Raw genomic sequence first — 71,052 nt, 5'->3', positions numbered from 1 at the left:
GAGAGAGAGAGAGAGAGAGAGAGAGAGAGAGAGAGAGAGAGAGAGAGAGAGAGAGAGAGAGAGAGTGTTCTGATTATTTTTAAAAGGTGTTCCAACCATTATCCAGTCTAACCTATACACAAAATGTATTCCTGTTAAAACATAGCAATCAAGTAATCCAACTTTTTCTTTAAGAGGAATCCGAACACCTCCCAAAGTCATCCATTCCCCTTTAAAATAGTTCATTGCTCTCTATTTATTTTACTGACATCCATTCTAAACTTGCTTTGGGAAGCTTCCACCCATTGCTTCTAATTTTGCCTTTTGGGGGCAACAACCTATCCAAGTACTCTTCTAGGTGACAGCCTGTCAAGTAGTGATAATGTTGGTACTGGCAGTGATGGTGATGATCATGATTATGATCTTAAATTAAAAATTAAATTGCTCTGACAGTAAGAAACTCCAGGAGTAAACTGAATTGTCTCTTCTTATTGGCTTAAAACCCTTGGGGCAAAACTATGCCAAACTCTCACATGGAGCACATTATGCATTTTGAAATGAGCTCATTTCTTTATAGGGCTCTGCAGTCATACAAGGTGTTATTTGATGTACGGGGAAAGCAAATGACTGCCTCATTATTGCTGAGTGTACATCACACCCCATTCCTACAAAACTGTCTGGGCTTCTGATGAACTAACTCTCAAGTGTTCTATAGATAGGGAGCTCATTATGACTTTAACCAGATTGAAATTGGACAGAAGCAATATCAGTTCAAGGTACCTAGCATTCAAGATGCCCACATAGGCATCTCTTTAGTGGATTCCATTTAACCATAAGAGATGGTCAAAAATTCATCTAATGAGCATATCTATGATCTAAACCCATATTGACCCTCAGCAGTGCATATCTTGGAAAAGGTGCTTAACTTTTGTGGACTCAGAGAATCATAGATTATTTGAATTCAACGGAGGCATGAGGGAAATCTTTAACTTGGTATCAATCAATCATAAGTTTTGATCAGAGGTTCTTAATTTTTTTCAGTGTCCTAGATCCCTAGGACAATCTGGTGACACGTATAGATCATTTCTCAGAATAATGTTTTTAAATACACAAAATAAAATACAGGTGGATTATAAAGGAAACCAAATGTTTGTTAAAATAAAAATAGATAGATCAATATACACAATACACTATATATATATATATATGTATGTAATGTTGTAATGGGAATGTAAATTTGTAAGATCTTCCCTGCCCCCTAGGCTAAAGTGCACCTGGAGCCTGGGGTGGGAGGCTTGTTTTTCAGTAGATACTTCTTGATTGGCCAGTGAGTCAATAAGGTTGTTACATTCTCTGAGCCAGGAGAAGGCTATATAAGCCCTGATGTGTAGCTTTGTTTTGGGGCTCACTTTGAGAAGTGTTCTGTGATTTGATATGGATTTTGGGAAGCCGTTGTCCAGAGCCCCCCGGCTTTGAAAAACACAGATGTTGAAACCCAGATGTTGATTTGGTATGGATGTAATGGTTGGACAGTTTGGAAAGCTGTGTACTTGATCTGTTTCTCTGTCTTGATCCTTCTGCCTGTATACTTTGCTGACCTTTTTCCCCTGAACGAGGTAAACGATATATGTTTGACTGAGTAAAGTAAGCTTGTTAACCCATTTTGAGTTGCTTTCCTTTAACAAAGCAGATCCAAGAACCTGTATGGGCAGCCACACTGAGGATGTTTGGGGTGCTTGATGCTACAAAAGTGTGTATATATACATATACACATATACACACACTCACACACATATGTGTGTGTATTCCTATCAAAGTTCACAGACCCCTTGAAATCTATCCATAGGCCTGGGTGAGTGTCTGTGGACCCCAGTTTAAGAATCCCTAATCTAGACCTAGAAGAATCCTTAAAAGCTATTTACTATGATTCAATAATTTTCCAGGTGAAAAATGACGAGATCCAGAGATTAAGCGGTCACTTTAAAGTCACATAAATAGTAAGTGATAGAACCAGGATTTGAACCTAGGGTATCTGATTTCCAATCCAGTCATATTTCCATTCTGCCTCCCTCGTCAAAGGACCTGTATTCAAACATTGGCTCTCCCATTATGTATGACTTTGGGGAAGGCATTTAGCTTCTCTGACCCTTACTTTCATTAGGTTACAAAATCAGGAGACTGAACAATGTGAGCCTCTAAAGGTCCTTTCCTGTTCTAAATATATGATCTCATCTTGTCCTGTTCTTCCATTTTTACAGATAATGAAACAGAGCCCTTACAGAAGTGAAATGAGTTGTTCTATGTCAGAAGCTACTACTAAGAAGAACTAAGACCTCTTTAGCTAATACCCAGACCTCCTCAAGCTGAGTTCAGAGCTAACCTTTTCTTTTCACCATCCACAAAACAGGGATAGGGTAACCTTCTTTCCCTACCTCACAAGGACAATATGAGAATAACAGAAGGCTTTAGATATTTTGAGGTCTCCAGAAAAAGAAAAGAAAAACACAGTAGACATCTCACCACCATCATCATAAGCTCACCATATACCCACATACTTCAGAAAATCAAAATAAACTGAAATATCCTTGAGGAAACCATAAGGTCCTAGAAATCTCTGCAGTCAGTGAACAGTTCCAATCTCCAAAGATATTTGAGCATTCATGCCTGCTAGCTGCCATGGGGCCAATTACTGATTCTTTTCTGATTAGAGGGCAGGACCTTCAGCTGATGATGATGAAGAAAATTATGATGATAATTAATGATAAAATTATAATGATTACAATACTCTGGAATCCATTGATGAAGATAATAGGATGGACACTTCTATACAATAATAACATGTTTATGGCACTTTAAAGTTATAAAGAGTTATAAAGTCTTTTACACAAATTCTCCATTTTGACCTTCAGAAAAACCCTGTAAGTTAGGTATGGAAGGCATGCCCAGTCTTTTTTACAAATGAAGAAACTGAGGATCTGATATGGTAAGTGATTTGCTTGTGATCGAACAGCTAATGAATGTGGTTAAATAACTAAGGTTCAGAGAATTGGAACCTTTCACAGAGCCACAAAAATAGAAAGTGTCAGGTGATCCTGCTGAGATGAAGTTAATGAGAATTTAAGTTGCTAAGACTCAAAGAAGTTGAGGTTTATCTGCAGTCACACAGTTAAGTTTCAGAGACAGAGTTCAAGCCCAAGTCTTCAGGACCCTGGGTTCAGCATTCTATTATGCTATTCTCTCTTGACAACAATTAAGGGTAACGGATTCCTCTCAAGCTGGATGATGGTGTTTGACTTCAATGGGAAACAAAAATGGGCTTCAGTGGGCCTTTGGAGAAAATAATACTGAGGCCACAGAATTGGCACCCACTGTGAGCCCTTCTCCATAGTGCGGTCTTGAGAAACCAGTAAAATTAGAGCTGTTTTCTAAGCCTACTGAAACAATGATTTTTGTCCTGTGGTTTCAGGTCCTTGTCAGGCTGGGATCCCTGATGGTCTAGGCACTTGTCATCCTTTAACTTGGATTATACTGTATTGGATCTTATCATTCAAGGAACTCAAGTATTCCCAAGTGGAAGGGGTTTAGGTAAACAAATATTTCACAAATTTTCAGAGTTGAACTGAGACCCAGGGACCATACAGTCTCACTGGCACTTAACTGGTTCTTCTTAGAGGCTTCTTTTTCTCTTCTCTAAAATAAGGATACAGGAGAAAAGAATTTATTGAACTGAGTATCACCAAGGTCCCTTTCATCCCTAAATCCTAAGAAATTTCCTACGTGTGATTTCCCTTAACTTTCCTGCCCATCAATTTCTGAGTAGAAAGTGAGAGTTATTTGTGGCGTGGGGGAGGGGAGAATGCTGTTTTATCTGTCTTCCTGACATTGGTTGTTAGGTGATGAATAAAAAATGATTGCCAAGCATGTTGTGAAGGTCACTGTGCATTCAAATCTACCAACAGAATGAGCTTCTTAAGACGAAATGATTTAGATCGTTTGGGCAAATGCCCACTTCCTAAATTTCAGGAAAACAGTTATTAACCTTTGGATCTTGGTCAGATTCTCATGAGGAATAGTTGTTGAGTTTTGTACAGCTTCCAGTGAAGTCCCCTCAAAGAACCAGCTCCAGGGTTGGAAGGAACTGATCTAGGATTCAATGTGATTCAGTCAGTGTCAACATTCATTTTTAAGCCCTACTCTGTGTGCGGTAGAGAGGTAGGTTGGTAGAGGCAACTGAAATCTGGCCCCCAAGGCACAAAGAATTGAGTTCAGTATCTTTGCAGTTATGAAATCACACACGACTATCATGCATGTATATGAAATGTGTTTTTATGTATATGCTTATGTGTATATACTGACATGGGCAGCTTTGTCTATCTTTTAGTCTCTGTCTCTCTGGTTGTCTCTTTGTCTATATGTTTCTTTAGCTATCTGCTCCCCCCCTCCTCTCTCAGTCTCTGTCTCTCTCTCTGTGTCTTGTCTCTGTCTCTGTCTCTCTCTGTCTCTCTGTCTCTGTCTCTCTGTCTCTGTCTCTCTCTCTGTGTGTCTCTCTCTCTGTCTCTCTGTCTCTGTCTCTCTGTCTCTGTCTCTCTGTCTCTCTCTGTCTCTCTGTCTCTCTGTCTCTCTCTCTCTCTCTCTCTCTCTCTCTCTCTCTCTCTCTCTGTCTCTCTCTCTGTCTCTCTCTGTCTCTCTCTGTCTCTCTCTCTGTCTCTCTCTCTGTTTCTCTCTGTCTCTCTCTGTCTCTCTCTGTCTCTCTCTCTGTCTCTCTCTGTCTCTCTCTCTCTCTCTCTCTCTCTCTCTCTCTCTCTCTCTCTGTCTCTCTCTCTCTCTCTCTCTCTCTCTCTCTCTCTCTCTCTCTCTCTCTCTCTCTCTCTCTCTCTCTCTCTCTCTCTGTCTCTGTCTCTGAGCAGCTGAGTTGAGCTTGAAAATATCTATGAATTCTAAAGGTGGAGCTGAGAGGTGCCCACATTCTAACCATGGGGCCAGACAACCCAAGGAAAGGCATTGCAGTGGGAGATGAATTGTCAGGCATAACAAACAACTAGGTGGTCACCTGAACCAGAACACAGAACACATAAAAAATGTGAAACAAGACCGTATAAGAAAGTTGGAGCCAGATTGTGGAGAGCTTTAAATATCATACTGATGATTTAGGATTTTATGCTAGAAGTGATAGGCAGTTAAGAACATTTCTGTTTATGGAAACCAAGTTCTGTCTTCTCTCTTCAGCTCTTAGCCAGAACTCAGTATCCCTGGGTTATCTCCTCTTAGGCTTAGTGTTAAGTAGCTCGGATGGATAGTTGGGGATATGGCATGTGCATAGAGTGCAGCTCTGTGCACAGAGATAACACACCACCTCAATGAAGATTGCGGCCTCCTTCCCCAAGCTTGCTTCTCCTTTGACTCAACTTCATTTTTGTGGTAGATCTATTTTTCTTTATATCTGAGAAGTCTAAAAAGAATACTTGTAAAATCCCAGACTTTAATTCTGATCACAGAGAAATACCTCTCACATGCCTTTGCTTATAACTGGAATGTTTTCACATCTAAACCCCACATATGGATTCTGTAGATATCTTCAAAACTTAGTTTACATGAAAGAGAGACAGACAGAGAGAGAGAAAGAGAGAGAGAGAGAGAGAGACAGAGACAGAGACACAGAGAGAGAGAGAGAGAGACAGAGACAGAGAGAGAGAGAGACAGAGAGAGAGACAGAGAGAGAGAGACAGAGACAGAGACAGAGAGAGAGAATAGTTTCAAAATCCCAGACTTTGGGTCTGATTACATGGGGGACATGGGAGACAGGACACCCTGGCTGATAATTAGCAATAGCCTGACAGCTGAGACCAGAGAATTAATAGTAATGTGACCTTTCGGCCTGTCCAGATTTCATAGAGGAATGTTAATTCTTTCTTTTTAATAAGCAAGTTAGGTGGATTACTGTAATTAGTGAACACTTTCCAAATATCACCTCTGATTATTAGCTGGTCTTGGAAATGGATCCCTCTCCCTGACAAATATTTCAGAAGCAAAAAGGCAGTCAGTCATCCAGCAGTCCCTTGTTGTGAATGTGGCACATCTGCCAATGATGATTTTGAGGAATAAAGGGCATGCAATCTCTTTCCTTAACACAAAACAGTTATTTAAAGGTTAGTGTCAGCATCTTAACATGCTGGCCTGAGGATCCAGACACTTGTTCTCCACCTCCCATGGTGTAAAACACTTACGTCTAGGTTGCAGATGGGTTCTGTTTCCCCAGTTAATACATGTACTATAATTTCCATGCTGCATCCAGTCCTCCTTAGCACACTTGAGCATAAATTGCTCAGGGGCAAAGAAGACATCAGAGGAGAAAGAAATGACTTTGAGGAAAGGAATCTGAGGTATGGGTCAGAAAAGAACATCTCTATTGTACAAGGGGAAAGAATGCAAATGGACATGCAGACTGTTTTAACCAAGTGGAACAAGGGGAAATTTGGGGGAGACTTAAATATGAATAAACTATAATCTGGCCAAAGTCCACTGTGTTTCATTGAGAATGAAATGTTTACCCTATGAAGACATGCTACCAGACTACTATAATGATAATGGGAATTTGAAGATCTTCCTTGTCCCTTGATAGACGTAAGTGAATTTGAAGACTTTCCCTGATTTGAAAAAAATATTCTCCCCTCTAATAGGCTGAATATGGTCACATGGAGCCTGTGATGGGAAGCTTGTTTTTCAGGAACACCCACAGCTTGTTGTTTTGTGAAAGGGCAGTGGGTCACAATGGTTGTGATATTCCTTGACCCTGGAGAAGGCTATATATACCCAGATGTGAGGTTTTGCTTTGGGGCTGATTCAAGAGAAGAGTTGCATAATTTGGCCAGATGAGACTCTGGGAATTTGTTGAGGCCCTGGCTTTGAAAACCCAGATGTTGGTGCTTCTCTCTCTGGTAACTAACTAGGTATGGATGTAATGGTTAGACAACTGGAAACCCTGTCAGTTGGTCTGTTTCTCTGTCTATTTTTTGTCTCCTTGTAACTTCTGTTTGTATTTTCTCTGAAGTTCAGGGTGCTGACTTTTTCCCCTGAACTAGGTAAATGATATATGTTTGTTGAAAGTAAGATGGTTAACACCTTTTTCAGTTGCTTTCATTTAGAAAAATAGATCAAAGAACTTGTGCTAGCATCTATCCTGAGTACGCTAGGGTGCTTGCTGCTACAACTGGTGAACGTGGTATACTGATCCAAGCCAGAATCCAACATCCATGAGTCTAGAGGTGATAATTGATACATTCCCAAAGACAAACAAACAAACAAACAAAAACAAAGAGACAAGATTAAATGATAATGGTGAAGCCATGGGATGGTAAAGTCAACACTGAAGGATGATAGAGCAAGAAATGTTTTTATAGAAGTGTGTGTGTGTGTGTGGAGGGGAGGGGACCATGGCCAGGTATAGCTGCAGGTCTAGGAATTACCAGTTATCAGCACTTTGGCTAGGGAAAGCATGGAACAGGCCATAGCTGAAACATGCTCTTCACAATAATCAGTTTTAAAAGGAATAAAGGATCTATATTATTAATAATATATATTATATTGTATCATATTATATATATAATATAATAAAAAATATTAATAACAGCTCTTTTTGTGGTGCCAAGGAATTATAATGGAATATTGTTGTTCTATAAGAAATGATGAGTAAGATGCTTTCAGAAAAACCTGGGAAAAGTTATATGAACTGATGCAGAATGAATTTAGGAGAGCCATGAAAACACTGTACACAGTAACAGCAATATTGTAAGGATGATCAACTGTGAAAGACTTAGCTACTCTCTTGATCCAAGACAATTCCAAAGGACCAATGATGAAAAATGCTATCTACCTCCAGATGAGTTCTGAGTGCAAATTGAATCACACTTTTGAAAAAGTTTATTTTTCTTGGGGCTTTTGGGGGGTGTATATTGTCTTTTGTAACATGGCTCCTATTGAAATGTATTTTGCATGACTTCAGCTGTATAATAGGTATCATATTGCTTGCCTTCTTAAAGTATTAGGTGGGAGGTTCAAATGATAGGTAGAGAATTTGGAACTCAATATACAAAAAAGTAATGTTAAATTTTTACATGTAATTGGAAAATATTTAACAAAATAAATAAATATGTGCATTAGATATATAAATACATATATTTATATGTATTATATATTATGATTTAATGTATTTATATATAAATGTATAAATAATAAATATATATAAATAAACAGTTTCAAAAGGACAGGATAGTGGAGGCATGACTAGATAAAAATTTCAATAAAAAGTATGTTGTATATTTGGGTGATTGTAAATTTCACATAACCCAGACATGTGATAGTGGACTTCCAAAGCTAACTCTGTCTTAGTCCGCATTGAGACAAACATAGTGTTCAGAACAGCAGCGGGCTTTGTTGCAAGAGAAATGAAACTCTTTGGAAGTACTGATACCCCTCTCGTTGTGTTTAAATATAAGATTAAGAATATTGTTGCTTGACAGATATGGACATATTTTTTGTATAACTGCAAATGTATAACATATATTAAAATTCTTGCCTTCTCAGTTGGGGCAGAGAAAGCAGAGGAAAGAATTTGGAGCTAAATTTGTTCAAAATTAATGTTAAAATTGTTTGCATGTAATTAGAATATATGTGTATTTAGGCGTATATACATACATACATGTGTGTATATATATGTATATATATATATATATATATATATATATGAAACAGAATATATTTGCCAAATTGATTCTCTTCAGGTATAGATTATACAAAATTACCTCTGATTTCCCTTTCATCTTTGAGATCTATTGATTCTGTAGAGGGACCATTATGGAGCACAGTATATGGTTCAGGTTTTTGATAGTTATCATACTGATCACATTTTATGGGATCATGGGATGTAACAGCAAGCACCCTAGCATACCCAGGATGGTTTCCAGCACAAGTTCTTTGATCTGCTTTTCTAAAGGAAAGCAAATCATAAGGAGCTATCAATCTTAGTTTAATAAAACACACACACATGTGTATGTGTGGGTGTGTATATATATATATTTCACTTAGTTCAGGGGAAAAAGTCATTACCCTGAACTTCAGTAAATACAAACAGAAATTACAAGAAGACAAAAAATACAGACAGAAAAAATAACACTATTCAATAGACACGGCTTCTAGATGTCTGACCTTTACATACATACATAATTACCAGAGAGAGAAGCACCAACATCCAGGTTTTCAAAGGTGGGGAGCTTGATGGCTACCCAGAGTCTCATCTGGCCAAATAACACAACTCTTTCATAAGTGAGCCCCAAAGCAAAACTTCACCTCAGAATATATATATATACATACATACATACATACATACATACATACATACATACATTCATACATACATACATTCATACACACACATATACACTCTTCTTTAGGGTCAGAGGGCATCACAACCTTCTTGACCCACTGTCTAATTACAAAGTAACAAAAGGCATGGGCCTTCCTGAAAAACAAGCCTCCCCCCAATCAAGCCCCTCCTGTTGGATTACACTTAAGGCCCATTAAGGGGCAGGGAAGATCTTCAAATTCCCTAGGCCTATTAAGGGCAGGAAACATCTTCAGATTCCCCTACCATTACATGGAACCATAGATTTATATTTCTAATGGACCTTATAGACCATGGAATTAATTTTCTTTATTCTAAAGATGAAGAAATTGAGGCACAGTGAGATTGAAGGACTCACCCAGGGTTAAACAAATAGGAAGTGAATGAGGTAAGATTTGAACCTAGGTCTTTGACACATTTACTGCCATGTAATAATATACCTCATCTTCTCACACCTGGACTATTCAATGGCCTTCTGGTTGGTCTCCATGCATCAAATCTGGTCTATCCTCAGATCAGTTGGAAAAATTCATCTTCTTAAGGTGCAGATCTGATCATGTCACCCCTCCCCCCATACTCCTTCACTTAATAAATGCCAATGTCTCCCTATTATTTCCAGAATCAAATAAAAATTCCATATTTGTCTTTTAAAGATCTTCACAACTCAATCTTTTCCTACTTTCCCAATCTTCTCACACTTTACTCTGCTCCAAGTGCTCTACATTCTAAATGCACTGACTTCCTTGCTTTTATGCCCATAAGTCACTTCATCTCCTGATGCTGTGTATTTACAATGACTATCCTCCGTTCCTGGAATGTTTTCCCCTCATCCCACTGTAATGAAATGCCAATGAAAGGCAACTTCCCAAGGTTCAAAATACCAGCATAGGTGCTCTCCATTTTATTCAGTGACCAAGCAAGAACAGAGAAGATCAAAACATGACATCATTCAAAATACAGCATTTACTAAGTGTGATTAAATAATCTCCAAGTACTACCCCACCCCAGGACCTTCCAATCATTCAATCAATTACAAAGTCCCTGTTCTAAATACTTCTCCACCCCTAGGCTGTACCTTCATTTGGTCCACCACAAAGCACAAAAAGGTCAAAAGTTCCCCACCCCTGGATCACAATTGAATCTACCCCAGAGTTACATCAAGTCCAAGCACAGCACTTAATACCCAAATGGAGGTCTTTTCTTCATCTTGACAGGAGGCAAGTTCTCAGCAATCTTAGTTCCTGGGGAGACAAGGCTTAGCAAGGCCACAAGATACATTGCCAGTCTCTTCATTAATTCATCCTCTGTCTGTAGAACAGTCCTAGAACCCCTGAAAACATTAGCAAAACCCTCTCCTAGGATTTCTGTAAACATACAACAAGAAAATCCTTCTTCAGGGCTTCTGAACCAACAGAAAGGTTCCCAGACCCCTGAAACAACAGCACTGTCCTTCACCAGTGGACAGTATTCACTCTGTCTGCAGGACAGTCTCCAGACCCCTGCAACAACAGCACTGTCCTTCACCAGTGGACAGTATTCACTCTCTGTCTGCAGGACAGTCTCAGGGCTTCTTAACCAAAAGCCAGGTTCCAGGACTTCAACAACAGGACTGTCTTTCACCAGTGGACAAATCTGGCAAAAGAACATCAAAACAGACAGACAAAGTACCAGCAAAACAGCCATGTCTCCTCAGTCCTTGGCAGCTCAGGGGGCAGGTCTCAAAAGTCCAGGGCAATTCAAAGCGGCCACCAGCAATTCTCTTAGTCTCTCTCTCTCCAGGAGGTGCTGCTTCCAAAAAGTCCTTCTGCCTCTCTCTTGTCTCTCCAAATCTACGTCACCAGCTCCTCCCAGTTCAGGACTCTCTTTTCACATCAACAAGTCCATCCCACAGGTGGGATTAACAAGCTCTGGGTTTTAACACAATCAGTTTGAAAACCAAGCCAATACAGGGGAATCTTTAATTGCCATTACTATCACACCCACCTACTGGGCTCTGTTGATTTCTTCAAATAACTCAAATTCCACTTCTTACAATAGGCCTTCACTGACTACCCCAACCCTGAACAAGACTTTTTACTATTTAATTATCCCCCATGTGCCCTGTATATATCTTATATATGTGTAGTTATTTATACGTTATTTCTCTGAATAGAATATGGACTCCTTGTGGTTAATGACCAAATTTTTACATAGTTTTTATCTCCATAGTTTAGTACTGTGAGTAAAACCTCAAAAATATTCAATGAATGCTTTCTGACTTTAGTTGGTGATTTCCTGATTACAAGTCCAGCATCCTATCCACTATTTTGGAACTTGTGACCAATTTTTTGTTTGTGCACAATAATCCAGAAACCAGTTATGTTCTAGGATACGGAACTGATGTAGCTATGCTCTTTAAGAGTCATGCTTACCCTTTCTTGACTTTAGTATTGTTTTATGTTTCAGTCCCTGGGGAACTTCTGTGCTCATCTCCCTTTTCCATTTGTCTATTGGCTGCAGCTCTTCTTGCTAATGATGGTTGAGAAGTTAGCCTGCTGCTGCTGCTATGTACCAGCTATGGTGACCATATGATAATATTGCCATGTAAGACAGCTGCTGTCTGAGAATCTCTTCCAGTAGTCTTGGAGCATGTTTGAGTACTCTAGCCATAGCATCCAAGGGGAGTGACTTTAAGGTGGCACTTCCCATATTTCCTGCATAAACTTCATCATAGTGTCTGGTATCTGTATCAGTAATTTTTGTGGCCAGGCCCCTAAAAGTCATATTTGTCCTCACCTGATCTCTCTCTGGCATAGGCAATGTCTATGGCAAACCCATAGGCAGATGGCATAACTTGAGAAAGCAACTCTTATGGTCTTCAGCCAAGCCAACAATCAGTCATCCTCCTGGTCTGTTTCATACTGGCAAATACCCTTAAGAACTTTTCATCTTCCTAGGCTTTGGACTGTTCTTATCTTAGTAGAATTATCTTTTGGCTACAGAAAGAATGAAAGAAACACTGTAAAGGTTAAAATTATGGGATTATGGGGAGAATATCTGGTTGAATGAGGGACTGATTGGAGAGAGAGAGAAAAAAAGAGAGAGACAGAGAGACAGAGAGAGAGACAGAGAGAGAGAGACAGAGATGGAGAGACAGAGACGGAGACAGAGACAGAGGCAGAAAGACAGAGACAGAGAGAGAGAGAGACAGAGAGAGAGAGAGAGAGAGAGACAGAGAGAGAGAGAGAGACAGAGACAGAGAGAGAGACAGAGAGACAGACAGAGACAGACAGAGACGGAGACAGAGGCAGAAAGACAGAAAACAGAGAGTAGTAGTAACAGATACAGACAGATATAGAGATAGGCAAAGATAAATAGAAATGGAAAGAAAAAGAGACAGAAACAAAGAAACAGACATAGGGATAGAGAGACAAAGAGGGTCATAGAAAGAAACAGAGAGAAGCATGGATGCAGAAATATTGAGACAAAAGGAGACAGAGACAATGGGGGAGACAGAGAAGATGAGTTGAAAGGAGCCTTGAAGTGAAGTTGAGCTGACAGAAGAATATAGCATATTAGCTGCCAGGGAAAAATGTATTACCAAGAAGTAAAAGGAAGGGAAAATATTCCAAAAATCTATATGATCCAGTATTGTGTTTTAAATTAGAACTCTTGGGACCTGGGTTCGAGTGTTAACTATAGCAATGCCTGACATGGAGATCTTGGGTAAATCAACTGCTTTTCTTCTATCCCAGTTTCTTCTTTGGTAAAACAAAGAACTTCTTCACTGCCTTTGCTATGTGTGTTCTAAAGTCCCTTCAAGCTCTGGTACTCTGTGTGATGAAGCTCCTCTTACTCCTGCTATTCTATGTTCTAAGGTTTCTTTGAACTCTGAGATTCTGGGTCCTAATTGTAGTAGTCCCCCTCTCTAACTTGCTTGCACGAACAGATTAGGGGCCCCAGAGAGCAGCTAACCACTCATTCAGGGATTGATGGTGGTGCTGAGAGGCTAGGATTCTAAGATTATAATTCATGAGCCTTCACCAATGTGTTCTTCCATTGACAATGAGTCCCTAGCCTCAACTAACTATTTAGCAAAGGTTTATGTTATAGTGATATAGTAAGAAGAGTTGGCAAAGACATTTTGCCTTCACCCTTGCTTGAAACCAGGGCACATTCTTCCAGAAACATCCATATCCATGGGAAGAGTAGACTCAGTCTTAGAAGATAATGCATAGGATATAGATATGGCAAATGAGGGATACAAGTCAGTACTGTAGGGCCTGGAAGTCTTTTCTTGAGTCCATAAATACAGCATTCTTTTTTATGCAAGGGGCCATGTTCTTTAAAGCTGCTGCCCTCATTAGGTGACTGTCTTTCTGAATTCATTTGGAGATAGCTAAGTGGCATAGTGGATTGAGTACTGGGCACGGAGTCAGGAAGACTTGAGCTCAAACGTGACCTCAGATATTGACTAAGTGCATGACTTCAGAGAAGTCACTTACTGTTTGTCTGCCTCATTTTCCTTATCTGTAAAACAGAGATAATAATAGCACCTACCACCCAGAATTAATTAGATAAAATTATGTAGTATTTTTAAAGTGCTTTTCTAACCTTAAAGTGTTATATAAATACTACCATCATAATTTATTATAACATAGACATAGGGGAATAGGAAGGAGGGGGCTAATATCTTTGTCTCTATGTGTCTCTCTGTTTCTGTCTATGTCTCTCTCTGTCTCTATCTCTCTGTCACTGTCTCTTTGTCTCTGTATCTCTCTGTCTCTGTCTCTCTCTGTGTGTCTCTCTGTCTCTCTGTCTCTATCTCTGTCTCTCTCTCTCTGTCTCTGTCTCTTTCTCTGTCTCCCTGTCTCTCTCTCACTCACTCTATTTCTCTCTTTCTCTCTCTCAGAGGCCTAGCTCTCAAATCTGTAGTACTAAACCCCAAGAGGAATGGTTTAGCTAATCATTTATTGCCTTCTTGACCCAATTAAAGAGATTTATGCCTAAAAGAAAAAGATACCGAGTTTCCAGGTGTAGACAATTTTATTTATATACTCAATATTTCATTATTCATTACACAGATTAATCAAGGTGGGGTTGTGTTACTCCCCTCATTTATGTAAGTACCAACTCCAGTCAACTGTGAAAATCTCAGTTATGAGATCCTTGTCAGCTCTGACATCCTGTGTTCTAAAGTATTGTCTAGGTCTGATATTTTATGAATCCATGAATTCTTCCATGTAATCATATTCCTTTCCTTGGGCTGAGCAGACACTTGGGAATAAGTCAGAATTGACTTCCCCCTGCTTTGTAACTTATTTTCCCCCTATAAATGTTCACAGATTATAACTGCTAACGTCCTCAAGGTGTACCAAGGCTCTAAGGCTGGAGGAATTTATTAAAAATTCATGCTTGCATTGTTTACATTGGGGAAGGACAGAAAGAGAAGAGGCAAGAAATCTGCTCAGAGACAGCCTTGCTGGGGGAGGAAGGACTTGTCACATCCTCTCTTGCCCAGCGGCATATGACCAGCACTAGTGTCACTCTATACCTTAGTGCTGATCTCCAAGGGCACATGGCTCACAGGATGGGACAGAAGGTACACCCTGGCAAAACCTGTTGCTGTGACCTTTATCGCAATGATTCCTCTCTTGCAACATTTATAAATAAAACACAAATGATTTCCCTCAAGCAAGGAAAATACACATCTTAAAAATACACAGGAAATCAACTGTGATTCAGGCAATGATGTTGAAATCCTTGGGAGTGCTGAGGCTTCTGGTCAGCGGGCGATAACTTTGACTATTGATTTCCCCCAGAAAGGATGGCTTCCATAGACTCCCTAGGGCTCAGGGAGAGCAATAAAAGGCAGGTGAAGAGGTTGTCGATTTAAATCTCAAGTAGAAATCTAAAATGACCTTCCCAGTCATGCCTGGTAAATTTGTAAGCAACAGCTACAGATGTGTACATCTCAAGTGTTTCCTGCATAGGGTTTGTTGGATCACACTGCATATAAATGGCAGAATGTCTAGTGGAGTACAAATGCTTTTATTAGTTCCCTGAATACCTAGCAGTTCATCTAAAAATAGCCCACACACCCCAAGCTCACAACTTTTCTGACTAAGAGAAGGAAATATTCCCATCTAAAGGTTATAATAATCTAAGAGACCCTGAAACCTCAGAATAATACCACCTCTCTCCATCTAATTCTAGTTTGGATTGATGATACCATGGCTAGAGTTCATGCATAATTGTTGGGTGATACTTTATGGGTCTATTATATTTCTATGCATTCAAATACCAAGATGATGCAGAGAAATGACTTTAAAGAGAAACTCAAGATATAGCAGCAATTCTATATCCCAAACAGTTAGTAATCAAGAATTTCAAGAACTAATAATAACAGATTCAACACAACATACTAGATAGAGGGTTGGTTTTAGAATCAAGAAGACTTGGGTCCATCTGCTGCTACTGATAGTTGGGTGATCATGAATAATTCATTCAACCTTTCAAAGACTTCATGCAACTGTAACACCACACATAGATGATTTACCAACATGTATCAGTGGAAGGATTTTCAACAAAAGCAATTTCCTATATGGATGAAATCATCTATCCCACTTTGCCTTCTAAATGATAATGCATGAATTAGAAGAAGAAGAAAAAGTAAAATTATAAAATATAGAATTTAAATAGGTAGAAGAAGAAAAAGTAAAATTATAAAATATAGAATTTAAACCACAACATTATGACCTATTTAAATAAGTTATTGATGATACTGTCCAACTGATATTTCTACTGCTCAGTTAATGGACAGTGTAATGGAAATGCAAATTTAAATATCTTCCCTGCCCCTAGGCTAAAGTGCACCTGGAGCCTGGGGTGGGAGGCTTGTTTTTTAGCAGATACTTTTTGATTGGGCAGTGAGTCAATAAGGTTGTTACATTCTCTGAGCTAGGAGAAGGCTATATAAGCCCTGATGTGTAGCTTTGTTTGGGGGCTCACTTTGAGAAATGTTCTGTGATTTGATCAGATGAGACTCTGGGAAGCCATTGCTGTTACAGAGCCCCCCTCGGCTTTGAAAAACCCAGATGTTGATTTGGTATGGAGGCTCACTTTGAGAAGTGTTCTGTGATTTGATCTGGATTCTGGGAAGCCATTGTTGAGAGCCCCCCCTCGGCTTTGAAAAACCCAGATGTTGGTTTGGTATGGATGTAATGGTTGGACAGTTTGGAAATCTGTCTACTTGATCTGTTTCTGTCTTGATAATTCTGTCTGTATATTCTGAAGTTCGGGGTGCTGACCTTTTTCCCCCGAACTAGGTAAATGATACATATCTGACTGATTAAAGTAAGCTTGTTAACCCATTTTGAGTTGCTTTCCTCTATGATAGCAGATCCAAGAACCTGTGGTGGCAGCAACCCTGGGGACGCTGGGGTGCTTGCTGCTACAGACAGTAGAAATGAAATGGACACCAATTACAATACATTTTTGAAGGAATTTAACTAGTGTAAATAAATTACCATGATAAGACAAAAAAGATCTTCATCTGCAATTGTTTGACTTATTTGCCAAATACAGAGAAGTAGTAGCCAAGCAAGAGAACTTTAGAGCAGTAGTGTCAAAATCAAATAGAAACAGGACACTAAATTGAACATAAAGATACCTGCAAACTGCTTATTGACTTAGAAAGCTGCATCTAAGCAATATTTATGCTCTATTGATTTTTATTTGTTTTGTTAAATATTTCTCAATTACATTTTAATCAGGTTCATAGGCTCTCAGGGAGTATTTCTGGCAATGTGGTCACTGGTCATGCATTTAACACCTCTGGTTTAGAATATAAACTTATTTGTAAAATGGTACCAATAAGTCACTGGAAGATTAGGAGCAGCATTGCCTAACAAAGCAGAAATAAGAAATGGAAGGTAAAACTAATGTAAAAAGCAAGAGACTTAGTTAAATGAATTCATCCAGAAAACATTTAAGAATAAACATAGGAAGACAAAGAAAAGAGAGAAATGAAAAAGATCTGTATTTTTTAAAATGACAAATCATTTTTACCATCAAGATTACAAGAGCCTTTTGTGGTGGCAAAGAATTGGAAATCAACGGGATGCCCTTGAGTTGGGGAATGGCTAAACAAATTGTGTTATATGAATGCAATGGAGTACTACAATAATATAAGAAATTAGCAGCAGACGAACTTCATAACCGGGAGAGACTTATATAAACTGATGCTGAGTGAGGACAGCAGAACTAGGAGAACATTGCACACAGTTACAGGAACATTGTATCTGTGATGACTGACTTTGAGAGACTGGGCTTTTCTTAGCAATACAAGGCTACAAGACATCTCCAAAGGACTCATGATGCAAAAGGCTATCCACACATTCAGACAAAGAATTATGGAGTCTCAATACACACTGAAGCAAACTACTTGCTCTCTCTCTATTTTTGTTTTGTTCCTTCTTTCTCATTGTTCATTCCATTGGTTATAATCCTTTACAACTTGACTAATGTTTAACATGAAGTTATTTGTAAAACCTATATTGCATGCCGCCATGCAGCGGGGGCGGGCGGAGGAAGGTGGAGAAAATTTGGAAATCAAGGTATTGTGGAACTGAATGTTGTTAACTAAAAGTAAATTAATTTTTAAAAATAAATTATGAGTAGATGGAATTCATAATAACCTGGAGTGTCTTATATAAACTCATGCTGAAGGAGAGGAGCAGAATGAGGAGAATATTTACATAATTACAGATACATCATACTTGATGACTAACTTCGAGAGACTGGGCTCTTTCTCGGCAAAACAAGGGTATAAGACAATTCCAAAGGTCTCATGATGGAAAAGTCTATACACATTGAGACAAAGAATTACAGAATCTGAAAGCATATTGAAGCAAACTACTTGCTATCTCTCTTTTTCATTTTGTTTTGCTTTGTTTCTTCTTCATTGTTGTTCATTACATTTGTTATAATTTTTCTTTACAACTTGACTAAATTTTAATGTGAAGGTATATGTAGAACCTATATCAGATTGTATGCCACCATGGAGGTAGTGGAGAGGGAGGAGAGGGGAAAGGGAAAATTTAGTACTCAAAAAGTTATGGAACTGAATATTGCAAAATAAATGTAAAGAAAACTTATTTAAAATTACTTTATGTTTATTTTTAATTTATAAGATTAATTTCCACAAAATTTTGAGGTACAAATTTTCTCCCCATCTTTCCACTACCCACCACGCCAAACAGCTATCCCACTGAATACCCCCTCCCCCAATATGCTTTCTCTTATATCCTCCCCCATTCCCCCTCCAACTTTCTAATATGGCAAGATGGATCTCCATACCCCAGTGCCTGTATAAGTTATTTCCCAGTGCATGTTAAAATAATAATAATAATTTTTTAAGCATTTGATTTTAAAATTTAATTCCAGATTCTTTTTCTTCTTCCCTCATCACCAACCCTTACTGGGAAGATAAGCAATTCAATACATGTTGTACATGTGTAGTTACGCAAAACATTTCCATTCTGAAAGACTGACTATATTTCCTTCCATCCTATCTCACATCCCATTTGTTCTATTTTCTACTTTGACCCTGTACCTTTTAACAAGTGTGTGCTTCTAACTTCCCTCCCCCCAATCTGCCCTCCCTTTTATCATACCCCCTCTTATCCCCTTCCCCCCTACTTTTCTGAAGGGTGAGATACCTTATTTAGTGTGTATGTTATTCCCTCCTTAAGCCAAATTCAACGAAAATAAGGTTGAACCATTCCTTTTTGCTATCCTTTTTGTCCTCTCCATTGTAACAGTTTTCCCTTACCCCTTCTATATGAGATAATTTACCCCCATTCTGTCTCTCCCCATTTCCTCTCTCATTATATTCCTCTCTCACCTCTCAATTTCAAATTTTAAGTATCATCCCTTCCTATTCAATTAGTCCTGTGCCCTCTATCTATGTATACCTGTACTCATACATAGACACACTCACATATGTATACATACACCCATACACCCTCCTACATAGACATATATGTATGTATACATATATATGTATACACACATTTATACTTCCTTCAACTATTCTCAAACTGAGAAAATTTTCATAAGTTACAATTATCATTTTTCCATGTAGGAATGTAAATAGTTCAAATTTGATAAGTTACCTATGATTTCTTTTCCCTGTTTACCTTCTCATGCTTCTCTTGCTTCTTGTATCTGAATGTCAAATTTTTATTCAACTCTGTTATTGTTTTTTCATCAAGAAAGCTTGAAAGTCCTCTATTTCATTGAATGACCATATTTTTCCCTAAAAAAATGATACTCAGTTTTGCTGAGTAGGTGATTCTTGGTTTTAATCCCAGATCCTTTGACCTCTGAAATACCATATTCCAAGCTCTTCAATTACTCAGTATAGAAGCTGCCAGATCCTGTATTATCCTGATTTTGTTTCCACAATATTCCAATCGTTTCTTCTTGCCTGCTTATAATATTTTCTCCTTGATCTGGGAATTCCACAACCTTGCTATAATATTCCTAGGAATTTTCTTTTGGGGATCTTTTTCAAGAGGTGATTGGTGGATTCTTTCAACCTCTATTTTGTTCTCTGTTTCTAAAACATCGAGGCAATTTTCCTTGAGAATTTTTTGAAGGATGATTTCTAGGTTCTTTTTTTAATTATGGCTTTCAGGTAGTCCAATAATTTTTAAATTATCTCTGCTGGGTCTATTTTCCAGGTCAGTGGTTTTTCCCACAAGATATTTTACATTGCCTTGTATTTTTTATTTGTTTGGATCTGTTTAATAGTATCTTGGTTTCTCATAAGGTCATTAGCTTCCATTTGCTCCAATCTAATTCTGAAGGAATGATTCTCTTCAATGAGCTTTTGAGATTCTTTTTCCGTCTGGCAAATTTGGCTTTTTAAGGCATTCTTCTCCTCATTGGCTTTTTGAGCATCTTTTGCCATTTGAGTTATTCTATTTTTTTAAGGTGTTATTTTCCTCAGTCAGGTTGTTGACTCACTTTTCATGATTTTCTTGAAAAATTCTCATTTCTCTTCCCAATTTTTCCTCCACTTCTCTTATTTGGTTTTCAAACTCCTTCCTAAGCTCCTCTATGGCCTGTAACCAGTTCATATTTTTCTTGGAAGCTTTTGGTGAAGGAGTTCTGACTTCGTTGTCTTCCTCTTGTTCCATGCTTTGATCCTTTTTGTCCCCAAAAAAGGAATCCAAAGTTGGATTGCTGTCCTTGCTTTTATTTCTTTGCTTGCTTTGCTTTCTTTGCTTGCTCATGTTGCCACTCAATTACGTGATTTTTGAGCTTTTTGCCACAGTAGAACTCTGCTTCCAGAGAGGAGAGCTTTGTCCCAAATCTCTGGGGTTTTTGCAGCTGCTAGAGCTATTAGTTGGGTGCCCTGTCAGAAGTTTCCACTGGCTCTGGCACCTGGTCACATACCCCAGCACCTCCACATGAGGCAGCAATCTAGATTCAAACAGGTTAAAGCAAGTGTGATTACCCCTGAGAATAGTTGCTTAGTTCCCCTACAATCTGCAGGCCAAGAGCTCTATGGCAGCCACACAGCAGCTGCATGGCCGCAGTCTCAGATGCAGGACCACACTCTTGGTCCCTGGTTCCCATAGAGTCCACACTCACCTCTCACTTTATCTTTGGCATTTATGGGTTGATAATTCTGGAAATCTCCACAGCTGCTGGTGATCTACTCTCCTGAAGTCTGCTCTAGATGCTGCTAGTCAGGGCTGCCATGGGGTTAATATAGTGGGCTCACCCGAGGCTGGCCTTGGCTTCCAGCTCACTGAGATGGACCCTTCCAGGCTGCCTTCAGTGGGAGATTTCTTTCCCTCTGTCACTTTTTGGGTTCTGTAGCTCTAAAGTTTGTTTAGAGTCATATTTTATAGTTATTTGAGGTGGTTATGTGGGGAACTTATGGAATTTTCCTGCTTCTATGCCACCATCTTGGCTCCAGCCCCCAAATAAAACTTAAAAAAACAAACAAACAAGAAAACCAGTCAAATAAATTCATCCTAAAGACATTTAAGGATAAAAACAGGAGGTCAAAGAAAAGGAAGTAAATGGAAAAGATCTGCATTTTTTCTAAAATAACAAATCATTTTTAACATCAATCACAACACTTCACCTCTAACATCAAGGTCAGGAATAAAATCATTAAGGATGCAAACAAGAAAAAAAAAACACTGATGAGAACAAAGACAGGAAAGCTTCCAGTTCTCTTGCATAAGAAACATTAATGTTTGAGGCCATACAGCTTGAAGGTAGTGAAGGAATAATCTCACAGGTATTTGGAGGAGGGAAAACGCCAAGGAATTATGGGGAGAAAAAGAAACCTCAGATCTTAATAATACTGAAAAAAGTTACCAGGCATACATTAACAATTACTAACTCACACTTTGATATTCTGAACTATGTAAAAAAAAATATGAACACCATCTAAATAAACATTGAGAGCCTTCTCAAAGAGTGCACTAGTAGGGAAAAATAAGGTTTAGGGACTGGTTCCATAATGAACCACATCTTTGGCATTATTCAATTCAATGCATATAAAGAATGCAATATCCTACCGTGTTTATTGTCTATTGATTATGAAAAAAATAGATAAAGAAAAAAGGATTTTTCCTAACAAAGTATGTACCACCCATCCTTCACATGACTCAAAATTCCTTGAAAGATGTAACAGAACGGGAATCATTCAATAAACCCCTCTTCTCACAAAGATTGAACAAGACATAAAACAAAAAGATAACTATTCTTCAAAGAAGTTTGTCATGGTTATTGAAGACATCTAGTGTTGAATACTTATTAAAGAGGGATTTTCTATGGATATCGAGTTTTTTTATATATTTTATTCAGAGATATCATTATCTTGGTGGTGTCAAGCCCTGAGATTGTGCAGAACATTTAGAAGAGTTCTAAAACCACTCAAATGTGTTTGGTTTCACTGTTTACATGATAATTTACAACATAGATTAAAATGCCTACTTTCCAGATTATGGCAGGCAATTTAACGGGTAATTCATAGAGTTTATCCATCAATATGGCTATCTAGGTTAGTAAAAGTGGACAATGATTTGGGCCCATAATGATATAGGAGAAAAAATGGAGTAGATGGTCTTCAGGAAATCTCAAAGCTCCTCTAAAGACCATGAACTTCTCCTTGAGAAAATGACTCATTTGTTTTTTATATATGTATTCTACTGAAAAAGTTTCATGGCTACAACACATGGAACAAAGCAGTCTGAAAAGTATTGAAAATGAATCACACCCAGAAGGCAATGGAGAATTGCCTGGTGGCTGTGAGCACACTACAATATTTAAAGAATAAGGAACTTGTACATTTTAATATGATTTGCAGGAAAGGAGGGTGCTAAGGGACCCCATGAACTCTTGCATATACCTCTATTTAAATAATAATGAATCACCTCCTTATTTAAAGAATAAGGAAATGCTTCTGGTTATTGATACCTATGATTTTTGCAAAAAAAATGATGAAAAATATAATTGTAAAAGATGTCATAAAAAAGATGAAGGATAGCATATGGTGATGTAGTGAGGGCAAAGGGAGTAAAGTGGGTAGCCAGAGTAATTCACTCATATCATAATAATGGCAGCAGAAAGTAAGGAGGGCCAGTAGCACATTAAGCAAACTAATGGGAAGATGTAGATAATATTCACACAGGATTGGCAGGCATGAATGACTTTCAGTATGCATTGTTGGAATGGAATAACCACAATAATGAACTCACAGATTCATCAGTCTATTTGTAATAGTTCACTTTTCTATAGTGCCCTGAAGATTACAAATTACTTTTCCCTCCAAGAGCCCTGTAATCTAATTAGTACAAATACTACTTCCATTTTAGATTGAGGAAACTGAGACTTAGAGGGTGTTAGCAAATTAATAAGGTATACATTTGGAATTTGAAAGCAAGCCTTCTTACTCCTAAGTCAGTGACTTTCCACTATATCCATTCATGCAATCTTCCCAAACAGAATGATGGCTAATTTTTTGTGACCTCTTTGAGGAAAGAGACCATCTGCATTTTCTTTTTGTTCCCTGTACCATTTATCACACAGTAGGTACTCAGAAAATATTTGATGAATGGATTATTGAATAAGTGAATGAACATAGCAACTTTGTGCTACTATGGAAATAACTATTTCGGAAACCTTTGGAAATAGCCTGGATAATGAAGAATTTTGTTTTGTTATAATAATTAGGAAGCTTTTCCTTAACCTCATTGAAAAGTGCATGGAGTTCCCTTTGAGGATGATGAGTTTTCCTTTACTGGAAATCTATAAGCAATGATAGTTACCAGTGAGAAAATGATGCAGAAAATATTCCTGCTTCATTATGGGTTGGATTAGATGGTGTCTGAAAGTGCTTTACACCCCAAAGTTTCTGTGATTATGTAAGAAATAAATGATAGGGGAATTACGGAAGCCTTAATGGAGGAGATGGCATGTCAGCTGGTCCTCAAAGAAAGAGAGAATCTATGCTATCCCAAGATTGCATGGACTGTCAGTTCAAAGTTGATAGCCTCCTCAAATTTATGTTTAACATTTCTTATAGTGCTAATAGTTCCACTGTTAAAGAAGAGAATGTCAAAATACCTTTTAGGAATAAGTTTTCTGAATGTATTTTGTTCTTTTATCTCTGTCATTTCTGAAAATCTTATCCCAATTGTCCCTCTTCTCCTCTTACTTCTCTCCTCCCCCACTTCCAGAAACTGAATCACTTGTTATATAGCAAGATAAGAGGCAGGTAAGTGGCACAGTGGACGATAATTGGATTGAGGATCAGAAAGACCTGTGTTCAAATCCAGATCAGACTTACTAGCTGTGTGACACTGACCCATTTAAACTTTATCTGCCTCAGTTTTCTCAGCCACAAAATCGAGCTAATAATAGCACTTAAATTCTATCTCTGTCATAAGAATAAAATGTGTTAATATTTGTAAGTGCTTCATATACCTTTAGGTGTTATATGAACATTAGCTATTATTATTAATATAATTAATAAAACCATGCTTAAGAAATCAACAGGAGACATAGATATTACTGTATGATGCTGAAATATGCTCCTTTGGGAAATTATTCCAGCTCAGTAGATTAAGTCTTCATCAGAAGCCTCAAGGTTGTCACCCAGGAGGAGTTTGGGAGTGTTATAGAGATGGAATAGAGGTACATGCAAGAGTTAATAGGGTCCCTTAACACGCTCCTTTCCTGCAAATCATATTAAAATGTACATGTTCCATCTCAGTCTCCAGTGAGAACTAAGCACCTTTTTACTTTAGAAGGGCAAAGGAAAAGAATTAACAACATAAACACAGATCACTGCTGCTGGCTAAGCACCTGGTGAGAATTGTTCCTTTGTTTTTTCCAGATTAGGTTTCCACTTCAGATGCCCCAAGCCCCAGCTAATCAAGTTGTTTGTGATGTATCATTTCAGGATTTCCAAATACAGAAGTCAAATCAGGATTTCAGGGTAAGGAATATTACTATGATACTACCTGTAGGTCATTTCCAACTGCAAATCTTATTTTATGTGCATGTTTTTTGGAAGGATTTAAAGGTAGTATGAATTTTGGGGGAGAATATTGGACAATCTAGACTTCCTTGCTTTCTATCATTCTAGAAAATGACTTCAATTCTAGATAGATATTTTCTAGAGCAATGCTAACAAACATCTATACACCCACCTCCTAAGAAGTCAAGCAAAATAGCCTCTCCTTATGTTTCCCAGACTCCAAAAGCAGCTCAAACAGGGGAGAAAAACCTGGGAAAGGAAAAAAACACATGCAAGAAAAGGAGTTTGGAAAATTTTGATGAAAATATGAGCTGTCAAATCTTCAAGTGCAAAATCAAACTCACAACAGGAAACTCCAACCCACCAGGGCCCTTTTCAAATATCAAGCATTTGTAGAAGAAAAGGAAGACACATTTTCACAAAAGCAAAGACACACACACACACACACACACACACACACACACCAAGTTGTTACAAAGATATTCCATCCATCTTTAGTCAGGAAATATCAGCTTTGCTGAGTTTTGCTCCTCCAAGGGAGGAACAATTACCCTTAACTCATAATCTTGGATTTAGTACATACTTAGACATTTTCTCTAGATCGAGTCAGCTTTATTCCATCTGACCAACTGAAAAATGGCAGAAATGTTAGTAGTGAGCCACTCATGTTGAAAAAGTAAAACATTGGGTTTCCAATTAAATGAGCTGGCTTAGTGTCCCAACTACATGATTTACTACTTCTATGATGTTACACAAGCATTCTGGACCACCTTGAGTCTCAATTTCATCATTAATAGAAGAAAAATAATGAGTTTAGATGAGATCTTTAAGTATTCTTCCAGCTCCTCTTACTATATTCAAGATGGTATGGAGAAATAGTTCAGATTTGATAACATCTATCTTATGCTGAGGGGATGATGGTGACCCTCAGATATAGAGTCTTACTGGGAAAACATTTCCAGGTATCTTAATATGAGGAAGGTACGATGGTGCAGTGGACATTTGCTGGAAGTCAAATAAGGAGAGACATATGTTTGAATGCCACCTCTAAGGTTTGCTATGTATGAGAGCATTGGTCAAATAAGTTCACCTCTATGAATTTTAGTTTCTGTCTCCCTACAATAAGGAAAATGAAACCAAAGCACCTCCCTCACAAAGGTTGGCTCAAAGCCCAAAAAGAGATCATGGATGTCCACTCTTTAGCAAACTTTAAAGCATTATATAAACATTATTATGTCAATGAGAAATGACTAGGGATTGTGTAGATGCCTTGATACAGAGAAGTCTGCCCTTTGGGAACTAGGAGAAGTTTCTTTCAACCAAGGTTTTGAATAAGTGCATAGTCTTAACAATAGTATCACACCAACAACAAGCTTTTGGAAGAGCAGTTACATCCCCCAACTTTCTTTTTTTTGTCTTCTTTGGAGGGGGGAAGGCAGGGCAATTGGGGTTAAGTAACTTGCCCAAAGTCACACAGCTAGTAAGTGTTAAGTGTCTGAGGCTAGATTTGAACTTGGGTCCTCCTGACTCCAGGGCCCATGCTCTATTAATTGCACCACCTAGTTGCCTCCGATACCCCAACTTTCAAATAGCAATATCCCCATGGCTACTTCTACAATGGGAAATAGATGTAATTTTTTTTTTCAGTGCAGGTTTCCCTCTACCAGTGTCGTCTACATTCCCTATAGGTTTGCAAATTATCTTTGTGATTTGTAATAATCCAAATTACAATGGCTCACATTGGTATTACACCATACATGTATTTTCTCAATTCATCCTCAGGACCATACATTTACTTATCTGCATTTTTATTGAGGCTCAGAGAGTTTAAGCAACCTGCTCAGAGTTGCACAGTGAGAAAGTACATGAGGAAGGATTCAAAGCCATATGTTGTTGACTTCAAGTTGAACATGTCACACTCATCTGTCTCCCTCCATTTAGAGTAGCCTTGATGAAAATATCATCATCATTATCACCACTACCAGTACCACCACCACCGCTGCCACCACCATCATCATCATCATCATCATTGCCCTCAAAACCATGTAAGACATAATTCCCCTTGTCCTATCTTCTACTGAAACTGCTCTAATATATTTCCAGTGAAGTCACAGTAAATTCCAATATATTTATCTGGCAAAAAAAATTCATTTTATCCATTATGTGCAATACTGTGGTGAATATTAAACATAAAAACACAATAGTGACAGGATGGTGATATATCCTAGGAGAATTTCCATCTGAAAACCTTTGACTATAAGAGAATGAGAAAAAAACAATTATAATAATCCTACAGAAAAACGAACTGAAATCTTAATAATTTTATTCTATTATAAAAGTCAGTTGTTTTTATCACTCTGTGCAATAGTCCACAGAACATTAAAGATGAATGAATAATAGCAGGATAAAAGCTTGTCTCTGGACCATTTCTATCTGATCTCCATTGAGTATAAAAAGGGAAAAGTAGTAATATAAATAATTAGCAATCAATGTAAATTATGTTAGGTAATATGAGACACTGTGCAACACTTCACTATACAATGCAAAAAAAATTATCAAATACTAAATACCTAGTAATACATGATAGATTTGCTAGAATTAAAAATTAGATGCTCACTATTCTACATTGACTGCAGATGCCAGATCTCCCATTGTACAAAATATTGGTTTAAAATATCCTGAAAGATTTAACCTACAAAATCTATTGGAACTGAGTGATTATCAAAGCAAGACACTGCCCACAATTGACCAGACACAACAGTTATCCATAAAATCTTAAGGACAATGATTTTATTTGTTGTCTCCATACCAAATTCTCATAATATCTAAGCAACTTAGAACCAAAGGCTTTCAAAATTTAAAGACTTAATAGTGGAACTCAAAATTATATGAGAATAGGCTAAGGATGATAACACATCTCTGTTGTTCTTATGCTGATGATAATAATTGCAATCATTTTATGACTATTTCCAATGATATGACTCTCTGCCTTTAACTAGACTGGTTCTCAAATCATAGACCCAAAGTCAATTGAAGGGGCTATCTTTAAATCTTTTCTGATTGCTAAGAACTTCCTGCATAGCTACCAGATCCTCAAGAATATAAAAGTACTTGCTTAAGGTTACAGAGCTAGTTCACATCAGAGATGAGATTGGAACCCCAAACTTTCTGTCTCAAAGTTCAACACTCTCTCTACTCTACTACTTTGTCTTTCAGTGAATAGGTGAGCAGCATGTGGAAAACACTGAAGATTGATCATCAATTCAAATTCATCTCTTCATTGTTACTATGCCTAGTAAAATTTCTTTTTAAAAAGGTGGTAATACAAAGTGTGCATATTTGTCTCTATATTTATCATACATATATGCATGTGATATATATATGTATATATGCATTATCTTGGTGTTAGACATCTATGCATTATCTATTTATAATATACACATTTATCTCTCTCTCTCACACACACACACACATACACACACACACACATATATATATACACCTGTGATATATATGTGCATTATCTATATGTGACCATAGTGTAGAACTAAGAGGTCATCTGGTCCAGTATTCCTGCTTTAAATATGAAGAAACGAAACCCAGAGAAGTTAAACAACCAAAGCAGTATCTTGATTTGAACCTAGGTTCAAATATGATTCTAAATTCAGTATATACTTTTTTCTTTTTCTCATTCTGACTCATTCCGTTTCATCAGTCTGAATCTCTAGATAGATAGACATACACATACATATATACACAACATATAAAAACCATATATTGTTTTATGTATTCACATTCACCTATGTATTTATTGATATTTAAGTACTTATTCAAAAAACACAAATTTCATTGTCTTCATAAAGGACTTGAAACATTTTTCCAATCTGTCTTGTTGATTGGAAACATCAAAATCACATAATGAAGAATGAGGCTTATCCTAGTTACTTGTCCTACACTTGCGAGATTACAGTCTAAAAATACATCAGACAAGACTTTTATTAAATTTACTTGTTGAACAAAATTCTCTGCAGGACATTTTGATTCTGAGTTCCCACAATTTATTTACAAGAAATTTTTCTGATAGCAGTGGACATTAGATGCTTTAACTTAACTGTCTTTGACGACTGATGGATTGAGAAAAAGTCTTGTTTACCTACATTCACTTCAACAAGAGATAGTAGAGGCTGGGCGAAGAAAATTAGAGGCGGCTGAGGGGCCAGGATGGCAGGGACGGCGCTCAAGCGGCTCATGGCCGAGTACAAGCAACTGACGCTGAATCCACCAGAGGGAATCGTGGCAGGCCCAATGAACGAAGAGAACTTCTTTGAGTGGGAAGCCTTGATCATGGGCCCAGAAGACACCTGCTTCGAGTTTGGTGTTTTTCCTGCGTTTCTCAGCTTTCCTCTGGACTACCCGCTCAGGCCCCCGAAGATGAGGTTCACCTGTGAAATGTTCCACCCCAACATCTACCCTGACGGAAGGGTTTGCATCTCCATCCTACGTGCCCCTGGCGACGACCCCATGGACTCTGAAAGCAGGCCCGAGCGCTGGAGTCCGGTGCAGAGCGTGGAGAAGATCCTTCTCTCTGTGGTGAGCATGTTGGCAGAGCCAAATGATGAGAGTGGTGCTAACATGGATGCGTCCAAGATGTGGCGGGATGGCCGGGAACAGTTTTATCGAATTGCCAAGCAGATTGTTCAGAAGTCCCTGGGGCTCTAGGACCTGCCCCCTTCCCCACACCAACCCCCCGCCCCATTGTCACAGCCGGCGCCCCTCCTCCCCCATCGCTCGGTTGGTGACCCCGGAACTTCCCCTCTGCTTCACCTGCTCCATCCCCTGTGCTCCTTCCTTTGGATGGATGGCGTCTTCTGCATGGTCGGGGTCAGCATCCGGACTACCTTGATGGTGAGGGGGTTGTGAAAGGCCAGGCTTTCAGCGAACAGGCCCTCAGTCTCCCAGAAGCCAGAAGGAAAGGTTGGGGACCCATGGAGATTCCAGATCCAGCAGTGGGTGTTTACATATGTGCCGCGTGGGAAACATCCTGTGATCAAATTCTGCCCTTACAATTTGACAAATACATGTTTTTCTTATAAAAAAAAAAAAAAAAGAGATAGTAGGATGGTACAATGGAAGGAACACTGGGTTGGGGTTGGAGGAGCTTAGTTCTGGAATCTCCTCTGACTCTTACTGTACAGACATCCAGTGTGACCTTGGATAAATTTTCTTGACTCAACGACTCTTTATTACAGTTCTTAAGAGTTACAAGTATCATCTTCCATTGTAGGGATGTAAACAGATATAAAATAACTTTTTTTTTCTTTCCCATTTAACTTTTTATGCTTCTCTTGAGTCTTATATTTGAAAATTGCATTTTGTGTTTACTTGTGGTCTTTGTATCCATCAGGAATGTTTGAAAGTCCCCTGTTTCATTTAATATCCCTCCCCTGCTCTGAAAGATTATGCTCATTTTTGCTGGATAGTTGAATCTTGGTTGTCATTCAAGTTCCTTTGCCTTCTAGAATATCATATTCCAAGCCCTATGATCTTTTAATATAGAAGCTGCTAAATCCTGTATAATCCTGACTGACTCCTTAATATTTGAATGTTTCTTTCTGACTGCTTGAAGTATTTTCTCCTTGACCTGAAGAGTTCTGGAATTTGGCTATAGTATTACTGGGAATTTTCATTTCAAGATATCTTTCAGGAGGTGATGGGTAGATTCTTTCAATTACTATTTTACCCTCTGGTTCTAGGATATTGGGACAACTTACCTTGATGATTTCTTGAAATATGCCATCCAGGCTTCTTTTTTGATCATGGATTTCAGGTAGTCCAATAATTCTTAAATTATCTCCTCTGAATCTATTTTCTATGTCAGTTGTTTTTCCAATGAGGTATTTTATATTTTCTTCTTTTTTTATCCTTTGCTTTTGTTTGATTGATTCTTGACTTCTCATAGAGTCATTAGCTTCCACCTGCTCAATTCTAATTTTTAAGGAATTATTTTCCTCAGTTAGCTTTTGTACCTCCTTTTTCATTTGGCCAATTATACTTTTTAATGAGTTGTTTTCTTTTTTCAAGCTGTTGATTCTTTTTTCATTATTCTCTTGCATGACTCATTTCTTTTCCCAATTTTTCTTCTATCTCTCTTATTTGATTTTTAAAATTATTTTTGAGCTCTTCCAGAAGGACTTTTTGGGTCTGAGACCAATTCATATTTCCATTTAAGGCTTTGCATGTAACCATTTTGACATTGTTGCCCTCTTCTGAGTTTGTGTTTTGATCTTCCCTGTCACCATAGTAACTTTCTATGGGTAGGGCTTTTCCCCCCTAATTTCCAGCCTATTTCATGACTTTTAAGGTTGAGCTCTGTTACTGGGGTAAAGGGAGCACTGCATTAAACTTCTTGTGGGGAGAGGGGCTTAAGGTCTGGTCTTGGCTATCCTTGACAGTTTCTCCAGGGCTGGCAGTTAGCTTTAATTAATTTACTTGTTGCAATGGGGTAGTCTAGCCTAGTCCAGCAGGACTAAGAGTCTGCCAAGCCTGAACACTAGCCTACTGCATCAGGGCTAGAGGCCTTATCACTGGTCCACTGGATTGCTGACCTGCTGAGCTAGGACTGCAAAGCCTCAATTTCTGATCTGTGTTGGGGTTAGCGACCTCTTGCTGGCTTACCCAAATGCTACTTGCAATGGGCTGCCCTTCCATTTTACCCAAGTTGGATAGACATTTTGTATAATCCTTCTTTGTTATGTGCTGGAAAATTGTTTCACCTCATCCTTTTGAGAATTTATTTGGTGACATGATTTAAAGTTGTTTCAAGGGAAATTGAGGAGAACTTGAGCAACTTCCTGCCTTTTCTCTGTTCTTGGCTCCACTTCCCCAGTATCTCTTCCAAGAAAACCCCAAATGGGGTCATGAAAAATCAGACATGACTGAATCACAATTGAACAACTACAACAAGAGGTATAGACCAATATCTATATGCATACACTATATACAAAATAACATCAAAATAGGTACATGCTTTAGAGATAGAGGTCAATATATTAAGCAAGTTAGAACATGGAAAATTTTACCTGTCAGATTCATGGATGAAGTAAGGATTTATGACAAATAAGAGATAAAGATGATTACAGAAAGTAAAATGGATAATTTGGATCACATTAAATTTAAAAGTTCTGCACAAACAAAACCAATATAGCCAGGATTATAAGGAAAATGGGGAAATGTTTTATACTGTTTCTCTTAGGAAGGCTTATTACTCAAATATATAGAGAACTGAGTCAAATTCATAAGAATATAAGTTGTTCCCCAATTGATAAATTGTCAAAGGTTATGAACAGGCAGTTTTCAGAAGAAATAAAAGCTATCTACAGTCATGTGAAAAAATGTTCTAAAGCAGCATTGATTAGAGAAATGCAAACTAAAACATGTCTGGGGGACTATCTCACACCAATTAGATTGGCTAACATGACACAAAAGAAAAAAAATGACACATGCAGGAAGGAGTATGGAAAAATTGACACACTAATGCAGTGTTGGTGGAGTTGTGGTCTGATCAAACAATTCTGGTGAGCAATTTAGACTTATGTCCAAAGAGCTGTACAACTGCATACTCTTTGACCCAGTAATATCACTACTCAGTCTATATTCCAAAGAGATCAAAGAAAAATTATGTGCAAAAAAATATGGCAGTTTTTTAGTGGTAGCAAACAAATAGAAATTGAGGGAATGTCCATCAATTAGGAAATAGCTGGACAAGTTGTAGCATATGATTGTGGTGGAACACTCTTGTACTGTAGGAAACAATGAGAAAGATGGATTCAGAAAAATCTGGGAAGACTTACAGGAACTGATGGTAAATGAAGTGAACAGAGCCAGGAGAACACTGTACACATTGATAGGAATAATGTATGGTGATTAATTGCTAATGCTTCAGCTATTTTCAACAGTACAATAATCCAAAGCAATTCCAAAGAACATTATTTCACATGTATAATTGATACCACATTTCTTGCCTTTTTTGATAGGTGGGGAGGGGTGGGAGGGAGGGAGAAAATTCAAAATTCAAATTAAAAAAATATTAAAATAAATAAGTAATAATGGGGATGGGGATTCTGACACTACAGTGACTGCTACAAAGAAATATGGGACAAGTTGCACATTTATGTTAGAGCCGCCCTTACAACAGAGCCCCAAGAAACACATCTATTGGATCAGTAACAAAACTGGTGGAGTCTAGCAGTTTTATGGGGAGGGTGTGTAATTTACAGGATTAAGACCAGAAAACACCAACACATGGATTTCAAACAACAAACAACCTCTTCTTATAGGTCTCTAAATATATTATTCCAATTATTCAAATCACTAATATATGGAAATATTTTAACCTCTTTTATATATATGTATATATACACACATACACACATAGACACACATGTGTGTATCTGTGTGTGCTCATGTGTGTCTGTGTATATACACACACATATACTCTTATGTGTATATATGCATAAATACACATACATGCTTTTTCATATGTATGTATACACATATGCACAGTGCAGTATATAAATATGCACATGCATACACATAAATGTTATGTATGTGTGTACACATGCAGATATACATACTCATACTTTAGATTTTTTAGATACACATGTTTGTGTATATATTTGACTGGCCCTGCTATTTCTTTTCTATAAATATCTTCCTTTTAGAGAATGCTTTTATCAATGGAGAAAAGCATATGGTCTGCCTTTTATATTATTAAAGTATATTTTGGAGCTCTATAGGGGTTAAGTGATTTGTACAAGGTCACACAGCCAATGTGTATTAGACATACTAAAATTAAGGTCTAAGGGCACCATTCTATGCTGCCTCTGTATTTGTGTGTATATGTACACACATAAGCAAAATAAGTTATTGCTTCATGGTCCTTCCCAAGTCACACTGACTCCTTGAAGTCTTCCATGACTTCCAGGAACTCCCAAGTTTACTTCAAATCCGAACTAGCTCATTAGTGCAAACCAAATTCCTATTGTTAGTGCCATTTTTAGATCAAAGTTCCCAAGGTTCAGGATAATATTTAAATACCTTCCCTCTTGAGTCAGTGCACATATTTGATGAACCTGGAATCATGAAGAACTGAATTGCCAACCAGTAAGAAAATATCTGACATACAACTTAAACTTTCTATGCATTAATTTCCTCATTTGTAAAATGGGTATAATGATACCAGTAATACATATATCCTAGGATCTTTAAGTGAATACCAACCGAAATACCGTATATAAAATGGTTTGAAAATATTGATAGATAAAATCAGTAGTTTGAAATATTATTGGAAAAGATTAATAACTTGTCTTTATCACCTGTAACTTAACTTTCTTGAACCTTAGTTTCCTCATCTGTAAAATTAGGGAGTTGGCTTGAGACCCCATCCAGTTCTAGGTCTATGTGCCCATGACCTTGGCATGAATTAGCTTATCATGTCAACAAGTAAAGGATAAAACCTGGAGGGTTTCTGGGTAGAGATGTGTTCCTAGGGAGAACGAAAAATGGCTTTGGGCATGAATGAGGCATTATTCAGATATGGTAATATTGGCCAGAATTCATGTGGACAGCTGGGCATTTAATAGGTGTTGGGTAGACTGACATCAAGCAAGGACTTGGTGTGGAAGACAAAGTATCCAGAAAGCCACATCTATATAGCCAAGGATCCAGGAAGTTGCAACACAAGAAACAAGTATTTTGAATCTCAGTCCCCCAGGCTGAGGTAGCTTCCTTGAAATATAGAGATAACTTTCTTGTCTTTTAGGAAAAGACCTAGCCTAACTGGGGGAGGGAGAGAGGGAAGCATAGAGGTTGTGGGTGGGCTGGAAGCCTGATGGAGGAATAGTGATGCAAACATATGGAAAGGATATAATCAAAGAAATGCATACTAGAAAAAGAAAATGATTTAGTTATATGAAAATGAGTGAAGAATAGCTTATGGGAAGTCCATGTGCTTCACAGCTATCCTTGTGAGGATGGGAGGAAATGAGGGAAGTCACCAGCACATTGAGTGGTCCCATTTTGTAAAAATGAAAGGAGGTCTAGGATCAGAAAGCACAACTTAGTACCATAGTGGATAGAGGATTGGACTTGGAATCAGAAAAGTCTGAGTTCAAATCGGGTCTCAGATACTTACTAGCTATGAGAACCAGGACAAGTCACATAACCCTTTTTGACCCAGTTTCTTCATCTGTAAAATGAGATGATGATGGAAATGGCCAACTGTTCTAGTATCTTTGCAAGGAAACCCCAAATGAGGTCACAGGGAGTTGTGACAACTAAAATAGCCGAAAGACAAGAGCTAGTATCATAGTCACATGCGATGGGCAGGTACACATGCCTTGAAATAGACATCTTTGGTGGGGGGGGAATTCAAATTGATGAGATCATAGACCTAGTGGAGACTTTGTCTCTAAGCTTGTTTTTGAAACAAAGTCCCATCTTTTTAATAACAACGTTCTTCAAGAGATGCTGCATGCGTTCCCATTGTGGAAAACTGTGGGATCCAAAGAATCTAAGGGTTACTGAAAGGACCATAGAGAAGCACACATTTGGTGGGAGAAGACTCCAACACACTTCCAATGCACTATCTGGAATGAACTCTGTAAAAGAAGTGTCATAAAAAGATTTAGGACTGGAAAAGAAAGAGGACAACGGAAAAGGAGAGAGCCAGGACTAACTGCTAGAAAGCCTGCTGGCTCCATTGATAAACCCACAATGTCAAAGGCCCAAAGGGATTATACAAGTGAAGCATCTACAAGGGGCCTTGGATAAGAGTCACACAGCATGAGAGGTCATGGATGAGTTGCAATTAACATCTTTGGATGTCCATGTGACATGGACACTCAAAAGGATTATTTTTTTTTTAGAATTGGAAGGGATTTAAGACGTCATCTATTCCAACACTCTTATTTTTAAGGTGAGGAAACTGAAGCCTGAATGTTTAGCAATGTATGAGACTCATTTATACAACATGATAAAGGATCATTATTGTAAAAAAATGAGTTTCCATACTCTGGAGAATGGCTAAACCAATTGTGGTACATGAATATTACAAAAAATCACTGTGCCATAAGATGAATTATGTGGATATGGAAAAGCATGGAAAGACATAGAAACTGGTGCAAATGGAAATAATGAGAAGGAAGAAAACAATACACTATGACTACAAGTAAATAGAAAGAACAACAGAATGATCAAAACCGAATGCTCACAAATGATAATAACTGAGTTTTTTTTCCAAAGAAGTGATAAGAGAAGACAGTTTCCTTACTTCTTTGTGGAGGTAAGGAATTACCAGTATACAGCAGTGGCCTTTTACAAAATGTTGGTTAAATTTGCTGTATTTAATTTTTAGTCCTTTTAATTCTTTATTATAAGAGATGATGCCCTTGGAAAGAGTAAAGGAAGGGTTACTATGGGAAAATATAGGTGATGTAGAAATAAAATATACCAATATAATCATATATGTCTCTTTGATCCAGCAATACCACTACTAGATCTATATCCGAAAGAGATCATAAAAAGGGGGAAAAAGATCCACATGTACAAAAAATATTTATAGCAGTTATTTTCATGATGGCAAAGAAATGGAAATTTTATGCCTGCCCATCAATTGGGGAATGTCTGAACATGTTGTGGCATGTGAATGTAATGGGATACTATTGTTTTATAAGATGATGGGCAGTAGGATTTCAGAAAAACTTTGAAAGACTTAACATGAGCTGATGCTGAGTGAAGTGAATAAACCCAGGATAACACTGAGCACAGTAACAACAACATTGTGCAGTGATCAACTATGGTAGACTTAACTCTTTTCAGAAATATGAATTAAGACAATTCCAAAAGACGCATGATGGAAAATGCTCTCCACAAACAGAGAAATAACTATGGAATTTGGATGCAGATCGAAGCACATTGTTTTCAATTTTTTTTTCTTTGTATTCGCAGTGCCCAGAATACTTCCAGACGTGTAGCAGCCTCTTACATTGAGCTTATGTGAATTAATTCTTTCTTGCCATCTTTCCCTTTTGTTCTGATTTTTATGTTTAACATGATTGTATGTTATATCAGATTGCTTGTTGTCCTGGGAAGAGGGGAGGGGAGGGAGGAAGGGAGAAAAATTAAGAATTCAAAATCTTATAAAAATGAATGTTAAAAACTACCTTTACACATAATTGGAAAAAATACTGTTAAGTACAAAAGGAAATCAGGTATTTTAAGAGATGGGCCTTTGGGGACAGAGGGAGAAGCTCAAAGTCAATTATTCAAAGTGAAACAACTTACTCAAGATCACAGAAATCTTGCATGCAAACCTAGATCTTTTGACACAAACCCAACATTCCTTCCTCTACAGCATGACTCAGGTTTAATTTCCTGTATATACGACCTGGCAAATCCTACTTGCCCCACATACCTCTTGGGGTTATGACACAAGCATGTTGTAAACTATAAAAGAGTCCATAAATACAAGCTATCACTATTATCATCATGTTGAAAGGCAACTTTCCCCTCCCCTCTTCCAGTCTCCCCATGCCTTTATGCAAACTTAACAATGCACAGGAGACCATACTCTGAATCTGGTTTTTACAGTCCCAGGTTGAGTACCTACACTCCACCAGCTTCCCATCTCTGCAAGCAGGAGAAACAGGTTATTAAATATTTCCAGAAAACAAGCCTGTGACCATAAAACTTGTCTGGATAACAGCCTCATTATATTAAAACAAATAAATGGAGGTGTCAAGTTAGTTATACTGCCAAAAATTCCTTCTGCTTTGCATTCCCATCCTTGCTTCCTCTGCTAGCATTTTATGGATACCCATGGTTATAAAAATGATGAATTGCTGGGGTCCTGAGTGTTTTGTTCTTTTCATATATATGCTTATATATGTGTGTATGCATATGTATGTATATACACTCACATGCACATACACATATATGTATATGTTTATATATATATATATTTTTTTCAGGCAATATTTCCTTTCAGGGACAGCAAGATGGAAAATGACAATGATCTCCTTAAACTTTTCCAGGGGTGACTTGATTTTTTTTTCTTTCTTCCTTTCCTTCATTTTTTTTTTCTGAAGGAAAATGTGGAGGAGAACGAAACATCTCTAGATTTACAGAAAATTAATTCTGTAGATGATGTGGAAACGATAGCCTATAAAGTTAATGAGATATTACTGAAGGCTGGATAAACAATTAGCAGTATTAGCTACAAAGATAAACCAAGAACCTGTTGCCTTCCAAGGAAATGCAACTAATTAAATTGAAAATTACAGCCCAGGCTGGTGAGAACAAAAGCAAATGAAATGGGGGTGAGAATTAACAGAGCTAATATTGGGAAAGCAACACTGTTATTAAAATGAAAGGGAGGGGGGCGTGTGGATTAAAACCATCAATTTTCCCCTTCTCTATTCCCCCCATCCCTGGCCTGCAACGTTCAATCATCATGGGATTCATCTCTATCTCTCATTATTCCAGTTCTCTGCTTTGGGAGACACCCCCTAGACAACATTACTGAGGTTGAAAACAGTGCTGACTGTGGGTATGTGTGCCCAGTTGTATGGCACTGCCCTCATGAAGGAATCTGACCCCAGAGATCATCTGTCAATTCCCTGAAGCATGAAATCGATTTCCTTGTTTCCCTAGCTTGAATAGTTCTATGCTTTCCTGGTCAAAATTAGTCTTATTTTTTTTTTCCAGTTCCTATAAAGGATCCAAGAATTAATTTATATCAGCTGAGTGTAAAAGCCTGCTACATAACTGGCACTGTTCTAGTCACTAGGAATACAAAACCAAAAAGCAAACAAAAATTTCCCTCCCCTTAAGGAGGTAAGATTTCACTAATTAAAACACTAGACATTTTACAGTACCTATTACATGCTAGCCACTAACTCTCCAGACATTGGAGAAAAAGAAAGAAAGAAAGGAAGAAAGGAAGAAAAGAAAGAAAGAAAGAAAGAAAGAAAGAAAGAAAGAAAGAAAGAAAGAAAGAAAGAAAGAAAGAAAGAAAGAAAGAAAGAAAGAAAGAGAGAAAGAAAGAGAGAAAGAAAGAGAAAGAAAGAGAGAAAGAAAGAAAGAAGAAAGAAAGAAAGAAAGAAAGAAAGAAAGAAAGAAAGAAAGAAAGAAAGAAAGAAAGAAAGAAAGAAAGAAAGAAAGAAAGGAGGGAGGGAGGGAGGAAAGAAAGAAAGAGAGAGAGAAAGAGAAGGAAAGAGAGAAAGAGGAAGGAAGGAAGGAAGGAAGGAAGGAAGGAAGGAAGGAAGGAAGGAAGGAAGGAAGGAAGGAAGGAAGGAAGGAAGGAAGGAAGGAAGGAAAGAAGTAAAGTATGTTTTCAAGGATTATATACTCTACCTGGGGAAAGTGGCTTAACTTCTCATAGGCTCCATTTTCTTATCTGTAAAATGTAGCTGATGATATGACCTATTTTGTGGGATTATTGTACTGTTAAAATTAGATTGGAATGGGGGGATGGAAAAATAAAAAAAAATGTTTTTTTTGGAAAAATTAGAAGACATATTGAGCAATTAGATAGTCATGTAGTGAAGACCAGTAATATCTAACCCCACATAGTAGAGAAGACCAATAATATCTAACGCAACAATATACTCTCTTAGAAGCTTCCTGCCATCATTTAGCACTACCATTAACAATAGCACTATAAAATCATACTTAAAAAAAAGAGAAGACTCCAATACTGTTATGAGCTGGTAGAAGAGATGATTACAGCAGTAGGTTGCAGCACCAGCACTGAAGGAGGCTGACATAAGGTCAAAGTCATAAGTGGGAAGAAACCAAGGAAAATGTTTCTTTGATGAATTTGGACATAGATGCTTCACTAAACAAAGGTTATTTTGGAAAGATGAACCTGCAGCCATCAACCATATCATCTTCCTCTTCCACATTTATTATTTAATATTGCCACCATAATTATCATCGTAAACATCAGTATCACCACTCTCATCATTTACCACCCTATTATATCATCTTCTTCCTTCTCTTCCTCCTCATGTCTAGCCAAATAGAAAGATAAATGATGCTGATAGAAATAAGTGGAAAGATATATAAATAAATTCTAGATAGTTTGGCAAGTAAGTAGATAGATGAAGCATTTATTAAATGATTACTATGTGTCGGACACTGAGCTAAGCACTAGGGATACAAAAATAAACACGTAAGAGATTCACTGCCCTCAAGAAGTGTACATTATAGCTAGAGCAAGACTAGAAAAGCAAAAGGAGGGGCTTCAGGGAAGGGGCATGGAGACCTCAGGCACAATGAAATAAATGAAAGCTCTGTGATTAGAGCTGAAAGACCTAGAAAAGGGTCCAAGGTTCTCGTGAAGAAACATAACAGTTGCCTAAAAGCCACAGGTATGCTGTTGAGTTCACCATAACCATCACAACTAGCACTAGCACCAGCACCTCCAACACCACCATTACATCATTGCCATTGTCATCACTATTACCACCGATATCATGACCATCATCATCACCTCTACCACAATTCAAAAGGAACAAAGTAGGATGATAAACAGAGGAAATTTAAAATAGAAGTTCCTTTTCACTAGGATTCTATGGTTTAAAATATTTTATAGGAAATAATATTAACAACTATATCCACATATACATATACCTTCACACACTATACGCATATGTGTATACATATATGTGTATATATATATATATATGTAAGTTTTGCAAGATACTTTTTTCTATATTTGAGCATTATTTGATTTTCACAAAAATCCTTGGAGGTGGGTCTTATTGTTATCCCCATGTACAAATGTGGTTAAATGAGTTACTGAGACTGTCATGTCTAAGTGTTTGAGGTCATAGTCATCTTAACTCTAATCATGTACAGTATTCTCTCCAATATTCAACACTGCATAGAGGTTTGGAACTGAATCTTAGTGCTATACAGAATTTTAGAGGCTATTCCAGCTAATTCATTTTTAGGTGAGAATACTGAGGCTCATGGAGATTGAGAGTCTTAGTCCCATAGCTAGTTAGTGGTAAAACTATTGTTATTGGAAACCAAGTCCCTTGACTCTTATTTCAAAGATTCTTTTTTTTCCTCTGGACCAAGTTGGCTCCCATAACTGTTTTATTTAAAAGTCAATACTCAAAGCAGAGCTTACTCTGGGGTAAGAACACCTGTATTCCAAGTACACTGAGGTAGCTCTTCCTCTGATGGTGAGATGATGTAACAGCAAGCACCCTAGCATACCCATGATGGCTCCTATTCCAGGTTCTTTGATCTGCTTTTCTAAAGAAAAACAACTCTAAAGGGGTCAACAATCGTTAATTAAACACACATATACATACACAAATATATTCATATACATATATACATACACACATATTTCATTAACTTAGTTCAGGGGAAAAAGTCAGCACACTGAAATTCAGGAAATACAAAAAGATATTATGAGCACACCAAAAAATACCGACAAAGAAAATAACACAATTCAACAGACAGGGCTTCTAGCTGTCTGACCATTACTTACATACAGTTACCAGAGAGAGAAGTGCCAACATCTGGGTTTTCAAAGCTGGGGAGCTTGACAACTACCCAGAATCTCAAGTGGCCAAATAATACAAGTCTTTCATAAGTGAGCCCCAAAGCAAAACCTCACCTCAGAATACATATATTCTTCTTCAGGGTCAGAGGGCATCACAACCTTCATGACTCACGGTTTAATTACAAAATAACAAAAGGCATGGGCCTTCCTGAAAAACAAGCCTCCCCCCAATCAAGCCCCTCTTGTTGCACTACATTTAAGGCCCATTAAAGGTCAGGGAAGATCTTCAAATTTCCTTACTAGTATAGGTGAGAAAAATGGCAAGCAGTCTCGGAGTGGGCATAGAGAGTGATGGAGAGATGGAGAGGGTGGGCTTGAGAGGAGTAATCTATCCTCTTAGAGGCGTAAAAAGAATCACTTGAAACCTAGAATGTTTCAGAAGGAATGATGTCCCTTAATCCTCCCTCAGGTACTTCAGCCCACCTTCTTTTCTTCTTCCGCTAGAGATCCATAAACTTATGATCTGTACCACACATTTGAGCATTCGTTTGTATTATGTTATATTGCTTTCAAGATATTTTATGTGCCTAGATCCTATATAAAACAACAACATTATAAGATCTCCGAAGGATAGAGATCATGTCCTCTCCTTTTGAAGTCTGTGCTGTGCCTGTTATGTTTCTGAAAATACTGCTCCTGCTATCGCTATTGCTACTAACAACAACTCCTCCTACTATAATCGTAGCAATTATAAAAACATATTTGGAAAATACATTTTCCCACCAATTATATGAGAAGCAATCATTTTCCCCATTTACAGCTGAGGAAATTGAGGCTGACATGCCCTTGATAACATCTTTTTTTCAGTTTATCTCATTAAAAAATTAAAATTGATAAATCAACAAATATTGATTTGTCCATGTACTTCTCTCTTTGTCTTTCATTTTTGAAGAAGACCGATGATATCGCTGGCCATGCCTTAACTTGCTCGCGAATTGGATTTAAGTGAGGGAGAGGTGCCCAAAGTTATTAGCCTTACTAAACTTTCACCTAAAATCATCCAAGTCCAGTGACAAGACAAAAGGGAATAGCCTAGGACGTAGTGGGTGACCTTGGAGTATTCGATGTCTAAGTGTTTGTTCCACAGTGCCTGCTTCAACTCTCTTCATAGCTGTTGGATCAAATTCTTTTCATCCACCCATTCTCCTGGGGGAAGTCTTCATATTCTTGGCATAGACTTCCTCCTACCTCATTGATGGGGTTCAGGCCTATTAGTTACTAGCAACGTGGTTTAACCTATCTGCTGAGATGGTTTTATCAGGCTGTGGCCACTGAACATGCTACAGTTATTTCCATATGCCAAGAAGGAGAGAAAAATAAGACCGAATATTAATCTATCCATTTATTATATATTACTTCTTAAAAAAAACCAAAATTCACCTTCTGAACTTCCATTTGCTCTATTTGTGTATTTTAAATGTTTCTTTTGCACTTCTTTCTTTATCTTTTTTCTTTATTTTCTCTTTCTTTTCTTCCTTCTTTATTTCTTTTTCTTTTCTTCTTTCTCCTTTTTTCTTATCTTTTTTACCCTTTGTGCCAAGTTTAGGTCTGACCTCAAACATGTTGTAGTGTTGTGAACCTGAACAAATCACTTAAACTCTTCCTGACTCAGTTTCTTCAACTATAAAATGGGAATAATAATAGCACCTACCTCCCACAGTTGTTGTAAGGATCAAATAAGATAATATTTGTGCAACATTTAGCCCAATTCCTGACACACAGTAGGTACTTGATGATGACTGTTTTCTTCCTTCACTCTTTCCTTCTTTTCTTCCAGAAATAAATCCATGATTCTTCTACATGAAACCTTCCCTCAACTGAGTGTGTTTCTTCCAAAACTGCTATAATAAGGGTTTGGTGCATGCCTAGACCAGTTAAGATAACATCATCTGCATAGAAAATGCTGAGGATCTGCTTCTAAGAGACTGGATGACTGCAGCACACATTGGCATTCTATTTTACCCTATCACATTTTTAGAGCAGCATTTTTCTATTGGCTGTATAGCCCATATGTTCAACATCTTTCAAATGACATGACTCATCACCTATGGATCTTTTCACTGAATTCACATCTAATATACAATTCCTTCACATCCTGCATTCTTAAAGGATGGCTCTTTCCATCTACACTCCCACTTAGGTCAGGTGGCACCAAGAATCTGTCCTGGGGCTTCAGCCTTTTTGCTAGTTCTTCTCTATACTAGGCACAGGAAGCAGATTTTTCATTCTGGCCCAGGGGTGTGAGTCATAAACACCTAGCAGTTGAGGATTCCAGATCAGGTATTGTAGCACAATGCAACACCCTGAGGATCAAGGGTCTAACACTCAAGCCCAGCAGAACCCAGCACTGCTGGCTTTAAACTTGAATTGGTCATGACTAATTTGTTATGACTATGCGGGAGATGCACCAAGCTTTGAGGCTAAATTACTTCCCCTCTCCTTCCCAGAGACTGGGGTGTTGTGTATATGTGAATGTAGATTATGTCCCTGAAGTGTTAGGAGAAATGTCTCTATGTTTTTGTTCTATCTTTGAAGTAAATTCCCCTTTATAAATGTTAATTTGATGCTAGTTGGCTAAACAGGGCTTGGCTTCTAGTTATTGTGTCGTTCAAAATAGGGTGAACACAGTCAATGGGGCCTTGAGCTGGTGCCAGAAGAAAGATAGTCTCCTTACCCTATCAAGGGTAAACTGGAGAATCCTGAAAGGGTAACATGTAATAGACCTGACCCAGTGAGAGTTGGGCAAGGGCAACTATGTTACATGTGGTGACACTCTGTAGTGGTCTAAACTTGCCCCCAAACACTTTGAATTGATTTTGTGTTTTGCATTTACAGTTATACTGTATATGCACATATGTTCACATCTTTTCTCCCCCCATAAGGAAAAAAGGCTTCTATTTCATTCTTTGTATTTTTATCTCATCAGCCAAAAGCAGCCACTGCCACACGAGAAGTTCCTTTTTGGGAGAGTGGTGGTAGCCAGGATTAAGTGACTTGGTCAGGGTCTCAAAGCTATTAAGTGTCTAAGAATTTGAATTCAGGTCCTTCTGACTCCAGGGCTGGTGCTCTATGCATTGTGCCATCTAGATGCTTCACAATAGATTCTTAAGAAAAGATTTCTAATTGGTTGAGTTGGAGCTAAAGGAAATGTTTAGTACAACTTGTTTATAAATGAGGAAACTGATCTACAAAAAGTGAGTGACTTCCCCAAGGTCTAACAAGCAGAGTCAGAATGGCCACACAGGGACTTCAAGTTAAGCTCCCTAACTGAAAACCCAACATTCTTTTCACTGGGCCAGGAGATGGTAGGTCAAATGTAAGTAGTCCAGATTTACTACAATGTATGAGGCACTTGTCAGTTAGTTTGAGGGGATGGAGAGGCTTATGGGAAGGGTGCAACATAGAAGAAAAAGACTGAGGATGGTTTGAATTTCAGTGAGTTGATTGAAAGAGGATGTAAAGATCCCACAAAATCCTTGGGGCTCCTGATGAAAGGATCCTATAATGTGATGGATAGAGAGATAGGGGTGGGAGTAAGCTAAGAATGGAAGGAAAATAGATGGTGTAAAGATACCCCATAGCCTGTTCCTATTCCGTCTACTCCTGCTCTTTCTTTGTCTATTGACCCTCTCAGTCTCTGATGGAGTGAATGGCTGTGAAAGAAGTGACTGACTTTTATAACCTAGAAAATATCCACCCTTCCCAGCTCTGGCCTGAGAAGGGTTTTCAAAGAGTTTAATGTATGGAGGCTGCCAGGCTTGATGCATAGTGTTTCTGTGATAGATTGAAACACAAAGGACCTTGCTCCAGGCTAGCTGAGAGCAACACTAGCCAGGCTCCAGGCTAGATTTCATGCTAGGAAGTCAGGCTTCTTTGAGGAAAGTTGGATGAGTCTCCCCTGCTTTGCAGCAGTTTTTCTCACAGGCCAACTACTGTCCAAGTGGCCAAGAATATTGAAGTCCAATTCCCATTGACTCTGTTCAACTTCACACTCTCTAGAGAGGCTGTCAGCCACTTGATCAGATTCCCCCAAGTGTATCATCATCATCATCATCATCATCATCACTATTGTCATCAACATTGAGTCATCATAATCATATATGCCAATGATGCCAATGATGATGACAAATAAAAACTTGAGTTGGTCCAAAGATGTTTCCTATGAGGTTATATGAGCTTCTATCTCAATAAATTTATTCAATTTCCCCCAAAGCAGTTAATTTATCCACCTAAGCAAGAGTCTAGAGAACATCAAATATGAAAGAATACTATAATTAATAAAAGACCAACTTGTCCTGGTAGTGTTTCTATGTGAAGAGCATCAAAAAACTTGAAAAATGAATAAGATTATCATTAATTTTAATATTCCCTGATATAGAAATACTAATTTAAGATCTGCAAAAAAAAAAAAAAAGATTTACAGGTGTTCTCCTTTAAGCATTCCCTGAAATTCTGAAAGTGATTGTGTAAGAATCATTGTTATAATTCCCCTTTTTCCAAATAGGGAAAATGAAACTCAAAAAGGAGAAGAGACTTGCCCATGATTTCCAAGTTGCTAAGCATTTGCAATAAGACTTGAATCCAGATCTTTCTGAATTCAGGCCCAGTACTTATTTTAACCCACTAACCAATGATACCTCCAAAAGAATTAGAAGAATTCTCATAATTTCGGCATAGTATGACAGAAATCTAGCTTTGGAGTCTGTGGATTGGGATTTAAATCTTGACACTGCCACTTACCAGCTGTGTGACATTGGGAAGATGTTTAACATTTCTAGGCTTCATATAGACGTCAGAGTGAATAGACTGCTGTATTTAAAATCAGGAAAAAACTATGTATAAATCATGTCTTAGTCTCTCACTAACTGGATGAACCCAGCATGGTTACAACTTCTTTTTGTCTTGGTTTCTCTAATTAGGAAATGAGAAAAAAATAACGCCTATTTCACAGGATTGTTGTAAGGTCCAAATGAGATAGCATATGAAAAATGTTCATCTTAAAATAAAGGCTGGTTATTATTGTAGTTGTCATTGTTGTGGTTGGCACTGTTATTCTCAATTTGGAAAATAGAGGGATTGGATGAAATCACCTCTGATTTTCCTTCAAATTCTCCATTTGTGATTCTATGAACCTTTTCCTAATCACAGGTCAACTTCTGTTGACCATAAAGAAAAAACGTGTTGGTTTAGCAAAATGGATATACTCTTAAACTACTCTGCCACAGCAAGTAAACATTGTCTAAAGCAGGGATTCTCTACCTTAATTTTGAAAAAAAAAATATGACCTCTTCTTGGGAAAAAAAGTTTTTTTTTTAATATAATGCATAAGATTACAAATGATACCAATTTATACTGAGATATAATTACTTGAAAACACAAATTTCTTGGACCTTAGTTTAAGAATCCCTAGTCTAAATGGTGTCAAATTCTCAGTAATCCCTCATGCATATTCACATAGGCACACACATGTACACATACATACACTAATAGTCAAAGAGAATAAATAATGAAACAACACTTTTCTTATGGGTGAAGAGAATTCCTACAAAGGCAGAATGTTGAATGCCTCTTCAGATGTGCTCCCTGCTAGTTTCTTTTGCTTAACTGTTTTTCTTTGTTACAAGGGAGGGAGGCCCCAGCTATTTTAGGACTGGATAGTTCCAGACGATTTCACCCCATTCCAGGGTAAAAGATGGTGTGTCCACAAAGTGTAAAAACAAACAAAACATGTGTGTGTATGTGTGTGTGTGTGTGTGTGTGTGTGTGTGTGTGTGTGTGTGTGTGTGTGTACACCTATATATACTTCCAGCAAGAGAAAGATGGCAAGGAGAGTTTTTCCACCTTGTAATACAATCATCATGGTCAGATGTTATGGTGACACCAAGGATCATAGGTAATAGAAAGTAGGAGTAGGGGGAAGCTAGGATCTCTATTTCCCCCAGGGTTCATCTCCTACCTTAACTATCATCCTCATTCATGAAGGAATTGGAACATAGACTTGCCTGAGACCCCAGGTGTCCTTTCACCAGAGAAATAGGTTACTATGTTTTTTGGACATGCTCCAATCCAACTTAGCTGTTCAGGGAATGGATAGAAAGTGATTAATTGGGCCTCATTAGAGACTTTTTCCAAGAGTTGAAGTATGGGAGCAAATGAGACTCATTCAGGCAAAGGAAAGGCAAAAATTCCAGTTACTCAAAAGGCTCATCATTTAGAGAGTAAATAATCACTCAGAAGATGTTGGTAAGGCTGCCAACTGAAAAAAAAAATATCAAGAACTTACAATAGAAGAGAACCTGACTATGGACAAAGAACAAATCACTTGACAAGAATCCCTAAATTAAATTCAAAAGGCACAGTTTGGTGTGAATAGTATAATTCTACCACTAATTAAATAACTTTAAATTGACTCATTATCTACAGAGTTACAAGTTAATAATTTTGCTAGCAAACATTTCATAAGATCACTCAAAAAAGATTTAAATTGTAGGTAGATTTAATTAATGGTAAATTTACTCTAGCTTTAGAGAGTTTGCATATGTGAATAATCCTTTAAAAGTCGGGAGCGCAGACATGTTGCTTAAATGGGAAACATTGGCAGGCTTCAGGTTGTGTTTGAAGAGAGGGTTAAGCTAAGGCACAGAAGCAGTCTGGAAGAAGGAGAAGCCGTTTTTCTCCCTTATCATTCTGTTACCCAGATTAGTCAAGATGTTAACCATAACTCTGTTAATTCTTATTTTTTTTATATCACTCTGTAAATTGATATTTTTGTTACTGTGTCACTCCTGGTCCAGGGATCTATCAAGGACTCCAGGTACAATGGATATGGGTTAACAGTGCTTATAAAAATATTATGGATGAATTAATCACTACTTGCAAGTACCTTACATTCTAATGGGAAAAAAAAATATGGATACTCATGTCTGGTGCTAGGACAGTGTCTGGCAGGTAGTGTTTCATATACATTTGTTGATCATACAAAGTGAAAGAATGAAAACACATTTATTAAACACCACAACCACCAGTCCATGAATGGTCATATAAAATTCCCAGGGAGAAGAAGTAAGGGAAAGATAAACTAGGTAAGTGGAATTACAGCCCATTCTTATGGATTATGGGGGAGACACTTTTCTCCCTGCCTCACTCATTGTTACCAATCATCTTGTAGGCAGTTCTATATTTAGGACCAATTAAAGGAGTTATCCATGTCCCCCATGAAAGGGGCCCTTACAAAAAAGGTCAATACCCTATAATCTTTTCAACTTTCTTTGGTGTTGCTAATGAAATGGATCAGACCTCCTCCTCATTATTATTATAATTGTTTTCAAGAAGATGGATTCCAGAATACTGGGTAGATTCAATTCAATCCAATCCAATTCAGTTTAATAAGCATTTATTAAGTCCCTATGATGTCCTAGTCATTTTGCTAGGAGATGAGGATACAAGGATTAAAGAGGCATTTCTCATCCTCACCAAGTTATACGTCACCAGGTAGAAAGATACAATATTTATTCTGATTGGTCTAACACAGAATTAAGGGAGCTAGATGTTCAGTGGATAGAACACTGGGCCTGGAGTAAGGAAAACCTGATTTCAAATATGGCCTCAGACACAAACTAGCTGTGTGACCAGGGACAAGTCACTTAACTTCTATTTGCCTTAATCCACTGGAGAAGAAATTGGGATACCACTTTGGTATTTTTGCCAAAAAATTCTATGGATGGTATAGTCCATAGGGACACAAAGATTTGGACATGACTGGAGGGCTGACCAACAACAGAGTGCTGATATGGTATGTAGGTGAACAGAGTTTTCAGAGCTGTCATTCACTCTTTTTTTTTTTTTTTTGCCTTTTGGAGGGCAATTGGGGTGAAGTAACTTGCCCAAGGTTACGCGGCTAGTTTGTTTTTGTGTGGGTGTTAAGTGTCTGAGACCAGAACCAAACTTGTGTTCTCCTGACTCTGAGGCCGGCGCTTTACTCACTGCACCACCTAGCCGCCCCTGCTGTCATTCATTCTTAATTGCTACGCCTTTGTGTGGGTTGGGATATTTCTTCTAGTCACTCCCTTCCTTGTCTTCTTCACTCTATAGGAATGGTTTTCCTTTCAAACAAGACTGGAGAAAAAGTCTCTAATACCAGCTCAGTTAGATCCCAGCTAGACTGCTGACTCATTTCTGGGAGAAAGATGGATTGTGGAATAAATGTTCCCTGTACTTTGGGAAATCTAACCAACAAACAAAGGGGTTGAAGTACAGAGAATAGCTATGGAAGTAGGATGGACAAGACTAAAAAACTGATTAGGTATAGTGAGATGAAGAAGAGAATAAAAGCAAAGGATGATTCAGAAGTTTTGGAAATATGTGTTAGAGACAAAGGAACAAGTCTGATTGTGATTGAAAAGAAGATTGGTTTATGGGGGGAGAGGGAGAAATTAGTTCTGTTTTGGAGATATTAGATGTAAGCAGAATGTAACATTACTAACAAGTAATTATGAAGGAGAGCTACATAAAGGATTTCATCAAAGAAATGTATTAGCAAAAGAGAAAAAATGGCTGGTCAGCTTAACTAGAGTGAGAGATAGCCCATGGATAGTCTAGGTGCTATCCTTGAAATTTTAAGAGTAAAGGATGAAAGCACATTATTAGGTGGATTCTCTATAGGAAATATTTTCAAAGGAAATAGATGAGTCAAACAGTGTGGGAGATATGGATGAGCTATGTTCTACATAACTGGAATTGGAGGGGATGAATGTGAAGAAGTAATTACAGGTCCATCTGAGGCTCTTGTTTTATGTCTTGTATTTTGGTTTTAGTGAATTTGAGATACCTACAAGGCACCATTTAGGTGAGGATGCCAATCTGAAAGTTATGGGTCTGAGTTCCTGGAGAAAAAAATTGAGTTTGATACATGAATTAAAGTGTTATCTGAATTGTTATGAAATCAGTTCCATGAAAACAGATAAAAATTCCATGGGAAAGGGCATAGAGTAGGGTTTCTTAATCTGGGGTCCATGTCGCCTCAAGCGATTTATGGATAGATTTCTGGAGGTCTATATACTTGGGGAACACCCTTATATCTGTATTTCAACATAATTTGTTTCCTTCACATTTCTACATGTTTTATATCATGTACCCAAAAAGACCATTATTATACGAATGGGCCTATACTCTTCATCAGACTGCTAAAGGGCTCTATCACATACAAACACACACATACACACACCATCATCACCACTACCACCACCACCAACAACAACAACAATTGCATCAACAACCTGGTGTAAAGAGAGAAGAGGTCCCAGGTGTGATAGTAATGGCAATTAAAGATTGCCCTGTGTTGGCTTGGTTTTCAAATTGATTGTGTTAAAACCCAGAGCTTGTTAATCCCACCTGTGGGATGGACTTGTTGATGTGAAAAGAAAGTCCTGAACTGGGAGGAGCTGGTGACGTAGATTTGGAGAGACAAGAGAGAGGCAGAAGAACCTTTTTGGAAGCAGCACCTCGTGGAGAGAGAGAGACTAAGAGAATTGCTGGTGGCCGCTTTGAATTGCCCTGGACTTTTGAGACCTGCCCCCTGAGCTGCCAATGACTGAGGAGACATGGCTGTTTTGCTGGTACTTTGTCTGTCTGTTTTGATGTTCTTTTGCTAGATTTGTCCACTGGTGAAAGACAGTCCTGTTGTTGAAGAAGTCCTGGAACCTGGCTTTTGGTTAAGAAGCCCTGAGACTGTCCTGCAGACAGAGAGTGAATACTGTCCACTGGTGAAGGACAGTGCTGTTGTTGCAGGGGTCTGGGAACCTTTCTGTTGGTTCAGAAGCCCTGAAGAAGGATTTTCTTGTTGTATGTTTACAGAAATCATAGGAGAGGGTTTTGTTAATGTTTTCAGGGGTTCTAGGACTGTTCTACAGACAGAGGATGAATTAATGAAGAGACTGGCAATTTATCTTGTGGCCTTGCTAAGCCTTGTCTCCCCAGGAACTAAGATTGCTGAGAACTTGCCTGTGTCAAGATGAAGAAAAGACCTCCATTTGGGTATTAAGTGCTTGGACTTGATGTAACTCTGGGGTAGATTCAATTGTGATCCAGGGGTGGGGAACTTTTGACCTTTTTGTGCTCTGTGATTGACAAATGAAGGTACTTTACTTATGTTTGGAAACTAATCTCCATTTGAGAAGAGGGGCTTTGTGGTGGACTAAATGAAGGTATAGCCTAGGGGTGGAGAAGTATTTAGAACAGGGACTTTGTAATTGATTGAATGATTGGAAGGTCCTGGGGTGGGGTAGTACTTGGAGATTATTTAATCACCCTTAATAAATGCTGTATTTTGAATGATGTCATGTTTTGATCTTCTCTGTTCTTGGTTTGTCACTGAATAAAATGGAGTGCACCTATGCTGGTATTCTGAACCTTGGGAAGTTGCCTTTCCTTGGTGTTACATTACACCAGGATACAGGCTCTGTGAAGAATTTATGCAAAAATATAGACAACAATCAGAGAAGATAATAAAGTGTAGATGAGTTACAATCTTCTCTGGTAGAAGAACATCAATAACAATAATGAAATAATGGATTTGTTGAAGTTTTGAATTATTATTGGTATCATAACCTGAGACTAATATGGTTAATGGACAATCAAATATTGACAATGGCAGCCAGCCTTCTAAGGATATCATTATCAACCCTATCCTCCCATTTCTTATATTTCATTCACTATGAGCAACATGATGAGCATATGATTCTCATGACCTGACCAGATCCTGTGCTTTCAAATCCTTTTGTTTTAGTGATATTGTGTGTGTGTGTGTGTGTGTGTGGGGGGGTGGTGTTAAGGTTAATGATTAAGCCCTTAGCTTCTAAAGAACATACATCCAGAAGGGGGCTAATGCCATTCTAAGAGAGCAGAAGGTGGCCTCACACTCATCTTTGTACATGCCATTCATTAAAATAAAAAAATTATAAAAAAAAGCTGTTTAGGTCTGATTATTATTCAGTGCATCCAAAGGAGAAGGATGGAAACGATTGTGAGAGTATGTGTTGTTTGAATCTCAAGAGATTTCATGTGTTTATTTATTCATTTAGAGCAATAATAATTAATTTAGGATTTAGAGAGTTAAAAAACAGGTGATTCTTAATACCCTGGGCATTAATAGATGGCGATCTGTATTGTTGGAGGGATTACTCATATCAAAGGATACTTTGATAAAATAATACTAAAAATATTAATAAAGATTACTTTTGGGGGGGCTAGGTTGTGCAGTGAATAGAGCACCGGCCCTGGAGTCAGGAAGACCTGAGTTCATATCAGGCCTCAGACACTTAACACAAAAACTAGTCATGTGACCTTGGGCAAGTCAACCCCAATTGCCCTCCAAAAAGCAAAAAAAAAAAAGAATATTTTTATAGAATAACAATACAGATGAATTTGAGTGTTTGCATATTGGGTCCTTAGTAAAGAGGGACCTTGGAGGTCATCTAGTCTAAAATATAGTCTAACTATATCCTGGGACCTCTTTTCTCTCTAAGTAACATATCACAAAACAGAAATCCAAAGTGGTGAAATGACTTACCTAAGTTCATACAGAGAGCAAATAACAATTAGTATTTAAACCTAGATCTTCTAATTCCAACTCCAGGGCTCTTGCAGAATCATCCAGAATTTTAGGTTGGGAGAGACCTCATAAGACCCATCTAGAAGAACGTATATCTCAAAATGTATTCCCTCTACAACAAACCTCAACAGTCTCCTACAACTTTTTCTTGAAGACTTCCATTGAAGCAAAATTCAACACTCCATAAGGCAGTTTAATTCTACTTCTGGACAGCTCTAATTAGTAGCAAATTTGCCCTACAATGAAATCTCAATCTTCCTCTTTCATATTCCACCCATTATTCTTCATTCATCATCCTGTGGCCAACCAGAGCAGGTTGAGCAGGAGCCTTCTTCCATTACACAAACATTCAAATGCATGTAGACAGATATACTATCTCCCCACCTCCACCACCCACACCCAGGTCTTCTGATTTCTAGGCTAAACATCCCTAGTTTTATATGACATGAACTCACCATCCTGGTTGTTGTCTTCTGGACAATCTTCCTTCCACTTTTCTTTCCATTCTACAACTTTATGGGGTAGACATCTTCTTGAAGGTGAAATCATCATGGTATTCTTAATTGTATCCCCATGATCTTTCTGGTTACTAAGAATTTGCTCCCCCATGTGGAAAGCTGATCAAAGTCCGATTCCAGCTCAGTTATGGAGGGGAAAAAAAGTTTATTAAACAGAATTGAAACAGAGGAGAGTTCAGGGACGAGTTAACATTGTATTCCTGGAACTAGCAAGGGCATTTCCTCTCTACCCGTCTACAATTTCCTCCTTAATAATAGGATTTGCTAACCCCAACCTGTGATTAAGAAGAATGAGTTCTCTAATAGGTATCAGAAATTTTCTTGACTGTGTTAATTTTTAATAAGCAAGTTATGTGTTAATGTGGAAATCATGCCACAGAGGACAGTTTTTCATATTTTTATAAGCACAAATAAATCCCTTACCAATCTGCAAACTCCTCAGCAGAGGTGTGCAAAGGCTCTTTGGTAGTGAGTTTCAGATCTCCATCTCCTTTAGTCATCTCTGACTTGTAAGTACCTCTGGAAGATTCATTGTTACTTAAATAATTGAATCTATTTAAAGAAATGAAGCCAATTAACTTTTTAGTTTATGACCAAGAAATAATTTCACTGTGTGTGGTCAGATCCTGCTTGGTATCCAGGGATTCAATTATTGTTTAGCACTCAGAAAACATTCAAACAATGCCTTAAATTATGTTAGATTGCCTTTTTTCATGGCTCTAATAAAGGCAAATCCTTGTACCCATATTTGCTGTTGATATGGTAAAACCTTGGGAAACTACATAATTAGAATCTGCGAATTCCCCCAAAAAAGTATGTGTGCATAATAATGACTGAAATTTTATAGCCTTGGAAAGATTGAAATGCAGTTCCCATCTGATCTTCACAAAAGTCCTGTGAGGAAGGTACTACAGGTGTGACTGTCCCCTTTTTACAGATGAGGAAACTGAGGCTGAATTTAAGGAGGTCACTGATAAACTACAGAAGAGAAAAGCTATGAGACATAGCTTTGAGACCCATGTCATATGAGGATCGGTTCTTTGAGAAGAACATAGAAAAGATTCAATGGAGACATGATGGCTAGTTTCAATTATGGGAAGAGCTATCATTTTGAGGATGGATTGCATTTGTTCAGTTTGGTCTCTAGAACAATACTGGGCACAGTGGGTAGAATTTGTGAAGTGTCAAATTTGGCCTAGATTTCAAGGAACACTTCATTGTAATTAGAGCTAAAGTTGAATGAGATGCCTCAAGATGTAGTAGATTGTCCCTCTTTGCATATCTTCATGCAGACCATGAATAAGGTCACTTTTCAATTATATTTTAGAGGAGATTCTTTTTTCAAGTATAAGTTGTATTAGATGGCTACCATGATCCCTGCAATCTCTGACACTCTATAGAGGAACTTGTCCAGGGTCAGACATATGTTAAGTGCCTAAAGCTGAACATGAACCCAGGTCTTCCTAATTCCAAGTCTACTGTTCTAGGCACTATGTCAATGTATGTTACTAGTATTTCAAGGCAAGTTAAGCAGAAACTGATGAAGGCAATTCGGTTGTACCAGGTAACTTCCTTCAGAGGAAATTTAATACATATGTAGATAGAAACAAGCAGTACAGACGTTATATACATGGCAACCACTAAATAACAAAAGCAGTATATTGATCTATTTGTACAGTATTAGTCAGTGGATTTATGTTTAGGTCCTACAAAAGTGCCTTCAGTGTGCTTACCTCCAAATTATGTATGTGTAAAGTTCTCTGACTAACTTGATTTGCTCCCAAATTTATATTGTTGCAACAATACTCAGGGACCACTCATGGTCAGATAACACTCCAGAAGGAGTCTGTGACTACCTGACTGTATTCTGGGAAGCCGTTGTCCAGGGCCCCCCCGGCTTTGAAAAACCCAGATGTGGAAACCCAGATGTTGACTGGGTATGGATATAATGGCTGGACAGTTTGGAAAGCTGTCTACTTGATCTGTTTCTGTCTTGATAATTCTGCCTGTATACTTTGAAGTTCAGGATGCTGACCTTTTTCCCCTGAACAAGGTAAACGATATATGTTCTGACTGATTAAAGTAAGCTTGTTAACCCATTTTGAGTTGCTTTCCTTTAACAAAGCAGATCCAAGAACCTGTGCTGGCGGCAAACCCTGAGGATGCTTGGGGTGCTTGCCGCTACAAAATGGCGCCACGAACAGGATCTGCAGAGTAAAAGGAAAGTATGGGGGCTGGGATAATCGTTTGTTTCCCAGTTGTGGTAGCTGTGATTCTGTGGAGCCATGGAGCAGGAGAAAAGAACGGCCTGTGTGTGGACTTCGCTGAGCTGAGAGCGGGAATGGTGAGCTGCCTGCATCGGGACCTGGGCAGAAGCCAGGAGCGGCTGCCACCTGCGGGAGGAGAAGGAGCTCAGGAGTTCGGAATTCAGCCACAGGAAAAGATAAGAACTGAGCAGCAAAGCAGGGGCACTGAGAGTGTTTCCTGGCTGCATCGCACAGTTTGGGACCCAGGGGGAGGATGGACTTGTGACTATGGTGGGTGGGATGAAGTGCCTTGGATCCCCAGGGACCCCACCTTGTTGGTTTTGTTGCCCAGCCCCCTATCTGTACTTGGAAGCTGGGGCTGGAGCTGTGTGAGGGGAAGGATGCTCCCCCCACCCCAGAACTTTATTTGCCCTCTTGTTTTGAATTGAAGTGATAATGCTATGTACTTTGTGTTTGTTTAAGGGCCAGTAGCCACTTTGGTAACTTTAATTCTGTACCTTGAAAATGTGACCTAAGAGATGCTTAGTGCTAATTCAAAAGTAAATTGTCTATGCTATGGGCATGAAAGATCTTGGGGCCGAATGTAATGGGAATGAAAATTTGGAAGATCTTCCCTGCCCCTAGGCTAAAGTGCACCTGAAGCCTGGGGTGGGAGGCTTGTTTTTCAGTAGATACTTTTTGATTGGCCAGTGGGTCCAAAACGTTGTTACATTCTCTGAGCCAGGAGAAGGCTATATAAGCCCTGATGTGTAGCTTTGTTTTGGGACTCACTTTGAGAAGTGTTCTGTGATTTGATCTGTATTCTGGGAAGCCGTTGTCCAGGGCCCCCCCGGCTTTGAAAAACCCAGATGTGGAAACCCAGATGTTGACTGGGTATGGATGTAATGGCTGGACAGTTTGGAAAGCTGTCTACTTGATCTGTTTCTGTCTTGATAATTCTGCCTGTGTACTTTGAAGTTCAGGATGCTGACCTTTTCCCCTGAACAAGGTAAAAGATATATGGTCTGACTGATTAAAGTAAGCTTGTTAACCCATTTTGAGTTGCTTTCCTTTAACAAAGCAGATCCAAGAACCTGTGGTAGCCGCAAACCACAATGACCCAGGGCAGGTCACTTAAGTATTCTCACCTGTTAAATGAAAATAATTATAGCTCTTATTTTAAAGGAATTTTCAGAGAGTCAAATGAGTCACACTTCAAACAATAAAATACTATAAAACTGTGGGCTATTATTATATATTATTATATTTTATATATTTTTATATTTATTTTATTTTATTTTATTTATTTTATTATTATATATATTTTATTATTATATATATAATTATTATATTTTATATATTTATATATTTATATAAAACTGTGGGCTATTATTATATATATATATAATATATTATTATAATACTATAAAACTGTGGCTATTAGTAGCCACTGCTAAATGGAGTAATGGTGTTAGGAACACTTGAGTTCACATCTAAATTCAGGCACTTAGTAGCTGCATGATCCTCAGCAAGTCACCCAATTAGTGAGTCACCTAGTTGTCTGACTCAGTTTCCTTATCTGTGAAATGGAGAAAATAAAAATAAATGTCTTTCAAGGTTGTTGTAAGCATCAGATGAAATGACATATGTACATTGCCATATAAACTATAAAATGGTATATAAATGCTAGTTACTATTGTTATTATCTTTCTCTTTGAGCTTTGATTTCACCCTTATAAGGAATCCTAATGATGAACTCCCTCTAGCAATACAGATCATCATCACCACCATCATTATCCTTATCATCACCATCATTATTATCATCACAACCATCATCATCATCACCACCATCATCATCATCACCACTATCATTATCATCATCATCATCAACATCACCATCATAATTATCATTATGATCATCACCATCATCATCACCACCATCGTTATCATTATCCTTATCATCATCACCATCATCATCATCATCATCACCATCATCATCATCACTACCATCATCATCATCACCACTATCATTATTATCATCAACATCACCATCATAATTATCATTATGATCATCGCCATCATCAGTATCTTGATCTCCATCACCATCATCATCACCACCATCATTATCATTATCATCACCATCATCATCACCTTCATCCATCATCATAGCTAGCATGTCTATAACATGTTAAGGTTTACAAAGATCTGTACATATCTTCTCTCATTTGATCCTCACAACAACCCTGGGAAGTAGATATTATTATCACCACCATTTTGCAAATGATGAAACTGAGGCTGAGAAATTTTAGTGACTTGTTCAGGTTCACATGACCAATAGTCTAAGGCTTCAGTACTCTATCCATTGTGCCACTAGCTGCATCACCTGCTTTTCAATTAGAAATCTTAAAGGTTTGCCTGTGAAACTAAGCTTTTAAGTGACTTTCTTAGGATTCACCAGTTAGGATTTTTCAGAGGCAAGACTTAAACCCAGTTCTTTCCATCCCACTATTGCATCCTCTATACTTCACTGACTTGTATTTATTATTATTCTAATAGTTATTAGAATTCTTTGTTTTGATACTCACATATTAAATAACCATATATTATATTAAAATTCTTAGGCAAAATTACTGTGATCTTGACTTACAGTCTCTACAATTTCCCCTAATTCTGCCATTTTCTGCCCTCTGGAGTCTAGCAAAACAAGTCTAATTCCTCTTTCCCATAGCAAGACTTCAGATACTTGGAGACAGTAATGTCCCTCCTGAGGCTTCTCTTCTCCAGTCTAAGTATGCCTAGGTACTTTAATGGATCTCTCCATGTCATGTATCCTTGTCTCCTCCTTTGTTTATCTTCCTTTGGAAAGTCTAAAGCTTGTCAATGACTTTCCTACATATGATGTTCAGAATTGAATATAATATTCATAAATGTGATTTAACTAGGATAGGGTACAGATGAACCATTAGCTTCCTTGTATACATAACCTTATTTACCTCAGTTCCCTATCTGTAAAATGAGCTGGAGAAGGAAATGGTGAACCACTCCAGCATCCCTGCTGAGAAAACCCCAAATACAGTCATAGATGATAAGACATGACTAAACAGCAATAACAAAACCCTGTTTGTAATGGACTGTTCCTTGATGAACAACTTCCTTTTAAATTTGGAAAGGTTCTTGGTGGGTGCATTATACTGGAGATTTTTTAGGGATTCAATTGGACTAAATATTCACCGAGCTCCCTCCCTCCCTTCTCTGAGATTTTATGATTTTGTGAGATCCAGGGTCATTGGGATGATGTACAGGGAAAACAATTATCAGGTAAGAGGTGTAGGCCACAGCAGATGGAAAAAAATAGATGCTTGATATAAGAATCAGAGTAGTCCCTTGCACAGCAAGGAGATCAAATCAGTCAATACTTAAAGAAATTAATTCAGACTATTCGTTAGAAGGTGAAATACTGAAGTCAAAGTTTAAATACTTTGGCCACATGATAAGAAAACAGGACTCATTGGAAAAGACCCTGATTTTGGGAAAGGTTGAGAGCAAAAGGAGAAGGGCATGGAAAAGGTTGAGATGGATAGAGACTGTCATGGAAGAATTGAACATGAACATGGGCAGATTTTGAGAGATAGTGGAGGATAGAAAGACCTGGGGTGCTATTGTCCACGGGTTCCAAAAGTATCAGACATGAATGACCAACAACAACCAAAAAACTAACCTCCTCATAGCCCAGCACATCATCAATCATATAAGGGAGGAATGGAGAGAGGGAGGGAGAGGATAAAAGCAATATAGGGAAATATTAACTGTGGTGGTCTAAAGCAGATAATTCATATGGACTGGGATCTCTGGTAGCTATGAAGGTCTAGGAGGAACCTTGGAACTCTGGTGAATTGGATTCTGACAATACCCCTACTTGATTTGTGGGATGCAACTGCTTCTAAGAGTCAAAAAAATAGACAGAAAGGAAAAGGGTTCCAGGTTGCTTTTACTCAAAATGGGCACAGTGATCATCTCAAACAGTGAATAGATAAATGAGATGTCAAACATCACAAGAAACAAAGATTTTTTTCATATGTTGGCATTTAATATTTAAGCTGAAGAACAGGTTATGAGGGGGGTGGGGGGCAAGGGAGGAGCCAGGGAGCTGAGAGCCTCTCATCTGTGTCTGCCCTAGACGGGGTTGAACCTGATTTCTGAGCCTTGGTCCAGGGCACACAAGGAAGCACACGCTAAGATGAGCTTCCAGGGGAACAGGTTGAGGAAAACACTGGGGGTGGCCAGTTAGCATCCAGCCAGAGGTGGGGGCTGGGATTCTCCTTGGGTCAGCAGCACCGCTGCCTTTTGGGAATTGAAGCCTAGTGCTAAGTTCCATCCCACATATTTCTTATAAAACATCCTTGTAGTGAAAGTCTTTGTGCTAAAGAATTCTTTCATCGCCTCTCTAACTTCTTGTACTTTGCTTCTAGTTTCTTTGAATATGCATTCGATAACTTTCAGGCTGCCTGTTCGAGAGCGGCTACCCGCTCCTCAATTAAAGCGATCTGATCCATGTAAGGCTGAAGGGCCGCACGTTTCAGGTCTAAGGCCTTTAGGTGTCTACTTATGTTTACCGCAATATCTTTCATTTCGAGATACTTCAAGCTAGTCAGTTTGTTCATGTTTTCCAAAAGTTTATAATCTTCACTGGTGGTTTTAAAACAAAGAAAAGGTGGTGAAAACTTGGACGTCATACTTCAGGGAAAGAGGTTCAGAGGCTGAGGATAACTTCTGGTCATCGGACAGTTTCCATCTCCCCCAGCCCTCTCCCAGCCAGCCCAGCCGTGTGGGGGAAGGGCTGCTTACGAACCAAGGAGATGGGGTCCTTTGGCCTGCGGCCTCGAAAGGTCCAGTCAGGACCCCCTACATCATCGAGGATGCACTCTTCGAGGGTGGGGCCCGGCCCCTGTTAGTCCAGGACTGCCCAGGGGGCCTGTCTCACCTGTCAGCTCGCCTGTCAGGTATGTGGCCATTTTGGAGAACACGTCCTGGCACAGCCCCGTGATGTCCACCTGGGTCGGCTCCGTGGCCTTCTTGGCCGTCTCCACCATGGCATCCTCTAGGCCAGGAAGGGAGTAAAGGGAAAGGATGGGGATGGGAGGAGGGAGGGAGGGAAAGGGGAAGGGGGAGAGGGAGAGGGAGAGGAAAGGGAAAGGGTACAAGGAAGGGGGAAAAGGGGAAGGGGGAACAGTCAGAGAGGGAGATGAGGGGAAGGAACAAAGATTTTTTTCAAGACTAGGTCTTCCCATTTCACACATGCTGAAAATGCAGGGGCTACTCAGAGGTTTGATCCCACTACTGATCTCACTTTATCAGCTTAGACCACTGAACTCAGAACTCTGGGGCTCAGGGAATATGTTAACCTCAGTCTCCCCCATAGCTGGGTCTATAGATATGTGCCACCATGGCTGCCCATAGGAAAGCAAAATACACTAGGACAAATGAGAAATGCCAGTAGCCCACCTACTGGCAATGGTTCAGTGCAAATGGAGTGGGTCACAAAGCAGGAAAAAAATATATGGGAATTGCATATGTACACACATATGTATGTATATATGTATATAGAGAGATATGATAGAGGTAAACACATACATATATACATATGCATGCATATATACATAAAACATTTACCTATCTTACTATAGGATTACTATGCTAAGAGTTAAAATATGAATACAAGCAAACAAGTGACCCTAATTGCATGAAGCTTGCATTCTAATCAGGACAAAATAAGATAACTGGGGGGACTGAATGTTATAATGTTTTGCCTTTACTTTCTCATAATAATATTGAAAAAACATTACTACCACTTATAGGCAAAGCCGTCATATCATTTTTTTTTTGTCAATAGCATCTTCATCTCCAAGTCACACAACAGTGTAATACTGACCAGTGAAGAGTAATTGTTAGAAATAATTGCATCCCTAAGCCCAGATTAGATGAAGTAAGGGCTAAGATTATGAAACTACCAAAATATAAAGAGGAAAGAAAAGGGGACCCTGGGGTCAATGAAAATCTTCCCTCACTGAAAACTTAAATTATACCTAGCAATGAAATGGATTGGGGAAAACAAAATAGAGCAAAACAAGCAAACAAAAACAATGATGTTGTTTCAAATTATTTTGGAAAGAGAAATTATAATATTTTGGAATTTTGAAAATACTTTTTTGAGTAGAATGTGAATTTAAAAGGCAGACCTTAACAGAATAATATAAAACATTAAAAAAAAAACATTATCCCACAAAATTGGCAGAAAATGTAAAAACAAACAAACAAACAAATCAGGATCTGAATACAGCAGTATGTCTGTCAGTTGTCATGGCAAGTGTCATAAGAAGAAAGGTAGAGCTCTCAATGAATACTCCAAAGGAAAGGGTTCAAATGCCACCATGGAGAAGTTATATGAGAGAGCTATTAACACTCTGTGGATAGACATGAGATGATTTTATCAGTATCTAACTGCTACACATAGTTGAAGACTTCTACAACATCTCGACCAATTAAATGGTACATTACAGTGAGGGTAATTTCATATATGAATTGGGATAAATGGCTTTTGTGATCTCTTTCAGCTCTTGATTCTGCCAAAGGGAACACAGGAAACTATAGAATATAGAAGAAAAAATGACAAGTTCATTTTCCTTTACTCAGTAGGTCCCCAAGCATTTATTAAGTACCTACTATATGCCAGGCACTACACTAAGTGCTGGGCACAGAAAGAAAGGCAAAAAGAACCTCACATTTTAATTCATGAGACAACATGAAAACAATTTAATACAATGAATATGCATATATTTATGAATATATGTCATATTTACATATGTATATATGTGCTTATGACAAATTGGAGAAAAGCAGCACAGCAAAGACATGAGCACTAAGGTGTTTTGGGAAAGAATTCTTATTGTAGAGGGGATTTTACCTGGGAAGCCAGGAACAGGAAATGAGGAGGAAGAGCCTTTCAGGAATGGAGGACATCCAGTGAAAATGCCCAGAGTCAGGAGGAGTATCTTGTAGGAGGAACAGCAAGAAGACCAGAGTCATTGGGTTATGGAATACATGGGGGTGACCAAGGTATAAGAATTGGAGACAAAAACTGAAAGTCAAGTCAAAAAGTTAAGAAAAATGACAAAATAATGACAATCCAATATCAACAGAACACTTTATTTCACTATTGAGAAGCATAGAAATCATGAGAGAGACAGAAACAGAGGAAGAAAGACACAGAGAAAGGGAAGGGAGGAAAGAGGGAGAGGGAAAGAGACAGGCAGACAAAAAAAGCTTGTGACAGGGCAGAGCCAAGATGATGGAGTAGAAGCACAAACTTGGTGTGAGCTCCCGCTCCAGTCACTTCCAATACATGTAAAAAAAATGACTCTAATCAAACTTTAGAGCTACAGAACTCACAAAGTGACAGAGAGAAACAAATTTCCTGCTGAAGGCAGCCTGGAAAGCTGACTGGATGGGTCTATCACACTGAGCTAGGAGCCAAGCCAGTCCCACCTGAGCCATGTGCTTCTGGTCCCAGGGTGGCCCTGACCAGCAGCAGCCAGAGCAGACTTCAAGATAGTGAATCACCACCAACTGTGGTGGTTTCCAGACTTCTCAACCCATAAAAGCCAAAGACAAAGTAAAAGGTCAGTATGGAAATCTGTTGGAACAGGGTAAGGGGGTGTCAGAAGAGTGAGTTTTGGCCCCTGCCCCCAGGGTGAGAAGCTGGGGAGGTGCAGTGGCTGTGTAGCCACCACCCTGTGGCTGCCTCAGGAGCTCCTGGTCTGAAGATGTAGGGGGGCCAATCAAACATTCACAGCATAATTGCTTTTGCTTTAACCTGCTTGTATATGGATCATGGTCTTGGGCGGTGATCCTGGGGTGTGTGGCCAGTGAGCCAGAGGTTGTGGGGGATGTAGAGAAGGTGCCCTCCTAATAGCCCTAGCATCTGCAAAAACCCCAGCAATTTGGGACAAAGCTCTCTCCATTGTGGAAGCAGAGTTCTACCTTGTCAAAGAGCTCAAAAGTCAAATAATTGGCTACCGAGATAGGCAAGCAGAGGAAGCACAAATAGGCCATAGAATCCTTTTTTTTTGGAGACAAAAAGATCAAGGCATAGAGAGGGAGGAAGACAGTAAAGTCAGAATTCCTGCAACAAAATCCTCCAAGAAAAATATGAACTGGTTTCAGTCCATGGAGGAGCTCAGCAAGAATTTTGAAAATCAGTTAAGAGAAGTGGAGGAAAAATTGGGAAGAGAAATGAGAATGATGCAAGAAAATCATAAAAAGAGAGGCAACAGCCTGCTAAAGGAGGCCCAAAAATACACTGAAGAAAATAACACCTTAAAAAATAGACTAACTGAAATGGCAAAAGAAGCCCAAAAAGCCAGTGAGGAAAAGAATGCCTTAAAGTCATATTTGCCAGATGGAAATGGAACTTCAAGAACTCACTGAAGAGAATAACTCCTTCAAAATTATATTGGAGTAATTGGAAGCTAATGACTTGGTGAGAAATCAAGATAGTATAAAACAGATCCAAACAAATGAAAAAATAGAAGTCAATGGGAAATATCTCTTTGGAAAAATCACTGACCTGGAATATAGATCCAGGAGTGAAAATTTAAAAATTTACTGGACTACTGGAAAGCCACAATCAAAAACAGAGTGTAGACACCATCTTTCAAGAAATTATCAAGCAAAATTGCCCTGATGTTCTAGAAGCAGAGGGCAAGATAGAAATTTTAAAAATTCACCTATCGCCTCTTGAAAAAGATCCCAAAAAGCAAACTCCTAGGAATATTATAGACAACTTCCAGAGTTCCCAGGTCAAGGAGGAAATACTGCAAGTAGACAGAAAGAAATATTTTGAGTACTGTGGAAACACAATCAGGATAACACAAGACCTAGCAGCTTCTACATTAAGGGATTGAAGGGCTTGGAACGTGATATTCTAGTGGTCAAAGAAACTAGGACTAAACCCAAGAATCATGGGGTGGCCAGGTGGCACAGCAAGTAGGAGCACCGACCCCAGAGTCGGGATGACCTGGGATCGAATCTGGGTTCAGATACTTAGCACCACACCCAGAAATAACTGGGCGTGTAACCTTGACCAAGTTACTTAACCCCAATTGCTTTAAAAAAAAAATCCAAGAATCACCCACCCAGCAAAACTAAGTGTAATGCTAAAGGGGAAAATATGGTCATGCAATGAGACAGAGGATTTTCAAGCATTCTTGATGAAAAAACCAGAGCTGAAAAGAAAATTTGACTTTCAAATACAAGAAGCAAAAGAAGCATGAGAAGATAAACAGGAAAAAGAAATCATAAGGAACCTATTAAAGTTGAACTGTTTACATTTCTACATGGAAAAACTATAATTGTAATTCATGAGACTCTTCTCAGTATGAGGATAGTTGAAGGGAATATATATATATATGTGTGTGTGTGTGTGTGTATGTGTATATACATATACATATATATAGTATGTGTAGGAGGGTGTATGTGTATATAAATATATATGTGATTGTGGGCATATGTATGTTCATTTATACATAGACAGAGGGCACAGGATGAGTTGAATATGAAGGAATGGTATCTAAATAATAAAATTAAGAGGTGAGAGAGGAATTTATTGGGAGGAGAAAGGGAGAGATAGATTAGTGTAAATTATCTCATATAAAAGAGGCAAGAGAACACTGTTATAATGGGAAAAGAGCAGGAAGGTGAAAGGGAATGGGATAACCTTATTCTCATTGAATTTGGCTTTTAAAGAGAGAATAACATACACACTCAATTGGGTATCTTACCCTACAGGAAAATAGGGAGGTAGGGGGTAAGAGGGAGAATGATAGAATGGATGGTACATTGGGGGAGAGGGTAGGTAAAAGAAGCCATTTTTGTAAAGGGATAGGGTCAAAGAAGAAAATAGAATAAGTGGAGGACAGGATAGGATGGAGGGAAATATAGTTAGTCTTATGCAATATAACTGATATGGAAATTATTTGGATAACTACACATATACAACCTACATTGAATTGCTTATCTTCTCAGTGTGGGTGGATGAGGAGGGAAAAAGGAAAAAATCTGGAACTCGAAGTTTTAAAAAGAAATGTTTAAACTTTTTTTGTTTTTTACATGCAACTGGGAAATAAGATATACAGGCACTGGGGAATACAAATCCATCTTGCCCTACTAGAAAGTTAGGGGGGTTATGGGGGAGGATATAAGAGAGAACAGATTGGGAAAAGGGGCATTCAGTGGGCTTTCTATTTTGGGGTGAGTGTAGGGGAAAGATGGGGAGAAAAAAATTGTAACTCAAAATCTTGCAGAAATGAATGTCGAAAACTAAAAACAAATAATTTTTTTCAAAAAAAAAAAAAAGAAAATGCTTGGCAGAGGATGTGTGGGAGAGACCTAGGTAGGAAGAAGGAAGACACCTCTTTATGATCACAAGGGCACTGGGGAATTGGCAATGGTTGGCTTAGGAGAGGTTTAAATCAAGGCACTAATTAGTTACTGTGAACTTACGGTATACTCATATGTGCTCTGTACTGGAAGTGATGTATAGGAAATATATAATGCAACTATTAACCTGGTAGAACTTAGAGCTTAGAGATTCTTAGAGACAAGATTTCACTATATATCATTGACCACTTTCATTAATTTATTCAGGAAGCATTTATTAAGTGCCTACTGTATCCATGTTGTATGTCAAGAGTTGGGAATACAAAGACAAAACCGAGGAACAGTCCCTGCACTCAAGAAACTTATATTCTACTTAAGGAGTCAGGTGGGATAGAGGGGATGATGTAGAGGTAGCAAGTAAAAATATTCAGGAATACAAAATATATTTAGAATAACTACAAAGAAAAAAAAAAGAAAAGCTGTGACAAAGGATACAGATCCAGAGAACCCTTGAAGAGGGAATGCTTACTTGAAAAATGGCACAATGAGGAGTCCAAATTGGATAAAACTACTAACAGAAAGCTTGTGCACCTTGAATATAATGAAAGACAGAAGAGTTAATTCAAGAGACACAATAGGAAATCTGCTGGAAATGACAAGGGAGGAAGGGAGCAAGCATTTATTAAGCACCTACTATTTTTCAGGTCTTACCACTGGGCTTTGATGACTTCGGAAGAGACAATGAGACTGATGACTTTGAGTAACTCTCCCTCACTTAAATCCAATTCACACATGTGTCAAGACTTGAACTGTGATGTCACTGGTCTGACTCAAAAATGAAGGGCAAATAATAACTATGCTCCATGCACCATACTAAGCACTTTACAACTGTTATCTCATTTCATCCCCATAACAATCCTGGGAGATAGATAGTATTGTGTTCCTAATTTTACTTTTGAAAAACATAGATTAAGGAGAGAAAGCTAATAATTATTTTAGGCCAAATTTCTATTCAGATCTTCCTGATATCAGCCTCAGCATTCTATCTACTGGGCCACCTAGCTGACTATAGAAGAATAAAATCAATAACAATTAATGATGGTGGTGGTGTTCATGGTGGTAATAATCATTGTCTTATGCCTATTTCCATGTGATCTCCTAGCAAACAAGATAAAAACAGTTCCCTATGACAATGACAAAAGTAGTAGTAATTATATATATATTCATATATATGCATAAATATTTAATTTATACATGTACTTATATGCACACATGTTTAGTATATATACATGTATACATAGAGAATACATACACACATATTATTTCTTTTATATTTCTTTTTTCACTTAGCAATTATTTTCTTCACAATCCACTGTGATGGAATTAATCCCACCATCTTTTGACTTGTTATTCTCAAATTAGTTGCTCCTTCAATTGCCACAGTCCCTTCACTCCCTTTTTAATCTTACATAATTTCTTACCATATCTTTCCATAAATGCTTGATAGAAAATCTAACTAAATGTGCTGGAGTGACTGCAGATCTTTAATATTTCCCAGTACCCATTACAGTACTTAGACTGACCATCTGTCGTATTTCACTCTCATTCTATGATTAGCTCCCCATCTTCTTTCTTGGTTATCCACATCCTTGGTGATGTCTTTTAATGGCCTTTCTGACTCACAGGTCATTGTGAGTCACTACATATGTGAGATAATAATTTCCTGTATTTTTCCTATGTCCAACATGCATCTTTTTATTTTTTTTTAATATTGAACCTAACAAATACCAAATAAAATGAAAATTTGTGCCTACTATATAAAATGGACAATGAAGATTGTACGTGAAACTGTGAATGTTACCTAAGCTTGCTTTCCCTTTTAAGTATAAAATGTATTTTTTATCACTATCAAAGCTATCCTGCTTGTATGTTTCCTTCTGACTTTCTATTCTCTTTGGTACATTTTAATGCTTCAATGAGCAACTTTTCTCCTTTTTATTCTATTTTTGGGTTTACTAACCCCCCTTTTTTCTCCCATGCCCTATCCAATTTGGGGGGAGAACTTCTGTTCATTTCTATCTCCAACTTCAGAATCTAGATGAGGACTTGGTGCTTATTGGGATAATTCTACTCTTCCCTGTGCTCTTAGATGATGTGGACAGATCCTCCTTTGTCCTAGATGTAGTGCAAGGATCTCATTCTTTTGCAGGAATCCCCAGGTTTTGATTCAATCTCCCTGTGGCCCACCCTAGACTTTGACCTCGGTCCATTCTCTGAATCTTCCTGGCACAGTCCAGGACTTGAATTTGTATCCCTTCCTCTGACATTGATAGAAGAAAACCTGATGTTGGTGGGATTAGTAGCAGGACTTCTGTAAGGGTCCAGATATTTGGTTTCCTTTTCACTTGTGGGTCAGATGAGGACTTCCTAGATCCTGGATTGAACAGATGTTAGTCTGGCCCTTTCTTCTGCTATGATTCTGGTATGGATTGGTTAGGCTCTGTTGCAGGTATGGGCAACATGAATTCTTGGTTGGGCAAAGGCTATCTGGTTGACCCTATACCTTGGGTGTGAACTGCTTGGGCCCTGTAATAGGCATCAGTCCTCCTGCTGGGGTTTGGTTAGCTCTGTAAGAGTTTCTTGGGTATTGGTCTAGCAATGTTTTCTATAGGGGGTCTAGGTTGTTTTCATATTATACCTGCCCCCCACTCTGGTTTAAATTCATATAGAATGATCACGAGTTTCTAAATCTTCTTGGTCAGTCCTACACTCCACAGAGGAGTTCATAGCCATATATTTGCCTTTGTTTTTCTTTATCATTATACCTTCTTGTTCATTTTTAGAGACTTGCCTATTGTTTTTTTTTGGGGGGGGGTGGACATCTCTGCTCCTCTGATTACTGGTATGCTACTGTCAGAAATTCTTACATCCTGCATCTTTCCATGATCTTTTCATCATCAGAAATTTTTATCCATTTCAGAATTGTGGTATTTCGTGAGTCATAGTACTTAGAATTAAAATAATGGAAATACACTTTTTTTTTAAATAAGAAAGCAGTTGTAGTGGCAAGCACCCCAGAATCCCCAGGGTGGCTGCCAACACAGGTTCTTAGATCTGATTTTCTAAAGGAAAGCAACTCAAAATGAGTTAGCAAGCCTACTTTAATCAAACATATATCATTTACCTAGTTCAGGGGAGAAAAGGTCAGCACTACGAACTTCAGAGTATACAGAGAGAAGTTACAAGAAAACAGAAAAAAAAACATATCCAGCAGATAGGCTTCCAAACTGTCCAACCATTATATCCATACCAAATCACAGTTACCAGAGAGGGAAGCATCAACATCTGGGTTTACAAAGCCAGGGGGCTCTCAGCAGCTGCCCAGAGTCTCATCTGGTCAAATCACACATTACTTCTCAAAATGAGCCCCAAAGCAAAGCCTCACACCAGGGATTATATAGCCTTCTCCTGGGTCAGAGAATGTAACCACCCTTTTGACCCACTGCCCAATCACAAAGCACCAAGGTGTGGGCGTTCCTGAAAAACAAACCTCCCAGGAGAGGCTCCAGGTACACTTAACCTAGGGGCAGGGAAGATCTTAAAAATTTACATTCCTATAACAGCAGTTTAGGATTTTTGAAAGTACTACAAAATCCAAACAACCCAACCCACTCTCTTCTGCCTGTTTATTTCTGGGGCTATGGCAATGTCCTTCTGTTGTACCTGTTAAAGATATGTGCACTGACAGCAATACCACTTCTAGGGTTGTATCCCAAAGAGATTATAGAAGTGGGAAAAATACCCAAATGTACAAAAATATTTATAGCCGCTCTTTTTGTGGTAGCAAAGAATTGGATATTAAGAGGGTGCCCATTAATTGGGGAATGACTGAATAAGTTGTGGTATATGCATGTTATGGAATACTGTTGTGCAATAAGAAATGAGGAGCAGATGGATTTCATATTTACATGGAGAGGCTTATATGAACTGATGCTGAGTGAGAAGAGTAGAGCCAGGAGGAATTTGTACACAATTACAGACACAATGTATGTGTGACGACCAACTTTGATAAACTGGACTCTTCTCAGCAATCCAGAGACATAAGTCAAACCCAAAAGACTCATGATGGAGAGAGATGTTTACATCTAGAGACAGAACTGCAATTGAACCCAGATTGAAGCAAACTACCTGCCCTTTTTCATCTTCTTGTTTTGTTTTTGTTTTGTCTTTCCCATTCTTCATTCCATCCGTTCAAACCTTCTTTATAACCTTACTAATGCCTAATGTGAAAGTATTTGCAGATGCTATACTTGATTGCATGCCACCATGGGGAGGGGGTGGGAGAGAAAATTTGAAACTCAAGGAGTTGTGTTAATGAATCTTTTAAACTAAAAGTAAACAAATTAATTTTTAAAAATACAAAAAATTTAGATATGTGCACTGAAAAATGAAGTTGATGCACTGCTAGTCAAATTGCATGTCATTGTCTTGGCAAAAGGCATTCTTCATAAATTATTTTTGCTATGTGGATGAGAAGACAGATCTCTTTCATCCATCCCCATGTTCTCTATATTTTTCTCTATTTCTACATATGTCTATACCCATCTGTATGTCTATTTCTACCTCCTTTCTTCTTCTTCTTCTTCTTCTTCTTCTTCTTCTTCTTCTTCTTCTT

At 38.3% G+C, this 71,052-nt stretch overlaps 1 protein-coding gene and 1 pseudogene across 1 annotated transcript; one reads left to right on the top strand and one right to left on the bottom strand.

The window, feature by feature from the left end:
• The first annotated feature begins 29,120 nt into the window (after window positions 1-29,120).
• LOC138154428 (ubiquitin-conjugating enzyme E2 G2 pseudogene) lies at window positions 29,121-29,682 on the top strand (annotated as a pseudogene).
• Window positions 29,683-60,439: 30,757 nt separating this feature from the next.
• On the bottom strand, window positions 60,440-61,033 carry LOC138154062 (biogenesis of lysosome-related organelles complex 1 subunit 2-like). Its single transcript, XM_069078518.1, has 2 exons — window positions 60,887-61,033; window positions 60,440-60,664 (listed from the first exon to the last, which is right to left on the bottom strand). Exons 1-2 carry the CDS (start codon window positions 61,031-61,033, stop codon window positions 60,440-60,442), a joined length of 372 nt encoding a protein of 123 aa, XP_068934619.1.
• Between the last annotated feature and the right edge of the window lie 10,019 nt (window positions 61,034-71,052).

The sequence above is a fragment of the Petaurus breviceps genome, unplaced genomic scaffold (genome assembly GCF_028583685.1).
Source record: "Petaurus breviceps papuanus isolate PSGF00001 unplaced genomic scaffold, PetGlider_PUasm1.0 91041, whole genome shotgun sequence".
Lineage (NCBI taxonomy): Eukaryota > Metazoa > Chordata > Mammalia > Diprotodontia > Petauridae > Petaurus > Petaurus breviceps.
The sequence above is the reverse complement of the archived record's forward strand: the minus strand, read 5'-3'. Positions and strand labels throughout refer to the sequence as shown.

Bases quoted from the DNA above. Each gene is read 5' to 3' on its own strand.
- LOC138154062 (XM_069078518.1), bottom strand. From the start codon at position 61,033: ATGGTGGAGACGGCCAAGAAGGCCACGGAGCCGACCCAGGTGGACATC. The intron at 60,665-60,886 runs GCCGGGCCCCAC...ATGACGTCCAAG, and splicing joins GCAGTCCTGGACTAACAGGG to TTTTCACCACCTTTTCTTTG.